General features: G+C 36.9%; 1 protein-coding gene across 1 annotated transcript; it reads left to right on the top strand.

Moving 5' to 3' along the window:
* Window positions 1-17,722: 17,722 nt before the first annotated feature.
* Window positions 17,723-40,951, top strand: LOC145670053 (uncharacterized). The gene is made up of 2 exons (XM_081738403.1): window positions 17,723-17,977; window positions 39,518-40,951. Exon 2 carries the CDS (start codon window positions 39,533-39,535, stop codon window positions 40,949-40,951), a length of 1,419 nt encoding a protein of 472 aa, XP_081594529.1. The 5' UTR covers window positions 17,723-17,977; window positions 39,518-39,532.
* The last annotated feature ends 30,120 nt before the right edge of the window (window positions 40,952-71,071 follow it).

Raw genomic sequence — 71,071 nt, 5'->3', positions numbered from 1 at the left:
GGGAGGGGATACAAACCCTTATCTTTTAGATAGTTGAAATACGAAAAGAAACTTGAAATTTGGGTGTAAGATGTGCGTGGTCATAGGCTGAATAAACATGGGGGTCTGGGGGCGAAGCCCCCAGCTTGCCAAACTCAGAAAATATTAAGAGCAAATGCATGAAATTCACTCTTGATGGAAACGCTGATACACAGAAGAGCCGTAGGCCGAGCCAACACGTGGGGCTAGGGGCGGAGCCCCCAGCTAGCCACAGGCTAGTTGGAGTAGAAAACCTTAACGCTTCAGTTGTCAACGGGCGTTTAAAGCTTAAAAAAAAAAAAAAAAAAATAACAAAGGTAAGGATGTCATATACCCACAGGAAATAAAATACCTATTACCAACAGAAGTAATAAAAATGGTTATTTTTCTATCATGGCAAATGTAATATAAAAAGTATATAGATCTTTGTCTAAATCTAAAATATAATAAATTCACTCCAAAGGGACATTTTTCGATTTATGAAGTCTGAGTTTATTTCAGTTTAATATTAAGAAAACATAAATTCAAACAACTGTTTGGTGTTATTTTTGTTCTCGATTCAGATAGAGAGGATTTCTTTCCCTTGAGACTTTGATTTATGACTTTCGGGAAATAACTACGAGTAGAAAAATAAAACATTATGGGTGGAAACCACGTCAGACAAAAGCCACACAATAAATTTCATTATTATAAAATGTTATGATGGAAAGTAATAGAGGAGAGGGGGGGGGGGACAAAACATACAAATGCTAAGAAACTGTAGAAAGCTTAGCTGAGAACCACAATACATGCAAACATCTCAGGTTACAGCAGCTGACCTGCGAACCGAAGGTAGAACACTCACGATACTGTTAAATAATACGTCATTATGTTGCTAATATGAGTCTTTTTTTTTTAAACACGCCAACAATGCCAAGGTTAAAAAGCGCTTCTGTAGGGATTATGAAACTTTCACGGTCGTTCTCTTATTCATTTAATTTTCTCATTTACCCCGTGACCTTCCTTCCCTTGAATAAATAAACGTATTGTAAATTTCAATCATTGCACGAAAACACTCTTGAAGGAGTCATTATGTATGCCGAGTAGCTACCTTATGTAAGAGAAAATTGGTCGAATGTTGCAAAAAGTTGACCTTTATAAAAAACGAAAAAAAAAATCATGTTATATGTGAACTGATTAAGAACTTAAGCTTCGATAAAATTTACGGGTGAATTATGAACGAAAGACACGTGCTGATTAAAAATAGGTTAGCATAGTTCTAAAAGAAATTATGGGATAAAAAACGTGTGGCTTGGATTTACAATGAAAGGAAAATATAGAACACATTTTTAAATTAAAGTAATACATAGTATTAACGTAGGGTGACCAAATCTTCAACTAGAAAAAACGGGACTTTTTTTACGTTTGGATAGGTTACTCCCCTAAATATATATTTTTGCCTCTCCGTTCTCTCTCTCTCTCTCTCTCTCTCTGTATCTCTCACAAAAAAGGGCAAATTTACACTTTTTCATTTTAAAACCTATTGAAAAGGTTGTGGAATTAATTAAATAACAAGTAACTATAAGCAACTAACAAAAAATGAAATTTTGAAAACATTACTAAAATATATGTAAAACATTCATCAATATCTGTCAATCAACAAAATCTGTCAGTGGCAGAATTTATAACAAACTACTCTGAGCATCGGATTCCAACTCCCTTTATTTGCTTTTTCTTACTTTTAAACATTATTTCACTTACTGCTAGTTTTCTTTTTTACTTTCACTTTTATGGTTCTATACTTTTGTTCCCCTTTCGTAAATGACAGTATGTTACATCTTAGTCAAATCATGGAAACAATGTACTGTACTGGTGACAGCGCCTCAGTCTTCCACCCCCCGAAACAGAAAGTAAAAACAGTTTGTTTTTCATAAGACTTTATGCCCCTTGCACTGTCGTCTGTGGAGTGGGAGTCTTGGAGGGAAAACTGCAGCCACCACATCCAATATCGCAAACGTCGTAATGACGTTGTTCAGTAATTAGACATATTCCAATATAATCACATAGCTTAGAAAATAATAATATTAGTATTTTCTAAGCTATGTGATAAGAAAATAATAATATAAATTAAGAAATTTTTAGATTGGAAAGCTTTCTTGTATTTAATATACGTAAATACGGGACATTTTGGCGTCCCGGGAAAATTTTTCGGGACAACGGGAATGGTAGTGAAAAAACGGGACAATCCCGTTTTTACGGGACGGTTGGTCACCCTATATTAACGTATCCGGTGGAGGTTTTCTGAGAAATGTTACAATGCAGCTGAGCTTTATCTTTATGTTCAACGTAATAAGATAGCTATATTGTTTGGTATATATCCCATCTTTCGACATTTTTTTTTTTCATTGAATGCTAATAATGTTTTGTGGGATTTTCTAAAAGTTTCTTGAGTAATTTCAAAACCACACGGTTTTGAAACAAAGATATATAGGAAAGAAAACCTTATACAGGGTGTTTCAAAACAACACCGACAACGTTTGGGAGGTTATTCCTGACACCAAGATAAGATAAAAAGTATAGACCTACCTGAGTGCACAAATGCTTCCTTTCGGAGTTATAGGCTACCGAAAACATGAAAAAAAAAAATGAACTTTAAAGCTCTATAACTCCAAAACTATGAGACCTCCCTTAGTCGGGTCAAGACTTCACTTAGGAACTAGTATATGCCGTGTCCAAATACCCGTTTCAGAATCCTGTGGTATTTCCGCAACAATTCTTATAGAGGTAGTTGGAGAGTACTTCAAATTATATGCCCGTAGCCAAACTCTCTATATAAAAATTGTTGCGTGAGTACTTTAAGATTCTGAAACATGGATATTTGGATAGGGCACATATTACTTCCTAACCCTAGGAACACCAAGGTATTTTGGGTTACATGGAACACCAACGGGGGATGGGGGGCTCTGAGGCCCACTAAATAAAGGTTATTATTTCCTACGGAAAATAATTTATCTTGTCTAATATGAACTTGGGATATCTAAGACATCATATATGTTTATTCTCTATTATTACTAGGTTTCTAAGTACAGTGTTGCCAACTATAGGTGTGTAATTAAGTTACCATTTTTTTAATTATGTCAGTAACTACAGCCTATTTATCTTATTTGCTTATGTAGAAAAACTATCAAACAGATCAATAGCGACTTAGTACAGTGTAGTATGTGTACAAAGGTGACTTCTAAAAGCAGTTTGGTGGTGGTGCAGTAAAGTGGGGTAGAATGGGGAAGAGTGGGGTATACTTAAGTATTCCAATGAATTCTGGATTTATCTTTTATAACTCCATCTCGGTTATCCTTGGTATGGCGAAATTCTTTCAAATTTTGTTTCCGCGAAAAGATAGACAATGTGAGGGGCGTTCATTGGACACTATAGGAGATGTCACTAGAGAAGCAGTGTTGCTAACTCAACATAAGTTACAATTTTTCTAGTAGCACAACGTCAGGTTTTTGCATCTGCGGAATGAACATGTAAAACGTAAGCAAACAAGTTGCAACTTGTCTGTCAGTTTTGTAAACTAACACCACTGCATCATGAATATTACAATTGAATCATTGCAAGAAACGTACCACTGCTTCCATTTGTTCCATTTCCTTTATCAAATAAAATGTTCAAATCAGTGTCTTTTGCATCCTAATCTGACAGGGTTATTTCCACTTTGCTATATTCGAGCTCACTACCTTCCATGTCAGATTCATTTAAAAGTTCTTTAAGATCTTTCCCAATTGAACTTTGTTGAAAGGCAAGAGTTGCCATTGTTCCAATGCTGCTGCAGATTTCCACATAAGTCACAGTCATAGAATAACGAACTGACAATTTCCTATGTAATATGCGTCTTCATTCAGTGTTGCAGGCTGCTGCTTATAGATTCTATGATTAAAAATACTTGATAACACTAGAGGTGCAGCAGCATATTTCTTTCCTATCACTATTGAAACTTGATTCTCTGTCTTTCTTTCTTTACATGCAGTATGATATATATATATATATATATATATATATATATATATATATATATATATATATATATATATATATATATATATATATATATATATATATATGCGTGTGTGTGTGTGTGTGTATGATGATAATATAAAGTGTCATATTTAGGTGTTAGCAGATTTCAAGGAATAAACTAATAGAAAACAAAATAGTTAGGTGCCAAAAAAGTAATCAGAAAAAACGTCTATACTATTTTTTTTAATAAAGTGCAGTTGGCAACCTGCACCAGAATAATAGCTCAGAGTGCCTCTGCATGTTGTTAAACAAAAATTATTTCAAAGGAAAATAAAATAAATAGCCAAAACACTGGAATATAGCAGTTAGAGTATGCGGTGAACAGCCCCTTAGTAGTACCAGAGGGGGCTCTGAGCACTTTCTTTATTTATAAATAGAAGAAATGGAACACTAAAAACTAAGCAAGTAAGTTTTATGATGAATGGGGTCAAGCTTGACAATATCATTTTTTAAACATTTTTTTAATACAATTAGAAATGTAACAAAATGTAACAAAATTAATTTGTGGGCCTCTCAGGCCCGCCTCCCTTCTTGTTCCTAGGGCTAAGTGAAGTCTTGACCCGACTACGGTAGGTCCCATAGTCTTGGAGCTATGTATCTTTATGGTTCATTTTTTCATGTTTTCAGCATTCCGAAAGGAAGCATTCGTGCACCCAGGTTGGTCTATACTTTTTGTTTTATCTTAGTGTCAGGAATCACGTCCCAAACGTTGTCGGTGTTGTTTTGAAACACCTTATATTTGTTTGTTTATAATACCTCGAACCGCTTTAGCTATAACGTATAGCTTAGAAGGCAAGGCACATTAGATATTTGTTTTATGCTTTCCGTTGGGCAATTTATAACTCTGAAATAAGCGTTCTTCCACATCTGTTTATTAGTTTTTTTTTCTTTTTCTTCATTTAGTATAAGGAATCACTTTTATATTTGATGGTGTTATTTCCACACGTAAATAGATGCAGAGGCGCATTTAAGGGAGGGCTTGCGGGCTTAAACCTCCCCGAAATTGTATTTACTATTTCAAAGTGAATGAAATATCGTGCAGAATTTTCACATTTCCAGGAATAAAGTTAACAACCCCCCGAAACAAAATCATAAATACGCCATTGGATATACATGTAACGTCTGTAAAGTTGTCCCCCCAACTTTCAAATTTCGATTCGAAGCCGAAGCCACTCGTTTGTTTTTCGTTTGTTATTGATTGTTTTGAAGAACACATCGTCTGTTTCGAGAAACTTCAAGAGATATTTACAAAATTAGTTGGGGTGTAGCTAACTTCACTGTGGTCTCTCGAATTTCAAATTCGATTCAAAATCCAAGCCAATCGTTTGTTATTGATTCTTTTGAAGAAAAGTATTATTTGTTTCGGAAATTATAAAGAGAAATATACACTTTCACTGCCCTCACACCTCCCCCACACATTCGAATTTCTACCCCAAATCGTATCCAATCATTTGTTTTTCGTTTGTTATTGACCGTTTTTAAAAAAAAAGTGTTTGTTTTGAAATCATAAAGGAATATTTACAAATTAAAGTTGGAATGCGGCCAAATTTACCCTGGTGCCTCCTCTTAAAATTTCGATTGAAAACTAAAAGCAATTGTTTGGTATACGTTTGTTGTTGATTATTTTGAAGAAAGAATATTTTGTTTTGAAAAACATAAAGAGTGTTTACAAAAGAAATGTGTGATGGAATTTTCCAAATATAGAAACAAATCCTAATTTTGATTCGACGATATTTTTTTTTTAATGAAATATTTCAGTATAATGTCCCGCGATTGTGCCCTTTTAGGCTAAGGGAGTCGATTATTAAGGTAAGTGAATGCTGATTGAATAATTGGTGGATGGAATGAGAAAGTGGGAGGAAATGGAACTACTCCGAGAAAACTCACGGACACGATGTTTTCCACCACTTACTCGTCCACGGATCGAACCAGAGACTCAACGTACCAGAGGTATGCACTCTATCACTGAGGCACCCATTCGACGATATTTGAAGTATGCAGCTAGAATATATTTTAACACAAGGGAATTAGAACTTTTTCTTTGTCAAGATGACAAGACTACCAGATGCCGTAAGCGTCAGTGGACCACTGATGGGCAACTAGCGACATCTCGCCAAAAATTGGCAGCCCCGCAGCGACAACCCACGGTGGCTCCCACTTCCGTTTTGAAAATTATATTACCAGCGGGCCACCAGTGGCTGAGACGCGACGAAACCCCAATGAACCACAAAATTACTCCCCCAAAATATGTTAGTTAAATCGCATGCGTGATATGTTTACATCAAGGTGAGTCTAAAAGACTAAAAAGAAAAGTTTAAAAAAAAGTACCGCGGGCTGAGCGCGAACCACCAATCTAGGCGCTTGTTCTTCCGACTTCGCCACAGAGGCAGTGAAGAAAACATCGCTTGTAGGGGGATTATTCGTTGAGGTATCTTTAATTTGGCTAATCAGAGTGCTCCTTTAACCGTGTATACTCGACGATAACCGTTTGGGATAAGATAAAATGCATTCGCCATGTAATTTTATAACAAAATGACGCATGTCTATTTACTTTATTTCATAGTTCTCCCATATTCACTTTCTAATGATCAGCGACAGTTGCTATCTAAATTCTTACAATTATACACACTCATCCAAATATTTTTCACTTCATGATTTAGAGGCAGTGTTACTCTTAACTCCTATAACGCTATCGTTATATATTTCTTAATCAATCCCCGTATACGGAAGAGGATTTCTTGGAATTAGTGCGCACCAGGACAAAATTCTTAGAATTAGAAATGCTGCGAACTCTCTTGCTCACAAGTTGCTATGTGTGTGTGCGTCTGCCCACCTATTCTTCTCTTTGTACGACCAAATACGGACAAAAAAATCAACTCAGCTTAACTCTCTTCTCCCTCTTACCCAAAGCTGAATTCCTAAGCTAAAAGGCAGGGTTGGACTATACGTCATAATGTGAATTATTTATAATAATCATTTATTATTTACATTATTATGTGTTTAAATGTAGTTAATGTGTTCCCAATAAGACAATGATCAGTTAATCAATTCTTATTAGTCAAGCAACCTCATAAAAACTAAGTGTTTTGGGTGCAGAGCCGTAGCTACGGATTTTGGCACCCGGGGCGAAGTAGTAAAATTCGGAGCCCCCTACACTCACCACACCAAGCTTTTCCTTGTTTCCTTTTCTTTTTGCCTATACGAGAAGCAGCTTTTGTTATTAATTGCAAAAAAAAAAAAAAAAAATCCCTCCATAATACAAATGCAACACTTCCCCGAAGAAAGGGCGCAATCCTTCAAACGGAAGACCATTAAAATGTTATGCTACGTTGATTTTTTAATCATACTGTTTGGACAGACCATTGCAAGAGCCAAAAGCGATCATTATGTATTCTTTTACAAATAAGAGCTGTTTTCAAGAGGCGTATTTTGAACTTTTGACAAAACTAAATTTGGCTGGTATACATATCCACTTGGAGATCAGTTATGGAAATTTACAGTAAAACTATTTGTAACGTTTCATACTATCGAAAAGAAATGAAATTTCAATACATTAGAAACCATTCAACATGGATGACAGCATTACTTTCCAGTAAAAATTGTAAACTTTTGTAATTTTCTTTTGCATGTGACCACACAAATAGCATTTTAATTTCGATTCTTTTAATATCAACAATTAAACGGGTTGAATTTGTTAATGATAGATTTCTTTTATTATTCTTAAGATGGAAGAACACACAATCAAATTGATTATGTTTTAGTAGATAGGTCTGCAAGAAGACAGTCTAGTATAATTGATGTTCACTCCTTCAGAAGACCCGACTACGACACTGATCACTATCTGGTAGCAGTGATAACAACAATGAAAGATTATCGTTGAATAAAGAGAATATCAACATCTGAAAACAGAGAGGTTTAATTTAAAGAAATTAGAGGAGAACCAGGAAAGAGTGGAATACTAGATTGAACTGTAATAGATTTTCGTTTTTACAAGGTTTTGAGGGCACTAATGTTTCGGATACTTGGGTTCAAATGAAGGATAGCATTAAAATTTCAGCAAGAGAAAAATTGGGACAGCGGAAATATGTAGGAATAAACTATGGTTCAGCCAGGAATACACCAAACTAACGGAGAAGGAAAAATAGGCGAAACTGCGTTGACTACAAAATCCGAACGCTAAAATCCGAACAAAACCACATCTCCTGATTTCCTCAATACCAAATATGATCAATCCACAACTCACCTTCTCATAACACAGTGTTCGTGACGTCACATAAGTCAAAACGTTTGAGAGTCGAAGACCTCACAAGCTGATGAATTCACTTCCTAGTCCTGAGTTGTACTTTCTGAGGAATTCCAAGTGCGAAGCTAAACCCCAGCAAAAAGGTGAAAACACAAAATACACACTTAACAATAATCGTCGACGTAGTTACCAGACAATAACTTTTAGCTGAGGCAATCCATTGAATCAGCTAGATAAGAGCTAACTGGGAGCTCGAAATATTTACAAATTAGTAGAATGTGAGCAATGTCCTCAAACGCAGACTAGTAACACTGTCAAGAAATGAAAACGTAGCGATACAAGTAGAAAGTTGATAAATTGAACAAAGGTAAGGAAAGAAACAAGGATATTGACTTTATATGAGATTAAAAGAATCTGCTATTGCACTTATCTTTAATAAAACACAAAGGTATACAAAAATGCTTCTAGGAAGCTTGAGACAACATAATTGAACTTTCCGAAGAAAGAAAGAAAAAAAATATTCCAGAGAAGTAGATGTCGTGAATCTAAAAGTCCGTCGATGGAATCGAAGCAAAGACCTCCGACGAATAGTATCATAACAATATATTATTTTCTTCTCAAGACCATGTTACATAACCGACAAGCCAGACAGAAATTAAGCAACCGGCTGTTTAAATAATTCCATCCCGACCTTCACAGAATTCACATTCCTGGAAAAATCTTATTATATATATCACACTTAGAGAGCAGTTTACTAATGTTTTATTATGACAATTCTTAAATTTGAGTTCTAGAGAATGTGTTACAAAATTTTGTTTTCTTTTTCGCTATTTCCAAATTTAACAGGTAGGCTCATGTACCTCTCCCAAAATTTATGAGAAATTTATCAGCGCACCTATGTCCTCTGAAAAGATAATTGGGCCTGTACTCAACCGTATGTTTCAATAAAGCCTCATCTACACGTAAGAAGTTAAATTAGGTCCACATGGTAATATGAGTACTTTGGAACTTTTTTTTTTGTGCTCGGGAAAATATGATGGTAAACGCCACTTTCGGTAAAACTGATTTATTAGCCGAAATGATTTGAGATAAGACCACAGAAGAGTGATGTCAACCCGTGCGAAAAATTCCTTGTTGTGGGATTTTTAAAATTAATTTCTGCAATAGCGATAAAGGGAATTTTCGTAGAATTTGTAGCATATACGGGATTTTTCATACATATCCTTCATCGACGGCAACAAAATTCTCTCTGGACGAGAAACAGACAAATGACTCTTCAAATAAAAGTAAAATCAGTACTAATTGTTAAATTTTTGTTGCTGGGAAATGCACGTAAGTAAGTGATTTACACAGTTCCTTGAGAATCTTTAAAAAAATATATATATAAAAAAACACTCTGAAACTTATTAACAACTAACTTATGGTATTTAAAATAAAATACTAAACGTGAAATAATTTTCCAAAACGTTCCACACGAAATTACTGCAGAATAAAGTTTGTTTTGCGTAGTCTCGTTACGTTCCATTGAAGATTACAACACAAATATGTGATGTAAATGCTAATTTTTAACAACAAAATACAGGGTTTCTCAATAGTCCCCTCACACAGGGTAACTCTGTTATTATCAGAGTTACGACAAAATGTAAGAGGGGAAACCGTCTCCAAATATGATGTTTTCAATCTAAAGTGAAGGGATTTTTTAAAATCGGACGAGCCGTTTGGACTGTACACTCTTTATGCGCCCAATGTTAAATGAAAATGCAACGTTGCCATTTACTTGGACCCACAACATAAGTGAATGGAGTTACTGTCTTTTACAATAACGTGTCGATGGCCAGCCCTCATATTAAACAAGCCTCCACTCATTTTATGTTGAGGATCCAGATAAATGACAACGCTACATTTTTATTTAATATTGGGCGCATAAAAATTGTACAGCCCAAACGGCTCGTCCGATTTTTTTTTAAATCCTTCACTTTAGGTTGAAAACATCATATTTGGAGGCGGTTTCCCCTTTTATATTTTTTTGTAACTCTAATAATAACAGAGTAACCCTATGTCAGGAGACTTTTGAGACACCCTGTATACTTGTTTTCGTCAACATTTTCAATTTTCTCTCTCTTAATTATTTATTCATAAACCGTTTGATGAACATGGAAACCCTGAATTCACTCATGTGTTGAAAGAAGTGAGTGACATACAGAAGCTTTACTTTTGATATTTTGAAAATTTTAAAAATTTTGTAGAGCATGGTAAGTTCAAGAGGAAAATGGGAATTTCTGCTTCTCGAGATGGGATTTTAAAATGATTTAGGTTTGTACCACTGTCACAAAACGGTATATATGTCGTTAAAGTTCGGATGGCAGGGGAAGCTTGTTTGCTATGTGAGGTCACGTAAGCTCGGTGGTGGAGTGTTCACCTCTGCTGCATGAGGTCCTTGTTTCGATTCCAACTCGCGCCAAGTGACTTTGTAGTGAACAAACACCGTGTGTGGTGGTTTTCTCCGCTTCCGTTTCCTCTCACTTTCTTCATTCCACCATTTCATTCAATTTTCATCATCACCGTCTCCTTTAGCCTAATCGGCATAACCGTGGGACGTAAAACTTAAGGATTTTTTGTTTGCTATGTGTCAATCCATTAAATTTCATGGGAATGTTGGATTTCCTTTTCCAACTTACTTAATAGTTTGAAAATGTGATATACAATTGTCTTCCTCTTTTCCAGTTATATACAGGGTGTCTCGAAACAACACAGACAACGTTTGGGAGGTGATTCCTGACACTCAGGTAAGACAAAAGGTATAGACCAACCTGGATGGAGAAATCTGTCATTTCGGAATTATAAGCTGCCGAAACCATGAAAAAATGAACTTTAAAGGTCCATCGTTCTAATACTGGTATGTGTCCTATTCAAATATCCATATTTCAGAATCCTACGGTACTCACACAACAATTTTCTATGGAGAGGGTTTGGCTACGGGCGTATTTGGATTTTTGGATAGGGCACATGCCAGTTCATAAGTGAAGTCTTGACATTACCACGGTAGGTCCCATACTATCGGAGCGATGGATCTTTAAAGTTTATTTTTTCATGTTTTCGGCCGTCTATAACTTCGAAATGAACGGATTTCTGCACCCAGGTTGGTCTATACATTTTGTATAATTTTGTGTCAGGAAGTATGTACCAAATATTCTCGGTGAGATTTTGTGGGATTTTTTCATTAATTTGTGTCATAGCGATAAAGAGAATTTTCGTAGAAATCTGTAGCATATGTGGGATTTTTCATACATTTACTTCATCGACGGCAACATTTATTTCAACGACGCCAGTCGAGACATCCTGTATATGTTACTGTTTCTTTTGGTGCTGATTCCCGTTCGTGAATTTCGTTATTTTCCTCTTTAAGAAGAATCTAGTTGTAGTTTCTCCTCTAAAAGAACTATCTTTGGGCAAGGGTCATTAGATCAGAGACGGGTAAATCAAATAGATACACATTCTAATACAAAATACGGCATTTGTTCCGAAGTTGGACGTCCGCTTTCGCCACGTTTTTTCGCTGTTATCTCCTTTGCACACTTTCTGCAATTTGTTACTAATCACTGCTCTTCACAAACTTTTAAAAGATTTTGCTCGTTATCAACGTATTGCTTCACAAATGTTAAAACTGTTAGTTCATTGTCCTTGTACATTCGCCATGTTGATAACATAAATGCTCGTTTCTTTCCCACAATGCAACTGTTCGGTTACCTTGCGCCAAGTAGTTCCCTCCGCTCGCCGTATAGTCCCATGTTTATAACCGCTTATATATAACAAATAAACAGATCTTTCGAGACTCTTATATATTATCAAGCACACAAACGATCAAATTATCCATATCTTTCCTGTTAATTTTAAAACTTTTGCTGGAAACGGACGCCCAACTTTGGAACTTAACCCCAAAATACTAATCATTATTGCTAGTGTTGTAAAAAAACGGTTTTTTTTCTGTGAAGTTTTTTTTTCAATAAAAAACATCGTTCTTTTTCATGTTTTTTTTCAAATGTCTGTTTTTTTTCTGGCAGCTATTATTTATTGATGTATGTTGAAGATTATTGAAATAATCAATAGAACTTGAGTCGAAGCCCTCGTAACTTACAAATCGTTTGTTTCCTTGTACATATACGAGCAAAATCGTGTGATTATTCCTTTCGGACCCAGATCATTTTTGGCGTTTTCATACTTTGTCAGTTAGTGACGTATTCCTCAAAAACCATTTACCCTATTGATATGGTTAAGACCTTGTTTTTTAGAAAAGGAATGTGGCTATTTTTTGGTGTACGTTACATTGCAGTGTTGCGAGCGGGTGGGAAATCACTGAGGGAAATGTAGTGGTGAAAATTTACAAAAAATCCCTAACCGAAATTCAAGATTTTTTGTATCTAGCACCACTGTTGCCATATGGGTCTAACTCACCTAAAAAGATCCTTTGGTGCCTTGACAAGGTACAGTGAAAACCTGAAGTCGCTGGCTTCCATTCAAAGAGAGAAAGAAAAAAATCTATTTCCATACACATGAAATTTTGACACTTTTTACGCCTCAAAAGCAAAAATCAACAGATATGCCGACGCTACAGCTTCTCTAATTATCCTATTTGAAACTTTTTATGGTGTGTTCTGTAGGCTAAAGAGAAGGCTTTCAGGTAGTGGTACATTTGTTCCAACGTAGCGAGCAAGAGGGAAATAATAGAGGGGAAAGGGAAATTTGCCGAATTTTTCACTTAAAATCGGGAATTAATTGTTTTGGCTGGAAACATTGCCATAAAACATACGTAAACTATCTGATTGTAAACCTTGGTACCCTAAGAATGTATTCTACAAGTATCATTGCGATATCTAACAAAGTAAACATGAAATTTAAAAAAAAATCTCATTCTAACTCAGAAATGCACAATTTTCTTACCATTTACAGAACATAGTTTATTATAAGCTACAACTGTACTTCCCCTAATTATTCTACCGAAACTTTTTATGGTGCGCTGTGTCGGCTAAGGACGAGGCTTTCAGATAGTGGTACGTTTGTTCGAATGTAGCCAACAAGAGGGAAATAATAGAGACAAAAAGGGAATTTTTCCGAAATTTCCTCCTAAAATCGGAAATTAAAATTTTCTGTAGCTGGCAACAGTGCTAGCAGACACACACAAACTATCTTGAAAGAAGCTTTGGTATCCCTATTATATACCCTACAAGTATTGTGACGATATCCAATAAAGTAAGCAGATCATTAAAAAAATATTTCAGTCTACGTAAAAAAAATCAATTATCTTTCCACTTAGAGAACAAGGTCTACTTTAAACCTCAACTGTACTTCCCCTAACTATCGTATTGAAACTTTCTATAGTGTGTTGTGAAGGGCAAAGACAAGAGTTTCAGATACTGGTACTTTTGTTCCTATGTAGTCAACAAGAGGGATATAGTAGACAAAACAGTAATTTTCCCCTAACATCTTGAATTAAAATTTTCCGTAGCTGGCAACACTGCTACCAGACAGATGAAAACTATCTTAAAATAATCACTGGTACATTACTAATATATCCTACAAGTATCATGGCGATATTTAAGAAACAATGCTTTTCATTACCAAAAATATATTTCGATAAACAGAAAAGTAGGGAAAATCAAAAGTTAGAACCTAATTCCGAATTTTTCGTGCGTCGTCTAATTACTCCACTGTAACGATATGTACCCGAGTTTGTTCAGTAAGAACAAATGTTCGACTGGCGTAAGTTGACTTGCATTGGGACGTATAGGTAGGTTTATAACAAAAATTTCGAATTTTTTGCCCAAATTTAAGGAGATTTTAATTTCCGTAGTTGGCAACACTGCGCGCAAGCCCATCCAATTGATGTCAACAATTAGGTATCCATCCGACGTATCTACCTGACAAGTCTTAAGGAGGTCTCTCTACAACGAATGAAGCTACAGGGGAAAAGTAATAAAGAAAATTCGAAAATTCTTGAATTTTTGACGGGTGAAATTTGAGAAGGAAATTCGACACACAGAAGAAGAAGAAACTAAAATGATAAACTATGGACCAACGATATTTGGCAAAACAATATATGCCGATATCTTAATTAGTGACCATACAGGAGCGGATTAAAAAAGTGACACACGCGTATGTGCCACTTTGGCCATGTGGGTCCGAAAGGGTTACGAGTGTACATTTAATTACATTTTTTGGCTACTAACTTGTGTTGTTGTAGTAATTATAGTCTTGACTAATAATAATAATATCGTTGTTGTAAACAATCATAATCTCTCCTTTTTACATCTTAGTTCCAATACTGATGCTGAGAAATTCAGGGTGTTTCAAAATGAATATCGGGGAATTAAGTCTTCGTAGTACTTATTACATTTTACGCACAATTATAAATACATCAAATAAAAGAACACCTCAAACAGTTTTTGCTTCAAGTGTTCGATGTGAGCTTCATTCGTCACATGGCACACATTGAGTCAATAGGTGAGAAAGGCCCATAAACTTTCCGCCATATGGCACAAAACATTCAATTCATACAGACGGTTGCACTGTAACTACAGATTCAGTCTTTGCAAGGTTAAAACACACAAAGCTTTCTGGTCTCTAGTCTCCATCTTTGCTACTTACTCTTTCTAACGGGAGGCAGAGGAAACAATGCATGGCATGCGTGTGTACAAAACTGTTTGAGTTGCTCTTTTATTTGATAATACTTATAATTGTAAGTTAATTGTAATAGATACTATAAAGTTTCAAAACCCTAATATTCATTTTGAAACACCCTGCATTACTTCAAATTATGTTATCCTATATTCATGTCTTGTATGTACACTCATGTCCAAAATTATTGTTCCATGTCTATAAATATGTTGTTCTAGGAATATAATTTGATAACGAATCCGCCTGGTATTTCTTATAATGTTAGTATGTGTATAATCGGCAAAGACATGTATGTGGAAAATTTCATGTCAAAACAGCAGTAAATAAGAACAATAAAACGAAAATGAAACTTTCTTGTCCATTTAGCAACATTTTCTTTTACTCTTTCTCATTTTCGTATTTATAATTCTTTTCCTTTGAAATTTATCATAAATATACATTTTCAGATTATACACACAGCATCAGTATTAAAAGTACCCTGCAAAATCATTATCAAATTATATTCTTACAAGAAGACAGTTATAGATATGCGACAATCATTTTGGACATGAGTGTACATATCATCGGGCCTGCCCTAGGCAATTTGTCGCCCGCGCAATGATGTAATTTGCCGCCTCCCTCTTTCTCCAGAAAGAACAAATCTTAAAAGTCACGATTTTAAGTATGCTACTCCAGCATGAACAACGAAAGGGAGGGAAACTACACCCGCACTCAGAAAGGCTTATATACTTACTACAAATACAATATTGTTGTGTCTGTTTTTTTTTTCTTTAAATATTAATCTACTATGTTAGAGAAAGATAAAGCAAATACATCTGAAAGATGGTAATCCATTTTATAGAATTCAATATCGAGTTTCAATCTCAACATATCAGTTTGCAATTATAGTAAAACTAGCTCTTTTACCTTTATTTCTTGATTTTCCTTCTACATCTGTTATTTTTTTTTTAAAAAAAGTGTTTCCACCTTCAATGATAACGATCCTATTTGCGACAAAGACAAGAGAAGCTCTGCTAACTAACCAAAGGGGGCAGCCATTCGAGAATTGAGTTCCTGTATTTGACAACAATCAAGCAGTTTATTCTGGGATTTATTTTACCATTTGCTTTAGCACTGATCATGAGACTTAAACTAATGAAACCTAAACGTAATTTATGAATGTAGTATTCAAATAGAAGGTCAGCTTAGTAAATTTAGCTACCATGATCATGAAGTCTGTCTCCAACAAGAAATATTTATTTTAAATAAAATACTTATGACAGATATTGCAGCCCCGTGCAAATGCACGTGTTGCACAATGCATATCATATATCAAGTCGACAAATTATTTATATATGATATTCAGAAAAATATTAGTAGGCAAATTAATTTTAGTTTTTACCTTTAGACAAGTTATTTGCGTTTTATACTGTTCGTTATATTATTTTCGTACTTATTAAAGGCCTACTTTCACGAAAAAAAAATGTTCATTTCTACTTTTATTTCTTCGTTGATATTGGTGAAACAGTACAAAAACCCGGATTCTTAGTAGGTACACTACTCATATAAATTGTAAAATATTTGTACCGCATCAGTTTCTAGTGTTTAATTTATGTTGCATTTTATGGTAATTACACCTACATAAAAATACTTCAGACTTAAATGACGTAAGATACATTACAAATGACTATTTGAAAAAAAACGAAATTTAGAAAAAAAACGAGAGGCAATGTTTTTTTTCTAAAAAAAACGTACATTTCTGAAAAAAAACGAACGGTTTTTTTTTCTATTTACAACACTAATTATTGCATTTATTACCTTAACCACTATTCTTCGTAGGAAGGCCAATTGGATTGGACTCATCTTAAGAAGAAAGTTTCTTGTTCATACCACCATAGAAGGAAAGATGGAAGGAAAGCGAGGAATAGGAAGAAGAAGAACACGATTGATGATTTGAAAAATAGAAGAAAATATTGTGAGTTAAAAGAGGAGGCTGAAAATCGAGAAACGTGGAAGAAACATTTCTAAATCTAAATAAATAAAATACCTCATTAGTGCCAGGACCTTCCAAAAGGCAGAATACTTACTACTACTACTACTACTACTACTACTACTACTACTACTACTACTAATAATAATAATAATAATAATAATAATAATAATAATAACTATTAATACGGACCTAGAGTTATAGTTTGAAGTTAAACTACTACAGAACAAAAATAAGTGTTCAGATATTTGTTACGAAACGTAAATTAAGTGTTACTTTAAACAAATGCTCACCTTTTGAAAAGAATGAATGAAATGAGTAAGGCTACCATACAATCCAAACAATACAGAACAAACACCGTATAACCAGCAACAGGAATAATTATATTCTCATATTAAATGATACCTAAAATATACAGCTGTTTATCGAAAATACAACTTATGCACAATTTTTGTCGGTTATGAAGTGACGGCTTCTTTCAATTCAATATTAAGAACAAGCGGCAGTGTTACTTGTACATGATGTGAAGGAGTTTGGTTCGTATAGCGTGAAATTTCCTCAGTTAATATTGACAGGAAGTGGTAGTAAATTTCTATGGAGATATTAAAGTGGAGATTCAATATGTTCATCTGTGAGGCATCAGGACAGTAAATATCGTTTCGTTTCAACGCCAGCGTAGCGCTAGTGTCAGCGTTCCGTGCATGCATGCGTGCTAGTTTCATTGGCTCATTGCCTCCCTCCTATTGACGCTAGTACGGTTGAGTTGTGCCGAGTGTACTGTGTCCTGTGATCGTGTTTAAAACAATTGCTGAACCTACCGACGCGACTGTGAGATTCGTTCTGTTCGGTTTTTGAATGCAAGGAACGTTACGCAAGCCAAAATTCATCTTGAAATCGCAGAGACTTACGATGGAAATGGAAAGAGTTATGGAATGGTGCGAAAGTAGGTAAAGCAGTTCAATGAAGGGCGGACAAATGTCCACGACGAAGAGGAAGTAGGTGGCTTTCTGTTGTGACTGGTGAGTAAAGTGGATGAGAAACTTCGTTAGAATAGACAGTGCCAATATGGCGCCGTCTGAGTAGGACTCGTTCCTGCATCTGAAGTGCGAGCTCGACGGTAAGGGCTTTAAAAGTGACGACAACGCGCAAAAAAAAAAAAAAAAAAAAAAAACCCGCTGTGGAGTTATGGTTGTTTTCACTGGCGGAATGTTTGTTTGAGGAAGATTTGGGCAAGTTAGCCACCCGTTATGACAATTGTTTGAATATTGGTGGAAATTATCTCGAAAAATAGTTGAAGGTGTTCTCTTTCATGTAAAAATAAATTTGGCTTGAACAAACCTATTTTAGTATTTTTTTTTTTTCAAAACGGTACTTGCTTTTCTAACACGCCTCGTATTAAGGTTTTAATTCAATGGGGCTCAACGTTGATTGATTTCCGCCATATTCAGTTTGAGTAGACAATTAAAAGTGAAGACGATACAATACCTATTGTTGGAATAGTAAATCGATTAAAAAAAAAAAAACTTTCCGTTACCTGTAATCGTGTTTGCTCTATGTAGATCAATGTTGAAACCGGATGTTGTAGTGGATTTCTATTACTTCCGGTTTCAGTAGAGAGTTAAGGACAGAGATTACATGTATACTTAATTTTGAACGCTTAATCGACTGTAGAAAACGGCTTGTTGATATCTTTTACCATTTTTGGTCTATGGTAATGTATGTAAAAACCGGAAATGGATGAAATGCTTACCACTTCAGGTTTCAATATTGCCTCTAACAACGAACTCAGAAGAACTGTTGTTGAGACGAGGGGAGACAGCATTTTCATCATGAATTATAAAGACAAGAAAAAGCTCTCCTCACAGAAATAGATCGGTTTTCTGAGACGAGATATTACTTTCATTATACCTTTTCGAGACGAGACAACCCTGTTTATTGAAAATGGCGGATATACAGGGTGTTACAAAAAAATGTATCACAATATTTAGGAGAACAGATTTCTCATATCAAAATAAGGAAAAAAGTTCTTATGGACTTGTGCTCAAAAGTGAATAGTTTCAGAGTTACCTAGGTATAAGGTGCCAAGAAGTGAAATAAATGAACTTTAAAAGTTCAGAGCTCCACTACTTTGGAACCTATCGTAGTCGGGTCAAGGCATCACTGAGGAACTGATATGTGAACTATCCAAATATCCATGTTTGCGAATACTAAAAATACTTTCACACCAATTTTTAGAGACGTAGGTGGAGAGTGATCAAGTACTCCCAAACAGCCTTTCTAAAAATGATTGTGGAGGTTCTGAAAGATGGATATTTGGATAGTTTACATACTAGTTCCTCAGTGATGCCTTGACCCGATTACGATCGGTCTTTTAGTAGTGAAACTATGGACCTTTAAAGTTCATTTTATCGTGTTTTCGGCACCTTATTACTAGGAAACTATGCACTTCCGACCACAGGTCCATATGAACTTGTTTTCTTACTTTGATGTGAGTAATTTATTTCCAAAATATTGTGACAAAAGCTTATTTCCGCATGTATTACTGTTTGACTATTTGTTAGTAGTGATGATTTTTATTATTTTTATTTTACAATCCACGAAAAATAATTAGACGTGTCTAAAATATATGGCGTGATGCCAGTGGCGGATCCAGGGGGGCGATCGTCCCATCCCAGAGTTTGGAGCTCTTAAAAGTAGCTGTAAGTAGCAGTATTACAACCCACCGCCCCCTCTCCCAAAAAGTCCGTCCTGGATCCGCCCCTGCGTGATGCAAACAAGAAATGTAAAATCTTGTGTAATCTGGACGATTACGCATTCTATACAGTGCTATTATACCCCAGCTCCACCTCCAAATTAGTACTCTTCCTATATCCCTGCTCTTTTTGCCAATGAGACCACAGTGACATTGAAGTCGTACCTTAAAAAAAAAAAAATGCCCAACCACTTTAATCCGTTCTTGACATTTGGTTGGGCAATACCGTAATGACGTACATTCAAGTAAGATCATAATTGTTGCATAAGAACCTAGTTTATCAAGGACAGTAACTAGCTCATTGTTTCATGTGTACGTGAACAACCTGTAATTAAATAATCATTAACAAACTATTTCCTCGTCTTATTTCAAGGGGAAAAAATGTAATTCAAATTAGCTGTGTGAACCTAGCTAACATTATTTCTTCCACGGCAATGTACTCGGTGAACATAAAAAAAGTCACGTTGAGTTATAATATTTCATTCTACTCATATATTCGCTGTGAAAAGGACTTGCAATATCTCTTTCTGTCTAGTTGTTTCACTTTTAACATTTAACACATCGACGAAATTTGATCGCTAATTCTGTCATTACTGGTAAGTTCCCATATTTTATTTCATTACCTAACTGTAAGCATCTGACGTTGCCAAATCTTAATTTAGAACGTGAACAAAGGACTAAGCACCAGTCGTTGTTAGGTCTTAATTTAAAACCTGGATACTAAGAGAGAAAGTTCGTTGCCCAGGTATTTATCCTCTGCTGTTATATAAGCCCGCACACAGAATCAGAGATGGCGTCGGTCAATGGAAACTTAACCCACGACCTACTGACCCATGATCCACCATGACCCACTCTGAACCACAACACACCATGACACACTGAGACCCATATCTCACCATGACCCACTGTGTTTCACCAAAACTCATCGTCATCAAATCTGACCTATGATCCACGCCCTCTTAGCCACTGACCAAAGAGTGATAAACACTTGTAATAAAACAGGGTTGTGAAATTATCACTAGGCTAATCGGAGTTTGAACTTCTACGGTCAATTGTTCAAGCACCGCTCTGTCACCATATCGGTGGATCTGACCGTTACGATATAAAATGGTAAAGTTATTTCATGGACCATATTACGATGAATTTCAATTTAATTATCATATAATTATTTTCTTGTTGGATTACAGATTCTTTTAAGTGGAAAATAGATTGAAATTTGAAAGTTTCAAGTCAAGTCTAGGATGGTTCGGATTCCATGTTAATCAGTAGGTACCATCTCATATAGTAAAATCTTCCATATAATTAAGCATGCCGTAAAAATTTAAAATTTCCATGTAATTAAGCTTAGCTTTCAGTACAAATTTTATGTCTATTTTTCTCACAACTTTATGGCTTGATAGCCTTGCGCTCTGAACGTTCCATTTTATAATAAACATACACTATGAAAAATGAGGTGTTGAAACAACACAAAATGACTACCACTTTAGGGTGTTACTTGTGTGCTAATTCAGCACAAAGCATTATTTATTTTTTTTTTACGTTTACCCGTTCAAAGGGTTGCGCCCTTTCTTCGGTAAGAGAGAGAAAAGCATAAGAGGTCAAAGTTATCATTAGAGGGTCTAGTTGCTATTTAATAATCAATTTATTTAGAACTTTATTCATATTTCATGGGGAGGGTCATCAATTGTGTGAGGACAAGCCTCAGTTGCGGTGGGTGCTGGTTCAGACTGGCTTGCTGGCATACAAGTTATGGTCGTGCTGGAACTGTGGTGCCTGAAATGAATAGATACATCAAACATATGGTGGTTAGTTGAATACATGAAGAGCTATGAGAGCATGATTTTTAACAGCTAAGTATATGACAATCATTAGATCTGTAATGATGGATGGTATGAGGGTGAAGTGCTACGACGACATAACACATGGGTGATGTTAGTAAGACAAATGCTGTTATCTTCTGTTCCTGGGGATACGCAGGAACTGATGGAGAGAAAGGCAGCCCTGTTAGTGGATAGTTTTACTGTGCATGAGATGGATAGATGAGTGGTGAAACTGTGCCAGGATGATAAATGTCAAAAACTTCTGGATCAATGTTGTCTTGGCCGATTTTGAGATGATAAAGGGTCATCAGATGCTGAAGAGGTGTGGGATAATATACAGCGGGAGTGTCATGGTCTCGGTCATTGCGGAGAATGCGAAGGAATATGGGATGAGCAGTTTCAATGCGTTTCTGAATGTACTTTGAGCGGAGGGCCTCAAGATGTGATAATAGTGGAGGAAAATGGATGCGTTCATAAAGAAGGCATGTCGGATGCGGGAGACGGATGCGAAAGGCTAAACGAAACGCATGGCGTTCAAGAATGGCTAACTTAAGATAATATTTAGAGGGAGCTGATATCCAGGCTGTGTGGCAATAGGTTAGAATTGGGCGCATGAAAACCTTGTATGAATTGAGAAGGAGAGAAGAATTTAGACCCCACGTGGTACCTGTTAGGCGCTTTAGTAAATTGAGTCGGTTTTTGGCTTTCTCGATAACAGTAAGAAGATGAAGTATCCAAGTGAGCTTGGAGTCAAATACAACGCCAAGATATTTAAGAGAACTATGGATTGTAACCGGACTCTTGTCAACATGGAGACGTAGCAGGTGAGGATTTCGATGGACCCGTGATCGTCGTCCAGATGGTAAGAAAACGATCGCTTGCGTTTTCGTAGTATTAATTGCCAAGCGCCAGATGTCGCACCAATCGACAAAAGCATCAATGGCCAGTTGAAGGCTATATTGAATAGAAGTAATTGTCCGACCGACAACCAGAAATTCAGCACAAAGCACATCGCCTTGCGAGCATATCAGAAATAACCGGTTACTACCTGAGAGAATTTGCATTGGTATTTATCGTTTAATATGAGCAAAGCTTTGCGAAATTTATTTGGCACTTATGCCAAAGAACGAATAATGTTCTATGTTTTCTGTAATCTGTTACAATAATATTGCTGTAAACCTGTGAATCGTCTGACAACAGTTACACTGGAACAGTCCTGCCATCTTCTGTTCATAAGTGCTAAGACACAAGAATGACAGATAAGGAAAATAGATGGAAGTATAGCTGTCTGTGTAATTGTTATGAGATCACTCACAGGTTTACAACAATATTATTGTGACCGATTACAGAAAACATAAACTGTTATTAGTTATTTGCCACAAAAGCGAAATATATTTCGCAAATCTTTGCTCATACCAAACAATAAAAAACAATGCAAATACTCACAGCCAGTAACGAGGTATTTCTGATATGCTCTGAAGACGATGTGCTTGGTGTTGAACCCCAAACCAAACAAACCACCCCATGCTGTCTCTTCGTATCGGCCTATTCAGCTCACTCTTGTGTTTAGTAAAATTCTGGAACGAATCCTTGTCACATGTCTACACCATCATCTTTCTGCTCATAATCTTCTTCCTCTTCCTCAAGTCGGATTTCAGCCTTCATACAATATCAACGATCAACTTATGCGCCTAACGACCAATATTACAATACAGTTTAACACATCTAAACCTTTCTGCCTTGTCTTATTCGATCTGGAAAAGGCTTTTGATAAGGTGTGGCATCCTGGTCTTATATACAAACTCGTTTCTTTCCGCCTTCCTCTGTGTTATATCCGTTTCATCTTCCACTTTCTCTCTTGCCGCCTTAGTTATATATCTATCAACAACCACCTTTCACATCCTGTTTTTCTTCATTCCGGTGTTCCTCAAGGTTCTTCGCTATCCCCGTTATTACATATGTTATATGTGGCCGATTTTCCACCATTACCAGGCAATATCAGTTTATATCAATTTGCCGATGACACCGCTTTTCTCGCAACAGCCAACAGTATCCAAGAGATAAATCGCACTTTGCAGCTTGCTATTGGTACATTTCTCTCGCGGTGCAGACGCTGGCGACTGAACCTCAATGCTGCCAAAACACAATCCATCATATTTCCTTCTCCGAACAAATTCTCATGAGTCTATAGCAACCCTGCCAATTTTCATGTCCATGTCGACCACGTCCCTCTTCAATTTCAAAACACCGTTACCTAATTAGGGATAATATTAGATGTCCACAGACATCTAAAGTGGACCGCCCATCTCAAATCCATTTGCACCAAAGCTCACAATCGCCTCAACCTTTTACGCCGTATCACTGGTACTACCTCGGGATTGAACACACCCACACTTTTAACCTCGTGCAAAGTTTTTCTCCGCCCGGTTCTCACCTTCGGTTTTACCGCCTGGATTGCCGCTGGTCCCTCATTTTATACCAGACTTCAAATTCTTGAATTGACACACAAGTAACACGCTAAAGTGGTAGTCATTTTGTGTTGTTTCAACACCCCAGTTTTTGCTGTGTAGGCTTCAGTAATTATTATAATAGAACTCTGAATATATATTGCGAAGCACTGTATTTTTTGCTTCTCAATTAATAATTGTTTCTCAACTAATCGACCGTTCTCGATTACTTTTACTAATCAACCCACAACCAATTTCCCATATAAAGAAAGCCCCCCCCCCCCGATGAAAGAGAATTTAAAAAAATGTTAGGACAAGTTTTGTTTATTTTTAATAAAGAGTTAATCTACTGAATTTCAACTCCCTAAGTTGAACGACTCGTAAGATACTCAATTTTTCGCAAATATTCGGACCCCACTTTTCCCTTAGGAGACGTATTATAATGAAAGAGATTTGATAAGATTCCAGTTTGGATTAAGGCCTAACTACAGATACCAAATTTCATTTCATTTGTCTTTGCACTCTGGCCGTGATCGGGCACATATAGTTACATTTAATTTTTAATACGGGGGCCGTGGTGGCTCAGTGGTAGAGGTTCACTTCTGGTGCACTGGGTCCCGGGTTCAAACCCTGCTCCCGCCAAGTGAACTTTGTGGTGGACAAACACCGTGTGCGTGCGTTTTCTCGGGGTTCTCCCGTTTCATCCCACTTTCTTCATTCCACCATTTCATTCATTCCTCACCATCACCGTCTCCTTTAGCCTAGCCGGCATAACGTGGGACGTAAAACTCAAGAATTTTATTTTATTTCATTTTTTTAATTTTTAATATAATCTATATATATAAAAGAGAACGTACAAATCCTTTGTTCCCTCATCACGCTAATACGGCTGAACCAATTTCTTTTATTTTTGGGGGGTTATTAGGATTTGGACCCTAGATGGTTTTTATCATATCACTTTAATTTTTAATTACCAGTGTCTTGAGATAATTGACCATTCAAGTGTCCATAACGTACAAATCCTTTGTTAGATCATCATAGGTAAAAATAAACGTATTTATATGCAACCCGCATGACCGTGTCACTCGGCGGGTTAACATAAATGACAGGCGCTATAATGTTAACATTTACTGCAATCACTTGAAAGCGAAAAAGTAAAAATTATCTAAGTAACAAAGTTTATTGCGTTCCGGGGTGACCGCAGCGAAGCGGGGCGGGTTAACATAAATGACAGGCGATATAATGTTAACATTTAATGCAATCTTCTATGGTTTTTATCATATCACTTGAAAGCGAAAAAGTAAAAATTATCTAAGTAACAACGTTTATTGCGTTCCGGGGTGACCGCAGCGAAGCGGGGTGAACGCTGCTAGTAATTCATATATTACAGGTGATTCAAAAATGATTTTTTCTAGTAGTTAGCTCCTCTAAAAAATTCACAGGCTGTGTATCTCGAAAATATAGTAATAAGTCTATTGCAATTATTACAATTACAAATATCAATATTCAAAAGTGCATGAATTTTTTTTACTTATGAAAACTTTTTCTGATGTCACACGAAATGTGGAACAAGACTATGGTCAATCGATTTGTGTTAGTGAACAAGAAAATCCGTAGGCGGGAAAAACCCTCGATCGCAACCGTTCCGTACTTACGGGGGGAAGAGTAGGGGCACTGTCAACACAACACATTGTGGATAATGAGACGAAATATGGCGCGAGTCCGATGAAAATATGCATAGAAGCACAGTTAAACATATACTACAATGTGACATAACATTCGACAATACTTTGACAACTGAGGGCAGAGGCGTAGCACGAGGAAGGCGGGTAGCGTGGATATAGCGTGGGGGAAAAGTTCTATAGAAGGTATGAACACATACGAGCTGGACTTGAGGGAAATAGCGCAGTAATATATCATGGACATGGTCAAGTACATGGGTGGAGAGTAGAAGGGCAAGGGGGCAAGGCCCCCACCCTCCTGAACTGATCTTTCAATGTATAGTGATGTATTAGACTTTGCGATGCATATACAGGACAGGGGCATATATTGTTGTCTTACTTTTATGTCATCATCATCATCATAAATATATGAAAATGAATGCCTATATATATACAACAGTCTATACATCTTGGACGTGGTCCGGACTCTACGGTCAATCCTCTCTATAGCTCTCTTTCTTCCATTTCTGCTTTATGTTGACGTCTACAAGCTGTCTATAGTTTGTGATTGATTACTTGAGATTGTATTATTACTGTACAATTCCCCTGACGTCTTACTTCTCCATTTTCCTCAATAATATGACCATTTTTACTTGCGCTTATCCGCTCCCTCTTCTGTCGTTATGTGCTACGCCTCTACCCTCACTTGTGGGAGTATTGTGCAATGTAATGTCACATTGTAGTATATGTCCAACTGCGCTTCTATGCATGTTTTCATCGAACTCGCGACATATTTCGTCTCGTTTTCGTATAATACACAACGTGTTGTGTTGGCAGTGCCCTTATTCTTCCCCCCATAAGTACGGAACGGTTGCGATCGTTGGTTTTTCCCGCCTACGGATTTTCGTGTTCACTAACACAAATCGATTGGCCATAGTCTTATTCCACACTTCGTGTGACACCAGAAAAAGTTTCCGCGTTAGATATACTCATCTCAGGTAAGTAAACATAAAGGAAGAGAAATGGAGGCCTTGAAAGTAAAACGTAGACAATTCACCGGTGTTCAGAAGATGCTGTTGGGTCGGTGGATCAGAGTGGATCACGGTGGGTGATGGGTCGCAGTGGGTCACGTCCTGTTGATCCAAGATCCACTGACCCACTCAGAAATCTTGACCCACTCCACCTCTGCACCGAATGTGTGATGAGGGTTGCAAACACGCAAGACGTTCTTAGAAATCGTTCATACATTTTATCCCCTTAAAATCCCCCGAGCCGAAAATCGATAAAACGTCTTCGTACATGCTTAGATCCGATGAATATCTATTTATGCGCAAAATTTGGATGCTCGAGGTTTCCCCTTTTTATGGGGAAAGCTGACGACAGACACACGAACAAGACAACCTATTATTATTATTATTATTATTATTATTATTATTATTATTATTATTATTATTATTATTATTATTATTATTATTATTATTATTAACTGAAGTGAGTGTAGCGAAGCGTCTACCTTTGGACACATAACCAATTTGTGCGTGTATCCGTCTATTCGATGACCACTCTCGCAAAAGTTAACCGATTTTAATGAAACTTGGTATGTGTCCTTGTTGATCCTGGAGAAGTATTCCTATTGTTTGCTATTGTTTGGAGTTGGAATATTTCAAAAGTAAGGAGTAGAAAAAAGAGAGTAAAATGCTCCCATGTTGTAAGTTTACACATATACACGAAAATATAGTTTTCTAGTATAACCTATGTAAAAATTATTCGATTTTGATAAAACATATAGGCTATTATATTATGGCATTTCAACCATTTCCACTGATTTGTTTATCCTCGGGCATGGATTAGTGTGGGGAAAATTGGTAAGTTATCTCAAACGTTGGAGTTTCTTTTTTCAAATAATGTGATAAGAAAATAACTTTCTTCGAAATACTGTATATGTTGTAATATCATCACTATTGCTTCAGTTCAAATTAATCAAGAATACCGCCTATTTCGTATTTTTTTGAGAACTTTCGAGATATCTTTCTTAAAAAAAAGAAAGAAAGAAAAGATTTTTATATAATAGTAGCTGAACTTGCACTCTCTAAACAGCGCGTCATTCACATATGAGCATGAATTTCCTCGTCATTCCTCACAACATTGTACATGTCCCTTTACAGACACAAGTGAGGGACGTCTTTCAAAAAATCGGCAAGGAATACCATAAAGGGGAGATTTTTTCGATTACTTTTTCTCAATATCTCGCACCGTTTGCAAGATTTGAGCGTACTTGCGGTTGGAGTTTCTAATTCATGTATGATCAGTGTTTTCTTTCTTCTTGCATCCAGTATGTAATAAGTAAATACATTTTACACACACAATTAATTATGTCAGTGATATATGGTGTTCATTGGGTAAAACATTGCAAACAATAAAGATTCATCTTAGACTGGAGAAATGATTATTATTCATTTTTCATTATCATTTAGGCATGAAACAAATGCCGGAGATATACTAAAACCGTATAGGAATGTGTGGTTTTAGAGTGTACAACTCGTAGGATATGATACTTTACTTTTTAAAATTTCAACACTTCCAGTGCATAACTAAAAAATGTAATAAAGAAATAACGACAATTTTTATGTATTCAATTAGAACTAAACATATCTACACAAAATTTGCAATCGATCAGTGAAAACGCATCTTTGTAGAACCTATGTTTCCCGAGAACTCACTGTCGAAAGGATTGGCCACAAGCATAAAACTTTTCTTGACCACAAACATATTAACCTAGCATTTTAGTATATAAATGGTATTATTATTATTATTATTATTATTATTATTATTATTATTATTATTATTATTATTATTATTATTATTATTATGCTTGAAATTGTCAAGAATGAAGAGAATTTACCCCAATCAGGAGCGATTTATCAGGAAAGGTATTGGCGCTAACAGTACAACACAAATTTTGAGATACACCTAGGTTTATTCCATCATGCAGACGAAGACGAATTGTCAAAAGCTGTAGAGCGCCACATCGCAGGCAAAAGATAGACGTTAGTTGTGACTCTGGACGAGAAATGGGGGTATCTGTCGGAATATAAATGTGCTAAAAGTTTTGTTCGCAACTTTATGGTTGCTGGTTACCGCATTAGTGGCTGATTTAATCTAAGCAGAATACACATTCAATGAAGCTTGTTACAAGACAAACAGTTATTTACCAGGACAAGGCGTCCAATTGTACGGCGCAGTCGAAGATCACATACATGAAACGGATGGAACCAGAGGCGGAAAATGATGACCCCATCCGAAAAACGATGGGCCACCCGGCCTTGATGAATACCGAGTTGGTCTGGAGTCAGGACTGCCTTTTTTAGGAATAAACCCTTAGTTGGAAACTTGGATGACTAAACCCCGTCCCCGTGTATGTGTATCTATAGCCAAGTATTATTTCGCTTTCTTTAATTTTTACACTCTGTAAACCTTTGCAATGAATCGTACATGCCCCTTCAAAGCAGCAACTATTTATAGTGAAAGACATCTGAATATGATACAATTCCATCTTCAAAATTATGAGGAATTTAATTTTCATGAATGGTACGTACAAATGAATGAATAAATTATAATAAACTTCATTTTATCGCGTAAAATAATAGTTTATCTTTGTAGATTTGTTTACATGATATATAATGAAGAACATTGAGTAACCATCCAATTATGGAGGTGAGAAACAAGAAATTAACATTTTGAAAACACAGAAAGTTTAGAGAAACGGTTTTAAAACATTTTTGATAAATCACGCTGTTTGATAAATAATTTCTTGTTGACTTTTTAAACACTAATTAAATTGGAACTTTACTACTATATATTAGCATTACAGCTAAATATACTTTTTCTACTAACGGCAGTTAGGAATCACCCTCTCAAAATCAAGAAAGAAAAACGGAACGAACAGCACGAACTTATGATGTAAAAATTCACATACGTATTTACTACATAGAGGTGATAACGCATTTGTCAGTCATGTCTTTGATACGTTTTGCAATTCTTATAAAATACGTGAGTAATGATTTTCATTTATCAAACCAACTTTTACAGCAGCATTTTTCTAAATACAGAAAAAGATTTCCCAATTTCATCGATAATTTCATCATTAGAGATTTTTTGCAGAACTTCCCTTTCAATGGCCGTAAGCATAAATGATTCCAGAATATGATTTGACAAAGACGTACGCGTACGAGTTTTAATTAATTTACGATAACTGAATGCTCACTCACACGATACTTGAGTAACTAGGAGAGTTATCAAATATTTGTGTACAGTAAACAGTGTTTGGAAAGTGAAAACATGCATGTTATACCTTAGTAGCAAACCTGTAGCAACACAAGTAACACTGCTTACATGGATGATTTTCGTTGCACAAATTATAAGACTGGCTTCTGTAAAAGAGACAATGCATTCCTCAGGTTCACTTTCGCCCTCCGAGGCACTACACTTAGTAGAACTGTCCCATTCTGTAACATCTACGTCGGGTTATATGTCAGTACAGTCTTCATTATTTGCTTTATCATAGTAATCTGGCAGTTTCTTTCATTTTTTTTCTTTTTAAAGGAAAATTCAACAATTCAGATTTCAAATTTTCATGCTCAACTAAACATTTTAAGCTATCTCCTGCAAAGCACCTTCTGGAACACCCGCATTCAGTAAATCCGTAAATCGGCGAGGAACAAGACAAGAAGCATCAAAAATTAAATTTTTGTTGTTTGTAAATCTATCATTTTAATGTACCCTGGATTTGTATCCCAATGCCAACACCCCGCAATATTCGCAAATGGGTCCCTGTCAATATTCGTGCACTATTGTTAGGTATACCGAATCAGAAACCCTATCTTGCTATTCCCCTTCCTCTTTATTGTCGAACTTAAAAAAAAAAAAAAAAAAAAAAAAACTATGCATCAGCAATGGAGATCTCCTTCTACCCGAGTTTTGGAAACAAGTAAAAAAATGAACCAAAAAATCATAAGTTAAGAACTAAAAATTTGCAACAAAGGAGTGGTGCGTTTCCATTGGGGTCCACTATTTCCCGTGTACTTTATATATATATATCGGGTGTTGCAAAATAAGTGTTACAACTCTTGAGAGGTGACTCCTACCAGTGAGACAAGAAAAAAAGTTCTCTTGAACTTTCGGCTATCGGACATAGTTTCAGATCTACAAGGTACCGAAAGCGTGGGAAAATGACTTTCGGACGCCAATAGTTCGGAAACTATCCAACGTAAAGAGGGCGGGTAAAAAATTCACTGAAGGAGTCATACCTGCTATATTGATTTTGCATGTTTCACAATCCTACCATGCACGCGCAAGGGATTCCCCAAAGGAACATAGGGAGTCCCGGATAATCTGCCAAATGAAAATTGGTCTAAATGGATATGAATTGATAGGGTTTCTACCAGGTAACAATAATTCGTTTGTATTAAGTCGATATCTGGAACAAATGCAAAATGGCGGACATCTTCATGCCCGTTGTGTGTGGTTGCATAATCGCCAGGTACGGATGCTGGCCAACAGTGAAGTTCTGAGTATTAAGTGTAGCGAATTTGTACTCAAATGCTTTAGAAAGACATCTAGAGTGTCGGCAGAGCACAACAGATGAAGTAGGGTGATTCACATATGTGGAAATACGTAATGAAAAATGTCCAGAAATGCACTCATACTAAGTAAACGTGAGTTCAAAGCATCGGAAATGTAAGGATTAGCGTCAAGAACATGAAAGCCTTTGCAATTCACCAATAATATTCCCTCAAACCGATGCAATATGATGTACACGGTTGCATACCAATAAGGATGTAACAACTGAGGGCAAGTTGCAGTTGTGCAAGGGGACTCACTAAGAAACTGTGTAAACTAAATGAATGTCTCTAGTGGGATCGCATGATCGATATTGAAATATGGCCAATGGGTGTGTGTTGATGTCGACATGTAGCTATTGGGAAAATGTCAACATGTGCAACTACTGCTTGGACACTGTCCCACGTGGGAAAAATAGGAAAATAACTACTGGGGACTTGAATCTGAGGCTGTGGGCTCGCAGTAGGATTGGAAGCCGCGACCACGCGAGCGAAAGCGAGCGCTCTAGCCCTGAGACTCGAGGGAGCTTCACTTTCTCTGTATTCATTTCTTTGAGGACTACCCACTTTGTTTAGCAAGCACTCTTGTACAGCCTCCAGACACGCTTGTGTGTTTCATTTTGTCACTCCTACTGCACAGTTGTAAACAATGCAATTCTTCCTATTTCTTAAAAAAGGCTTTAAAACGTTTCTTCCTATTTCTCTAGTTCATACGACTTTCTGGAGGTATTTTCTTATATTTCGAGTACGTGAAATGTCCTAGAAGACGTGGGATATGATACAAGTTTGTTATTTTCACGCTCTATCAGAATTGGAACCATGGATTAAGAGATTTATTTTCATATGTGTCGACTGTGGGACAATGTCCCAAACAAACAGGGACATTGATACAATCGTGTTCTAGTTACGTTCTACAAAAAGTGCACCAGATGTAATAGCACAATGTACAACGTTATTTTACTATTTTCGCACGTGAGACGGTATCCCAGCAGTAGTGGGACATGTTGACATTTGTCCATTAGCTACATGTCAAAATCAACACCCACATTGGCCACATTTCAATATCGATCATGCGATCCCACTAGAGACATTCATTTAGTTTACACAGTTTCTTAGTGAGTCCCCTTGCACAATTTCAACTTGGCCTCAGTTGTTACATCCTTATTGGTATGCAACCGTGCACATCATATTGCATCGGTTTGAGGGAATATTATTGGTGAATTGCAAAGGCTTTCATGTCCTTGACTCTATTCCTTACATTTCCGACGCTTTGAACTCACATTTACTTAGTATGAGTGCATTTCTGGGCATTTTTCATTACGTGTTTCCACACATGTGAATCACCCTACTTCATCTGTTGTGCTCTACCGACACTCCATATATCTTTCTAGAGCATTTGAGTACAAATTCGCTACACTTAATACTCAGAACTTCACTGTTGGCCAGCATCCGTACCTGGCGATTATGCAACCACACACAACGGGCATGAAGATGTCCGCCAGTTTGCATTTGTTCCAGATATCGACTTAATACAAACGAATTATTGTTACCTGGTAGAAACCCTATCAATTCATATCCATTTAGACCAATTTTCATTTGGCAGATTATCCGGGACTCCCTATGTTCCTTTGGGGAACCCCTTGCGCGTGCATGATAGGATTGTGAAACATGCAAAATTCAATATAGCAGGCATGACTCCTTCAATGAATTTTTCACCCGCCCTCTTTACGTTGGATAGTTTCCGAACTATTGGCGTCAGAAAGTCACTTTCCCACGCTTTCGGTACCTTGTAAATCTGAAACTCTATGTCCGATAGCCGAAAGTTCAAGGGAACTTTTTTCTTGTCTCAATGGCAGGAGTCACCTCCTAAGAGTTGTAACACTTATTTTGAACACCCGATATATATATACACGATAAAAAGAATAAGATGCTCTGTTAATTCCCATAGGTTTGTAATGTCTCTTTTACTCTTGGATAAAAACATGGGGAATATTCCATAAAAATCCTCCTACAGTAAGGAAACCGTTTTAGACATGGAGTTGGAAACGCAAGTTCTGGCGTTAGAAAGAACTTGGTTCCCTGAGCACAGCGGTGATGTTAGAAATCGGTCCCGTGGCCTGAAATCCAAGAATTCAGGTCCATGTTTGTGCTCAGATCCATCCTCTTCGATATCAAATATATTGCGCTGTACCTTACTGACATGTAGCATCAATATTATCTTGTAACGTTCGGTTTATAAATTCAGGCAGTATAAAAAGGAAACTTACTTTTTTGAGTAAAAAGCATGGAAAATATGGCATCAGCATTCTTTGGGCTCGATTTCTTGGGCTTCGGGCCCAGGGTCAGATTTACATCACCGATGTGCTAAAGGGAAACCGACCCTTTCCAATGAAACCACCCACTTCCAAAACCTCCATGCTTCGTTGGTGAATAAAAGGGCTCGACCCTATACTTTTGGGGTCCGATATCTAGGAACATCAGGCCCAGTTCTCGATTTGTGATGTCTCCGCTGTGCTCAGGGGACCACGACCTTTTCACTACCACCTCCCACGTCCAAGAACTACATATTTCATTAGTGAATAGAAGAGACCTAACCTGGAGACTTCGGGGCCAGATTTCTGGGACTTCGGGCTCGTTTTCTGACATTACACTGTGCTCAGAGGACCATTATTTATCGCCACCATTCGCGTCCAACAACTCCATGTCTAACACGGTTTCCTTACCGTACTCCATGCTCTTTACATGTTATTGATTGCACATCGCATTATTGGATCGATAAATTATGGACGAGATTACATTTTCGAATTATTTTGTACAAGGCAACTTACATGTTTTTTTTGAGACTTTTTATTGTCTTATTGATTTTTCAACAAACAAGGCTACAGGTTGGGCAGCGGCCCCCTTTCACTAATGCTCTCCCTTCGCTAGCACTATGGGCCCGTTAGTTACACCACTGGTTATTGTGAAGGAGAACGGAGTTTTGAAGTAGTTATAACTAATCGAGCAATATCTAGTGATTTTGCAGACGGCAGGGCCCATCCGAAAATTTCCGCGTATCCGCCTCTGGATGAAATGTAAAATAGAAATTCATGCAATCTCTTTAACAGATACTTTCATGCATTCCCCATAGATTTTTGTGGGTTTCCGTTGTTGAAACGAGCATTGGACAGTCGACTACAGCTCGTACTCTCGACAATATTTGAGAAAGTTTGTCGAGAGAAATAGAACAAATTTGATTAAGCTGTGCTTCAACACATTCCCCTTCAGCAGAAACTGACCGTGAGATGTAGGGCAACAGGTAACAGGCAGGGTTGTGCACGCTGATCACAACCGTTGGTGGCCACGGTATTTCTTAAGCTGATGAGAGTGCTAAATTCGTTATCATAAACTTGAACGTCCTTCCGTATTTTCAGTGAAAAAGCATTGTAAGCGAGACTGTATCTACATGAAGGTTGTGATATAATAGCATTTAAATTGTACAAAATTTTGCATAACAATTCATTTTATCAATTATGTGCAAATTCTCATCGCTTATTATTAATTGACCTAAAACACACCTGTTGGAGTAATTTCACGATAACAGTGTTGCCAGGGGCCGCGTTTATATCCCAAAACATCCATTGTATGGACTCGCATTAAATAGCCTTTTTATATGGCAACACTGCATCAACCTTGTCACATTTTTGCACCAATGGATAAATGTTGATGTACACTGCACATATACACAGGAATTCACCCTCAGGAAATCAGTTTTCTGCAATTGAATATTGATTTCCTTCATTTTGCACATTTTTTATTTTACACTTAGGGTAATTTCTTTCGTTACTACACAAAAACATTACAAGTTCCAGCATTGATGATGATCTCGAAAATATCTACATAGAACATGCTTACATTTGTTTTAAGTCTCAAGTCTTTATCATTCTTAGATCAAAAGCAATATGCAATCAAACTTTGGGTTACGCAACTTCACGGACACATTGCATTTGTTATTGGAATATATTGTGTAATTTCTTCCGTATCTTTAAACATTGATAAACGCTCTTCACTGTGTTCGTATAATCACTGTATCAATTTATATTTATATATGAGTTTGAGATATAAGATTTGGGTGATTTAGCATTTGTCCACGAGAGTTGTGAAATTTCTAGTCTCGAAAATGAGACGAGAATTATCATCACGAGTCTCGTTCCGAATTTAAAATGTACCTATCGTATCGTTTTCGAGACGAGAATAGACTAGAAATTGTGAGCTAGTGGTCTACTATGCAACGCTTAATTGCATGCATGGAGAGCATGCCCGCGACCATTCGGTCTATTTAATGAACGGGTTCCGCAAGAATGTAATGCACCCCGCCCGTAGTTCCACAATATCGCTATTGTTCCTCGTGCACAAAGTGCACCGTCAGAATTTGTCCCCTAATTCTGACTCGCCGAAGCGATGTAACCCTCATTCTCTGAGGGAGTGGGATACGCCCACTACGCGGCCAGACCGAAGTCCTGAGTGCCTACCAGTTAACCTACTTGTTGAGGCAGACTGCTAGCGAGTCAGTCCCACCATGCTCTGCAGGCATGGTGCCCGAGCGTTATAAGGCAAGCTCACCTCCCGCCCGAGTTCACCGTTACCCAGATTCCTGGGATTGGCTCCCTCAAGCTACCGAATCCCACGGTGTGACCACAGCCCGGCAGAGCCCAACCCAATCCGGGGCCCCAGGCAATGCCCGAGGGGGCTTGTTCAATCCCGACCCTGCCTACCTCTATCAAAAAATGTCTCGTGTCGCGGGTAACAATAACTATTATCACTTTTAGGAAGAGGGGGGCGGGGGGCATTTTAATACGAAAAGTTAAGGAAGGTGCGCCATGAATCATGGGGAAAAAGATATTCAAATTGGATTAATACCTAAGATGAGTAGACTAGAGCCTAGGAGCAGCATATTTAATTCTCTCCCTATACATTAAAGAATAAAATAATTTATTTATTAGAAAATTCCCATGTGGACGCTTCTGCATTACGTACCGTAATATGCTTTTCCATTTTCAAGTAGTCTTGAGCTCCCTCGTGTCTAAGCGGTTAGCATACGCGATTTTGGCGTGGGAGACTCGGGTTTGTTTACCGGCGGTAGCTCATATGATTTGGATTAACCTGTAGGTCCACGTCTCAAATAGCCTCGCTTTTTGAAAGGGACGCTAAACTGAAATCAAATCAAATCAAATTCAAGTAGTCCTTGGTATAAAAGTATTGACCCACGAGATTGTCTAGCAGCCACTGAACGCTGTAAAGTCTCGATCAAAATATACAATTTTCTTCATGTATTAATACACAATGGGCAATAGCAACTTCAAATTCGGTAAGGGATATACATATTTTAAATTTAATAAATTTATTTTGATGCGTGTTCGATTCCCGGTGGGAGTTCAGTTGAACGACCAAAGTGGTTCGGATTCCACTATAATCAGTAGGTCCACGTCCCATTTAGCCTAGCAGGCATAACCGTGAGACGTTAAACTAAATCAAACCAAACCAAAACCAAAATTTTGGTGGGAGAGGGAGCGGTTCAACAAGTATAGTCTAAGTCGCAAAAAAAAAATTGAAATGAAATATTTCGGTTTAACTTCCCACGATTATGCCATTTAAGATGAGGGAGACGAATAATTATGATAAGTGAATGACGATGAAGGAATCGGTGGAAGGACAATGTGCGAGGAAACGAGAATACCCCCGAGAAAACTCACGGACACGATGTTGTCCACCACAAACTTATTTGGCCAAGGGTCGAACCACGAACCCCGCGCACCAGAGGTAAGTACTCTGCCATTTTTTCTTTAAAAAAGTCAACTGATTTACCGAACGTTCTTCAGTAACTTAATTTCCATAATTATCACTATTATTTCCTCATTTTACTTTTTCCATTAACCTTTAAGAACAGAACACATCAAGGATAGTATAAAATTCCAAAGACTCTTCCACTGGGAACCACTGAGCCACTGGTTCCCAGAATCATTTTAGTTAATCCCGGTATGTTAAAATCAGATATATATATATTTTATGGAGATACATATTTTACGTGTGCTGTGTAAAATTTCCGGAAGTTTTGAACACATTAAAAAAAACTTTCGGAAATATTGGCAAAAACCGGAAAATATAATTTAAAAACTATTTCTTCGCCCGATGTTAATCTTATTTGCTATAACGTGGTCTGCAGTGGTACAATGTATTTCGCTAACAGAAATAATACTTAAAGCAACAGGTTTTAATTTTCTGATTTCTGGCAAAAGTTCCACTTTATTATTTGTATATTTTTCGAACAACTCAGAAAGAGAGATTATGTTATTTACACATACCTGTACCTAGGTGCATGTAAATTTGAGCAGCGAGAAATATATTAAAGAATTTAACATGTGGAGCTTCCGTTCTTTATTATTAAATACTAGCAAAATACCCGTTCTTCTCACGGGGAATTACGTTTCATTTTGAACATAAAGGGCACCAAAACTGTCAACAATGAACTGGGGTTCCAAAAACTACGAATTCGACACTAGTATCAGTCATGTTCAATTAATTTTACATTTCACCCTCCCCCTTTAGAAGTACTGATGGGGCTGAATTTGGATTTAAACTGCATCGGAAATCTCACTGCACATCTCAGCGACCCCGATAACTATGGATTCGATACTAATATGTCAGCAATCATGCTAAAGTGTGAACGTCTAGTGGTATTTGTAAACATAACACTTTGTACCAGGTTGGTAATACTGACAACTCTATAACCTCAAATGTTGAGTAGTTTCATTTTCTATGTTAGTGTAAATGTATTTACACAGGCATAATTCCACCTGATTGTGTTATTCTTGTGATATTGAACATTTCCATTCACTTTTCTATAGTAAATCAGTGGAGGGACTCGTCATTTGAACACCCTGTATCTCGGAAACGAAGCGGCATCGGACCCGTATTTATAGGGACATTTTTACTTATTTGGATGTCCGCAATTACCTCGTCACTTTTGGTCATGCATTTATGTTACACTCTGTATATGATTGACGTGCAAAAGTCTCGGGTTAGATTCACGCTCGAGTAAGTTTTTTTGCTTTTACCAATAAAGTAGCATTTGTAACTACAAGTAAATTATTAATTCACCATATGTTTATAATGCATAATATAATAGAAATGTTCATATCAGTTATAAAACCTTTGGCTATAGCATACATCCAGTATTCCCTAAGGGGATTTCCCCCTCATCCCCCTTACAACTCGCACACTGTCCACAGATATAGACACGAAGCATTAAGGACATTTTATTTCATAACGACTGTGGTAACCATAATATAAATCGCGATATCAATACATTTATGAAATAGGTTACGTTTTGTTGAAATGAACATGGAATATTGAAAAGTTTTACAACCGATTTGAATATTTCTACTATTTTATGCATTATAAACATATGGTGAATTAATATTTTACTTGTAGTTACAAATGGCTACTTTATTGGTAAAAGCAAAACAAACTGACTCGAACGGAAATCGAACCCGAGACCCTTTGAACGTCAGTAACAGATGCTCCTCACTCTGCCACACTGTCACATGATAGCTTGACGCGTTTTATCATATACGCGACTAGTTGGAAACTTTAAGAAGCTTTTTCTAGGCTATTTCTGACTATTGCGCTCTCCGACCTTGTAATATTAACACTTTAAATGTGTACTACTATCTCGCGAAAGGTGGCCCCGAAGTTCATTTACCAAAGTCTACTTTCTCCTTGTAACTTTGGTAAAATTCTGTCCCATTTACAGTTCATCGGTACTGGAGAACAACTGTACATACACAAGGATACAATGTAGGCTTTACCATTCTGATGAACTGAGGTATCAGTAGCACTTAGCCTTCGCCTTAACGAGGTTACCTTGATAAATACACAAACTTAACTAACAGGTTACTTTGATAGATACACAAACTAAACTAACTGTCTACTACACACTTCATATCACAGTAACTAATCCCTCTGCACAATCACTGCAAATATAATGTGCAGTGGTTTTATTTGTGACTGTACTGGTATAGTTGAAGTGTTCTATTTACAACAATTTGTTACTGTAGTTTGTGCTATGTATTTTAAAAGATAGAAGAAAAGAAATCTATAATATTTCAGTCTTCAAACATGTTAAATTTAAGTGATCTCGTAATTAGGCATCGTTTGTCCTTTGTAGAAATTAATGATTTCATGTTCTCTCAATATTAATGATTCACATTCTTTATTTTCAGATCACTTAGAACAAGATGGCTCAAACGCAATCATCTGATGTGGCCGTGACTGAAAGAATCTCAAAAATATCCGAAGTCAACAAGAAATCAAACAATGATCTTGCAACAAAAACACAAGAAAGTAAAAAATCTTCTCTCCAAAGCAGTGTAGATAATAAATTTGATGCTGATATTTCGTCCGATATTAATGTGACTAGAGTTGAGACCTGTGAAATTACGACTGGAAGTTCGATCACAAAAGAGAAGAACACAATTAGAACAACTAAACCAAATATTGGAGACTGTCCAGAATGTTTGAAGAAATTTCTCGAAGGTCTCAATGTACCTGGAGACTCAAAATATCCTCTGACTTCAAAACCTGATTGGTTGGATATGAACAAATACAGGAAAGGGCAAGAATTTGCGATGAAAAACTGGTCTGGCTTATGTTATTCCAATATGCTATCTTTGTTCGCTGGTTTGACTTTTCGTCGTTTTCTAGAACCATTAATATTCACGGGAAAATCAGACACGCCTTTCAAAGCCTTCAAGAGATACCTATCGACAATTAACAAATTGTATTCATGGTATCAAGGAAACATTTGGGATACTAATGATCCTGCTCATAATGATATCAAGACGGTTAGGTTAATGCACAATAGTGCTATGAGAAAAATGAACTCGATGTCTGCAGATGAAATAAAGGATAAAGTTACAATGGAAGGTGATGACGGGTGTTGCCGATCGTTATGGACTGAAGTGGACGATGCAATTTTTCAAGAGTTAGAGAATGCTTGCCCTGAACCCATATCCAAAGAATATCTTTACAAAGTTTTCACGACAAGAGCTATTGGAGGTTTGTTTATCACCCAGTTCGATATGGCAATGACGCAATTTGGTTTTATTGGGCCTATTTTGCTCTTTCCCAAGCAGTTAGGTGTCCATGATGCTACAAGAGAAGAACTTGAAAGCTTTATACACTTTTGGCGTTGTGTTGGCTGTCGATTGGGTATAGAAGATAAGTTTAAGATCTGCAGTGGTACTTTGGAGGAAACCCTTGAAATAATCAAAAGTCTGTCCGAATATTGGCCGAGACCAGGCCTTTATAGAATGGGGAGGGATGAAGAACACATGAGTCGTTGTATGATTGAAGGATTAAGACACTTTATGCCTACTTTATTCTATAATACAACTGTGGTGTATAGTTGTTGGTTATTTGATACCAAAGCTTCCAACTTGAACAAATTGGTTAAAGCTCTTAATTGGAAAGAGTGGCTTACGTTTTACCTTACACGTTTTGTGTTTTGTTATTATATTCGTCTTCCTGGCGTTAGGCCAATGTGTAATTGGTTGGTGAAAATGGCTATTAATCGAGCAAATAATATGCCTCCTTCTTGGATCAGAAGGAAAGAAAATAAAGTGTACCACTACCAAATACAATCACAAATAATGTGAATTATGTCAAACAAGAGTTATTGATCAATTTATCCAGTATAATCAATGGTGTTATTCTAATTTTTTAACAACCGGTTCGGGTTATATATATATATATATATATATATATATATATATATATATATATATATATATATATATATATATATATATATATATATATATATATATATATATATATATGTGTGTGTGTGTGTGTGTGTGTGCGTGTGTAGACAAAAGCAATTTTTTTACTGGATACCACAAGTGACAAGTAGAGACCAACACAGTATATGCAAGGTGATGTCACGAAATTAGGTAGCACTGCGAATATCTTAGAAGCGAATTATTCAAGACAGTTGCTGGTCAAAAAGTATCACCAATGGATCAACAATTGTTGATAATCGTATAATTTTATATGCGTTTCAAATATAAATAACCGTCACGATTACACTGATGTGATCCCAGTTCACATTCTTGATATCAGAGTATTTGAGATTTAAGAAATAAACGCTTACACGTTGTTCTGAGGGATTATATGTTTATCCCTGTAGCTGTAAGAATTTGTAAAGACAAAGATAGTTAAACTAAAATTTACTGTTACTGAGTATAATTGGGTAAAATTTAGTGTCATGTCTGGTTATAACAAACGGTTCTGCTAGCTCGAAATATTTTAACAACCGGTTCAAGCGAACCGGTGCGAACTGGCTGAATAGCACCACTGAGTATAATGTATTTGAATGGACTTCAACTTAACGTGTGGATCATATAATAATCCGTCAATTTTATGGCTGTGGTTGATTGTATAGTACCTAGGCAAGAACCCAATATTTCTTTTCATAATTACCAAAGGAGGAATTCTTATTTCTGAAACCTGGCTGGTAAACGTAATAATTCTTGAAGATAATTCGTTCAATACTTGAAATGAAATGATATGTTCTAATTTAACGTCCCACGTTTATGTCCTTCAGGCTAATGGGGCGTTTACACTTAGTCGATTTGCGTTCGATTCAGTTGAATTGACGTCACTTTCAACTTAATCGACCGTGTAAACGGGACTTCAATTTAATCGCTTGTTGATTGAAGGCGACTAATCGACTGGCAACTGAATTGAAAGACGTTCTATTTTCTTCTGCTATAACACCGCAAATTGTACCAATTACTGCTTGCTTGGACATCTTTAAAATTGCCAGTCGATTTCGAATCGACCAGAGGAGAGCGAGTCGACAAGCAGCATTCAATTTCGGTTGAAACAATTGAACATCCATCGATCTGATTCGGCCTAGTTGCTTCGATTTAGTCGCAAATGCAACGAGTCGATTTAGCCGTGCGACTAAATCGAACAAGTGTAAACGCCCCATAAGGGAGATGGATGATTAAGGGAAGTGAATGATTTTGAAATAATTTGTGGAATGAGAACGTGGGAGGAAGAGAAGTACTCCGAAAAAACCTACGGACTCGATGTCATCCACCACAAACGTACTTGGTCGGGGATCGAACCAGGGACCCCATGCACTAGAGGTAAGTGCTCTACCACTGAGTCACTGTGCCCTCCTCGTTCCATGTTTGAGTAGTAACGACTATGTGATATCGAAAAACTTACATGAACTTATTTCATAGTAATAATTAGTAAATAATAGTGGGAAAATGCTCAGAGAGAAGAGAAAAGAGAGTATCCAAAAGTTTTAATCACCGTGAAAGAAAAAAAAACATACAATACTCACTGTAATTCGTCAAAATTAGTTCTTCACGACGTAGTCTTCCTGCAGAGTCACACATTTTCCCCAGTGTTTCTTCACCTTTTCCAAGTCTTCCTTGTAGCAGTCTTCCTATTTGCTCGAAAACCACTGTTCCACTTCGAAAATGACATCCTCTCCGTCGTCAAATCGGCGACCACGAAGTGGTTTCTTCATCTAGGGAAAGAGGAAGAAGTCACTTGGCGCAAGATCAGGCGAATAAGATGGATGCGGGAAAATTTCATAGCCTAGCCGGTGAGTCGTGGCGAATTTGCTTCTGAAGAGATGTCAACAAGCGGGAAACCCATGGTGCAGGTACTTTATTCATGTGCAGTTCCTCATGAATAATCCTCCAGGCACTTAAGTAGCTTAGTTCAGTCACCGCCATCATCATTTGTATGGTCGATCTTCTGTCTTGGAGGATAACAGCCTCCACTTTCTCCACCATACCAAGATTATCCTTGATTGAGACTCTCCCCGCTCGTGTCTCGTCTGTGAGGAACATGTGATTACTTTGACAGTTCCACTTCCACCTCACAACCGTGTCATATGATCAGCTTACATCCTCACAGACAGCTTCCATTTCGACGTGGATTTGGCATGCATTCTTGCCCTTCAAATGGTGGAACTTTATCACAATTCGGGCTTTAATTTTATTCATCATGCAGGTTGATGTCTTCTACAGGCCGTGGAATGAAAAATACTTTAGACACGTATTTGATATTTGCACAAGCATGCATAGAAATGACACTGATTATGTACAAAATGTTTCATCTGTAAATATCTGTATAACTTCTTTATGATAATTTAAACTTTGGATACACCCTCGTATAACATATAACATACCATCCTCTCCCATCCCTCCCCCTCTGTCTCTGTCATGCTCTCTCTTCCTCTCCTTCTCTTCCATTCTCTCTTCTCGCAGTTTCACGCATCTCTAATTTTCTGATTGAAGATTTCTATGAAATTCTAGCATTTGTCGTTATGAATTCCTTCTCTCGCTTATCTTCTGCACTATGTTCATCTCTCGTCAAACACTCTTCCACTCGTACGCGTAGAGAACACATGAGACAGGACGGCGAGGGGAAGACGTGTTATGGCGTTATACATCACAACTCTTAACATTTACTTTTCTTTTTTCTCTTCTCCCTGAGTCTTTTCCCTTTATTACTTCCTAATTATTACTATGAAATAAGTTCGTGTAACTTTCTGGACATCATTTGATACTACCCAAGCATTGAACGAATTACGAGGTGCATTCAAGTTATAACCCATCCAACACAAGTACATGCTAGGCATGTGTAAAGGATGTTCCTCAAGGTACGTTGGAATATACATGATAGATACTTGAATAGAGAAATCATGTGAAATTCACATGAAAGGAATAAGGCTACTTCCGCCCAAAGTATGTGCCTGACACATATCGAGGAATGTACCTGCTATGTGCATATCACGTACCGGGTATGTACTTGATACATTTACTGGCGTATACCAGGACTGTACTAGGCATGTGTCATTATATTAGCGACTCTACCAACTGTTACAAAGCCTAGAGCGAAGCAAAGCTGCAGGCTAATTATGTTATAATCCATAATAATTATACATAATTTGATATTTTCTTCTATAACATTATATACTGTAATATGCAAAAGTTTGAACGTATAAGTGGTATGGAGGACATATGAAATGAAAACACGTCACGTACATACATTACGAAATATATAAAACAATAGCCGTTGGACTTTTAAACGTAACTTACCTAGAAGAAACAGAAGTTTTGTAGACGATGTTCCTAATTTATTTTATATTAATTAAACATAATCTCATGATAAACTACCGCCTTCTTTCAAACCCGCCTTTTTCCTTGACTAACTGCTTCTGCACGGGCGTAGACAAATGAGTATCGCAATGCCAAGCAACGTACGGTGTTACATGAGGTATGTGCTATTCACGTTCCTTACATTCCAATAAAGTATGTAAAATACTTTTCAAGTGTCAGAAATTCCTCCAAGAGTACTCACCTAGCGGCACATGATGTCACATGAACATTCCTCAAGTACCAGGTACGTAAATGATTGGTATAGAAGTTAAATGGAACGTGCCTAGCATGTACCTGGTTGGGTGGGAATATCTCCAATTTTTCTTTCAAGTCTGGTAACAGATAGAAACGTGCTGTTTATTTAAAATATGCGAGCACTCGTTGTCAATGTGACAAAGATGGCAACACTATACGGCACACAGAACTCTAGCGGTAGCGGTAAGAGTGATGACTGTTTTTGGAACAATACTCGTAAAATGGCAAAATTTTCATTACAAGAATAGGTGTAATAATTCGATTGTTTTCATTTGCATCGTGTGGCACCGTTTGAAATTCATCATCAGTTGACTGAGACATGTGATGATGATGTAATGGATGTTTCTAATGCGTATTCGTGGATGCGACAGTTCAAAGCGGACGCTCTCTCGTTACACGACTCGTATCCGCTTTGCGCGGGCCCTGCAACGGCGTCATCTGCAGGGTCACAGGCGAACGATACCCACTTGTGTCTCGGTGTGTTGCGCGGTCAACCGCTGTCTTGTTTCCGCGGCCAACCGCTGTCAGAGGAGAAACTTATTTTCGGACTACCCCTAAGGTACATTTTTGAGATTGTTCATATTGAATTTTGTTGCATTTACATGGTGGCTGAAACTGTGGTCATTAATTAAGAATTTCTGTATGGAGGTTTCGTTAAGGCACACACCGATTATGAAATGTTAAAGGATATATATATATATATATATATATATATATATATATATATATATATATATATATATATATATATATATATATATATATATATATATATATATATATATATATATATGTGTGTGTGTGTGTGTGTGTGCGTAGGAGGTTTGGAACATAGTTAATTTGTTAATTTATTGTGCAGAATTTAAGATGAGAATATGCTATGAGGTTTTGCTCATGTTTCTGCTGGAGTAGAAGTAAAAATTTAATTCCAAAAAAAAAATCTACTTTTTTTTTAAAGTACACTTGTGTCCAAAATTGCTGTCGCATGTCTTTAGAAATTACATAAATAGAAATAACTCTCTTTCTTGTGATAGAAAATGTCACATTTCTTCTTTGAAATAAGCAGAAAAACAAAACACATATTTCCAAACAATATTTCAATAAAAAATTAAGAAATAAGCAAGTTATAATTAAAAAAAGAAATCTCCGAAACTTTCATCGAAAAATTCTAAGTTCCATTTTCGTAAACGTGGCAAACGCGCAGCGAAATTTACAAAGAGGGAGGGAATTTTATGCTTTGTTAGAAATACAACGTAAATCTGTCATAAGGTTAGTTACTATACATGTGGCACAGCTCTAACAATCATTGCTATTAAGCATTTTATATTTAAACAAACGATTAAATAGAAATAAGCTACAAAATGTGCGAAGCGATCAGACATTTTGTGTTAGTGGTTTCGTCACATGCGTCTGCCAAGGTGCAGTCTTTACCATGCCGTTGTAGAGTAATCGGTTAAAGCTTCTTCTTTATATACTTTATTTTTTCACGATCATCACTTCGAATCCCATACCCTATAGTAACTTTTTTTTTTTTTTTTTTTAAGAAAAGCTTGATTCTGTGAATTCCTTAAGGAACAATGTTTTGTTCTAATAATGCTCCTTAGTATTATTCTCTTCATTCTAGTTTATTTTAATATTTCCAAATAATTTAGAATTATGTCTTTAAAAACATTAAAACTGTCAAGGGTTTTATAAAAAGTGGAAGCTTCATTTATAATCATTTTCATAACCGAAATGAGAAACTTACAAATAGTGGAATTTTAATTAACATATGACTAAACTTTCGTAAAACAGTAATTAAATAAAACATAGTTTCTGCAAGTAATATGCAGGTAATAGGCAGAAAAATGAACGTAAAATATTAGATGTTGATTAAAAATTAGTAGGGATAGTTCTAAAGCCAAGTAGAAAATTATCTCTGCTTCATGAAAATAATGAACATTTTATAAAAATAATGGTATTTTTGCTATATCGAAAATGTGTTTAGTAAATTAATAAATAAAATACAATTATATAATTCAATCACTCTTACTCGATAGCTTGAAGAGAAACTGTTCGGCCGCGACCCTTCGGTTATCTTCATAGCACACGAAGGGACACGAAGTTGATCCGAACCAAGGAAAAGGTGTAGAAAAAAGTAATGGCACTCAGGGCGGGATAGGTATTGCCTGTCACATAAGAAAATGCATGTTCTCCGCAGGATAGTATCTGTTGCTTCTTGACGCGATGGAAAATACGGGAAAATCGGTTCAGTTAATGTAATTGACCATTAAAACTTTTAAAAGCTGTGGATGCTGGTAAATTAACAAAATATATTACGTTTGCAGATGCAATTTACACAACAAATAACACGAATAGTGTGAGAAGCAGGGAAAGCAGAGAAACTGTTATATGGTAAGACAACAGAAACAAAAATCACAAACTGGATATTTAAAGTGTATAGCAAAAAAAAAAAAAAAAAAAAAAAAAAAAAAAAAAAGCACCTGAGTATGTGGCGTAGTAGATAACGTTCTAATCTACCAATCAGTTGATCCATGTTCGGGTCTTCGTCAAGTGCATGGGAGTCTTTGGCGGGGGGTTGAGGGGGACGCGTCCACCTCAATATTTTGAAGTACAAAATATTCAATATTTTATTCTAATTTATTTACTAACGACAGAATAACATATAAATAATAATTACACTATTTGGAATATAATATTCTGGCTATGAAAGGATTATAACAGACTTGATATACCTCAGGGGTCCGTGAAGGGAATCAGAAAGCTAACAAATGGAATCGAAGATAATAAACAGGTTGGGCTTGGTAGTACCATTTAAATCACTTTCCTTGATGCCCCCCCCCCCCCACAAATTTCACATGCCAGAGACGCCAGTGGTCAAGTGTGTTTTTTTTTTCTCGCCGAAGAAACAGCCATTACTTGTAATATTTACATTTTTTCTTTTCGTCAAAGGAACAGCCATTACTTGTAGTACTAGAGTTTTATACAGGGTGTTAATGAACTATACCGACAAACTCTAAGAGGTGATTCCTTACATCAAAATAAGAGAAAAAGTTCATATGGACCTGTGGGGAAGAGTGCATAGTTTCAGAGCTAGGGCTGTCCAAAATCGCGAAAAAGCAAAACTTCAATATGTCCTCTTTCGAATTCCAGAAATTGTAGATGGTGTTCCTTATCAGGTAAAAGAAGTCACACATACGCAATCCAGAAATGCATATTTCATTAATTTTCAGTGGGTGTACAAAGTATTCCATACAGGGCAAAATTCCCAGACATTCAATCAACCGAATTTTGAGATTTGACTGACTTTATGATTGGTCCAACGTAGGCAAAGATAAGCCCTGATAGCAGTGAACACAGAAACCTTTAGCGCGATGTCGAAAGTGTTAAGGATCGTCAGCAACACGGTTTGTCGTATCGGTAAAACGCATGTTGTAATGTTTTCTTTCACGCTTATAAGTGAAGAGAACGTGAAATATACAGTGAGGAAATCCATCGAATCACACATTAAACACAAAAAACATGGAGCTGCCGGTTCTTAACACTTCCGACTTCCCTCCGAAGCAGTGGATGTCCATTATTGTTAAGGCTTATATTCTGCCTACTTTGGACCCTTCTTGACATCAGCGTATATCTGAAAACTCTATTGAGAGCATATCTGAGAATTGCACCCTGTAGTTTTTTTTATCATTTTGCTTTGACGGTAGATTTTAGGGAAGGGGGAGAGCAGGAGGGGAAATATATGGAAATGAATAAAACTTAGTAACTTTTGAACTACTCGAGAGATCTCGATCAAACTTTCAACATAGATTAGGTTCGGGCCTGGGATGTTATTGCCATTTCACGTTTACGATGCAACGTAAGGGATGGGTAGGGGTAGATATATGTTAAAAAATGAAAATAAAAGTGAATGTCTTTGTGACTTCATCACGCTTAAACACCCTACCGATTTTAATCAAATTTTCAACATAGACGAGGTTCAGACCTGGGGTAGTTTTATCATATCAATTTGACGGTAGAACAAAGAGTTAGGGGGAGGGGAGGGGAGAGATGTATGAAAATGAATAAAACAACTCTTGAACCACCCAACTGATCTCTATCAAATTTTCAAGATAGATGACGTTCGGTCCTTCGGTAATTTTTATAATCTAATTTTGACGGTGCAAGGTGGGGAGGGGGAGATATGTAAAAAAATAAAAATAAAACTGGCTGTCTTTGTGACTTTATTAATCTTGAACCACCCAACCAATATCGATCAAATTTTCAACATAGATGCGATTTGCGCCTGGGATGGTACTTACCGGTATCTATTTAGTTTGACGATAAAAATTAGGGGAGGGGAAGGAAGGAGTTAAAAAGTAAGTGAAACTTAACTCTTGAACCAAACGATCAATCTAGGTCGAATTTTTAAACATAGATGAAGTTAGGGTCAGAGATTTTTTTTTATCATTTCACTTTGACAGTAGAACTTAAGGGAGGGGAGGGGATACCTAAAGTAAATAGAACTTAATAACACTTGAACCACCGGACCGATCTCGATGAAGTTTCCAACCTAAATGAAGTTCTAACCTAAGATGGTTTTTGTCATATCACTTTGACGGTGTAACTTTAGGGAGGAGGAGGGGAGACGTTTAAAATGATCGAAAATGACCGATATTAGTCATCTATAGCTTTTGAGCTAGCTGAGATTAACAGTGACACTACCGATGCTGTTTAAATCCAAATTCAGCCCCACAGTTTGAGAGAGGAGGAGGGGGGAGATATATAAATACGATATAAAATGACCGATATTAGTGGCGAATCTATAGATTTCCAGGTTGGTGAGATGAACGGTGTTACTTCCGATCCCGTGCCCGCAACATGGGGAGAGAAGGGGGATATATAAAAACCATCGAAAATGACCAATATAAAGGAGCGCTTTAGTAATAGTAAAAAGTGACTGACTAGCGGAACTATGTTTCTTAATTTACCCCAGCAAAGCAGATAATTGATGCTAGTGTATTCTAAAACTCAAAATAGAATTAACAATTCGTTTAAAAATATAGGCTGGAGCGGGATACGGACAAAATCTCGCGGCCGAAACATCGCCGCCCAAAATCGCCGGCCAAAACCTCGCGGGACAAAATCTCGCCGGGCCAAAACCTCGCGTGGCCAAAACCTCGCCACCCAAAACCTCGCGGGACAAAATCTCGCCGGGCCAAAACCTCGCGTGGCCAAACCTCGCGGGACAAAATCTCGCCGGGCCAAAACCTCGCCGCCCAAAATCTCGCCGGACCAAAATCTCGCCGGGCTAAAACCTCGCCGCGAATGAAACTTTTCTTTAAAATTTACCCAATGTGTTTCTTAATATGCAATTCCACATTACAAATAATAAATAATAAATAATAAATAATAATAATAATAATAATAATAATAATAATAATAATAATAATAATAATAATATAATAATAAGATACAAAACATCGTATGCGTGGGCTTTCTCGGGTTATTCCCGTTTCCTCCCACTTTCTTTATTCGATCATTTCCTCATCCTGGTCATCTACGTCTCCTTTAACCTATAGGGCATAATCAAGGGACGTCGTAAAAACTCATATATTATTTCATACTTTTATACATATTATTAGATTTTTGTTAAAATTTTAAGTTTTTGGATGTTCCAAAGTCACGAAACTAACCTCGTTAGTTGTCATTGCTTTCCTTATGCAGACTTTCTTTCCCTATAACCAGTTTAAAAACATCCTGTCGCCCTACCTTCACATTGAAATCCTCTAATACAGAATAGAATTTTCATATGGTATCGCAGGACTTGGTCAAATACCCGTGATACTACTTCTGAAACAGCGTCTTTTATCATCTTTATCATCTGTTGGAACATTTACATTTTGTTCAGGCGAGATTTTGGGTATGGCGATATTTTGGGGCGCGAGGTTTTGGCCCGGCGAGAGTTTGGCCCGCGAGGTTTTGGGTGGCGAGATTTTGGCCAGGCGAGGTTTTGGCCCCGCGGGATTTTGTCCCGCGACATTTTGGACGGCGAGGTTTTGGCCAGGCGGGGTTTTGGCCCGGCGAGATTTTGTCCCGCGAGGTTTTGGGCGGCGAGGTTTTGGCCTGGCGAGGTTTCGGCCTGGCGAGATTTTGGGCCGCGAGGTTTTGGGAGGCGAGGTTTTGGTCCGCGAGGTTGTCGCCGCGAGGTTCTGGCCGCGAGGTTTTGTACCCAAACCGGCTGGAGCAGTCTTTAAAGGTTAGGTACCAACTAGTAAAATAGCCATTTATCGAACGAAAAAGAATATGTTTATGGAAATATTATTTGCGAAATATTCAAACCTGTTCCCCAATAGAATAGCATATCAAGCGAAGTGAAATGAAAAAAATCCAACTGAATCCAACTGCTATCTTCTAGATTTAATTTAAACAGCTAAAATGCTTACTCACTTTGGCCAGTTTATGAACACAAAATGGGAAATTAAAAAATTGTAGCAGTTGCCTTACTTTCTTTCCTAGAGTTGGAATTTCCAAAAACGATGGATCACGTGGTCACAGATTTGTAAGGAGGAGTTTAAATGCCGAGTTTCATCTCCTTATGATGAGACATTCATCAGAAAGTCTTTTTTGCAGTATATTTTTAATATTTCCTTTCCTCGCTTAGAACATGTATTGTATGAAAGTAACATGAGAAAAGCCCGGCCAGAGTTAACTAACATGGGAAAACCAGAGTTTGGTAAATGAATTTCGGGGCCATCCTTCGCGAGACAGTAGTGCACATTTAAAATGTTAATATAACAAACTGGAGGAGCGCAATAGTCAGAAATAGTGGAGGAAAGGCGTCCTAAAGATTCTAACTCAGCGCATGTATGACACGACGTATAAAGTTCTCAAGTGACGGCGTAGCAGAGTTAGGATGATCCACGGCTCCCGTGCAAAGAGTCCTGGGTTCGATTCCTGCTCGAGTGAATTTTATTTGTTTTTTGCTTTAACCAATAAAGTAACCATTTTTAACTACAAGTAAAATATTAATTCATCATATGTTTATAATACATAAAACAATAGAATTGTTCAAATCAGTTGTAAAATCTTTGAATATTCTATATTAACTAGCAATAGAATGTAACCTATTCCGCGTAGTATATTGATGCCACGGGTTGTATTATGAAAAAACATGAAATTTTTGAGTTTTACGTCCCACGATTATGCCGGCTAGGCTAAAGGAGACGGTGAAGATGAGAAATTAATGAAAAGGTGGAATGAAGAAAGTGGTAGGAAACGGGAGAACTCCGACGAAACCCACGCACATGGTGTTTGTCCAGCACAAAGTTCACTTGGCGGGAGCAGGGTTTGAACCCGAAACCCCATGCACCAGAGGTGAACGCTCAACCATGGAGTCACCGCGGCCCGGAGTTATATTATGGTTAGCAGAGTCGTTGTGTAAAAAATGTTCTTGACGCTTCGTGTCGTATCTGTAAACAGTGTGCGAATTGACCGGACATTTGCAAGGGAGGATGGATTGTACTTCAGACGACAATAGCATGGCAAAGTATGACAGTTGTAGCCAGGGGCGTCATTTAGGGAGAGCAGGAGGGGCAATTACCCCTCAAGAGTTTGAGGAATAAATATCCTTTAATCGATTCCGGGAAGTAAAAATTCTGGAATTGGCCATCGCTATTTCCTATTTCAGTTGTACTTATTTTACCGGTAAATTGTATACATACATTAAATAGGATTTATTGTTACGAAGAAAATTAAAAATGAATGAAATCGGGTCTATATGTGATTTAAAGTGGTTCAGGTATATATAATTTAAAGGAATATTGCGTTCACTTGCGGCTAAGGGGTATCCTTGTGAAAGGAATGGGGGCACTTTGGATTCGATTCAGGCCGGTAGCCTGCCCAAAAATGTAAAGGGGGTCCGGCTGAAGTTAGGTGAGGCCCGATCCAACCATATTATAGTTCATCACCATATTATAGTTCATGTGAAACTTTTAGGGGGCAGCTAAAATTTAGGGGTGCCGGCCCCCCTAGACCCCCTGGATACGGGCCTGATTCGATTATCGGTGAATGTGCATTTGTTCAAATTAAACGCTAGTCTGTAAGTCTACGTCTTATATAACCTCGGTGCTGGAAGAAGTATTCTAGATGTCATTGAATGAAACTGAGGTATATACATATACACTGTTACTAGTCCTGAAGCTAAGTGTGTTGGGTTATTGAAACGCCTGGAGAATACAAGTTACATTATGCACATTCAAAGGTAAAGCTGAAAGAAAACGCCTCTGGCTGTGTTTCGTGTGATACTGTAGGGCTATTAAGTAAGGACTCAATTCACACTACCAAATATCTGATATGACAACCAATCAAAATTCGATAAAAGGAGTTCGTGTCTAGTAAATGCCACGTAATACATGGGATTTCTTTTAGATAGACATTCCCTTACATTTGAGTGGTAGACGTCATGGAGGAAGCAAGAATTCGTTTCATAACGCTTCTTGACGAAGGTTACAGCGCTAAGCAAGCCGCGGAGCATGTAGGCATTCACCCTAGAACTGGTCAGCGGTGGGCACATAGATATCGTGTTACCGGGGAAACAATTCGTCGTCGTGGTAATGGGAGACGCCGAGTTACCACAAATGAGCAAGACCGTCGTCTGGTTGAACAAGCCAAGGAAACTCCCCATTCAAATTCGCGTCAACTGCGACAAGCCGCTGACTTTCCTGGATGACGTCAAACAGCTATTAGGCGACTCAGGGAGGCTAATCTATTCGCTCGGCGTGCAGCCATTAAGGAATTTCTTTCTGCGGAACACATCAGACGACGACGTCAATTTGCAGAGGAAAATATGCATCGGAACTGGACAAATGTCATTTTCAGCGATGAATGTATATTTTCTTCTGCAAATTATGGACCAGTCTGTGTCTTTCGTGAGAGAGGTTCCAGGTTCGATCCTCGATACATATGGCACAAGCGTTCCAGCGGACGCATATCAGTGGCTGTCTGGGGCTGGATACCTGCAGATGGATTTGGGAATCTTCACAGGATTGATAAGCGTCTTACGGGTGCGCAGTATAAGTTCATCTTGGAGAATATTATGCTGCCATCTGTTCGCGAACGTTATCCTGAGGGAGCAATCCACTTTCAACACGACCGGTCACCTGTCCATATGTCACGAGTTGTCCAAGAGTGGCTGGCAGAGCAAAATGATGTAGAGGTAATCAATTGGCCTCCACGCGGAGCAGATCTTAACCCAATAGAAAATGTCTGGGCAGAGGTAAAGAGATGTTTGAGGGAGAAATGGGCTAATGAAGTTCCTAGAACTTCCAATGAGCTCTGGGATTCGATCGTTAATGCTTGGGAAGATCTTGCTACGAATGGCACGGGCTATGTCCGTCGAATGATAGAACGAATGCCTCGTCGAATGTTAGCGGTTGTTGAAGCAGGTGGTCACTTGACATCATATTAAAAACGTGTTTAGTTTCAAACAGCCCTTTTAAGGGCTACATTTCATCCATAAAATGTTATGTGAATATGTGATTAAGCATGCAGAAAAAATTGTGATGCAATCATCGAAATATATTTTAAAAAAATAAAATGTGCTTTGAGTGGGATTCGATCTCGCAACCCTCACTACCTAAAGCCGAAACGCTACCTCTACTCTAGCCTCTCACTAGCTGTTACGCTTACCAATTCCTTGCACAATTGCTGCCAAGCCGCCAAAATTTCATACATAACATTCCTTCGTAATTAAAAATCATATACAAGAGATATACCTAATTACTGCCATTGTTTGGCATTATTAAGAAGACGACTCTTGCATTGAAAACGTAGGGCTTCATTATTGACTGATGAAAAGGAAAATGCAATAGTCGAAAATCGTATTTTCTTTGCAAGTAATTTAAACAAATTCCTATTCATAACCAAACTTGAAATGAAGTTGGGTTGAGTTGACTTTAAGTTTAACGTCCCGTTCAGCAGCGAGGCTATATTAGACGTGGACCTACTAACTCACGTGGAATCCGAACCACATGAGCTCCCACCGGGAATCGAATCCGAGTCTCTACGCCATTAAAATAAAGTGGATTCATATCTCTAAATTAGGATAAATTTCTTAAAGTACTTTTGAAGTTCTTAACTAGATTTTTGCGTGTTTCCAAAGCAAATTTGATAAACCTTACTGAATTTTGATTATTATCTTTTTTATACTTCTGAACCATACCTATTATTTGGTATCAAATATACAGAATGTTTCAAAACAACACCGATAACGTTTGGGAGGTGATTCCTGAACCAAAACAAGACAAAAAATATGGACCAACCTGGATTTACAAATGTTTCCTTTCGGAGTTATAGGCTGCCTTTGAATTTTAAAGGTCCATAGGTCCAAAACTATGGGACCTACCGTAGTCGGGTCAAGACTTCACTTAGAAACTAATACGTGAGTTATCCAAAAATGCATGTTTCAGAATCTTAAGGTACTCACGCAACAATTTCTATAGAGGGAGTTTGGCTAAAGGCATATGATTTGAAGTACTCACCAACTACCTCTCTAAAAAATGTTGCGGAAGTACTGCAGGATTGTGAAAGCTGGATATTTGGAGAGATCACATATAGTTCCTAAGTGAAGCCTTGACCCGACCACGGTGAGTGCCATAGGTTTGGACCTATGGACCTTTGAAGTTCATTTTTCATATTTTTGGCATGCTATAACTCCGAAAGGAAGCATTTGTGCACCCAGACTGGTCTATATTTTTTGTCCTATCTTGGTGTCATTAATCACATCCCAAATATTTTGTCGGTGTTGCTTTGAAACACCCTGTATAAAACCACTAACTAGAAGGATTGCACATGCTAATATTCAACCTTACCTGAATAACTGAATCTCTGAAATTAGGGAAATTATTTGATTATCAGTATACATACAATATCGTATTCACATTTATTTTAAACGTTCATTTAGAATCAATAATTTATATTTACTGTCTTCTTTCAGCTGTATAATGTTTTGTAAGAGTATGTTTTGACTTCACTCTTGTATTCAATGTGGGATCAAATTATGGTGATTGCGTTATGTGTTTTATTTATTTAAAAGATTTTAGATAAAGTTGATAACCCAAAAGATCCAGGTGCACTGAAACATTAACAAAAAATGAACAGAATATTTATCAATTCAGCCATGGCTATATATTAAAAATATGTATCCCTGCCTCCGCGTAATGGGATGGAGAATCTCTAGCCAAGAAGGCATATATGTAATTGAAACACGGAGACTCCTGATTTTGAAGCGCCAGTGCTAACTGCACACCTACATTCATTAGTTACCATTCATGTGATAAAGTTTTTGAAACAATTGTTTTTGTAAAATATTTATTATTTTCTGCGAGAGTTAATTTAATTATGTTCCCTCTTCAAAATAGTGTTAAATAATAAATAATAATTTAACAATAGAACAATGCTTAATCCTACACCCCTTAGCAGTTAATACACTCTAGAGCAGCCTAATCATTAGATAGCTAAGGACTCTCTTCCTATAACTTTTACAGTATAAACTTTCAAGCTGATATAACATCTATAACAAGAGTTATACATCATATTAAATTAGAAATAAGTGTGATTATAATAATTGCTTGTTACGTCAGAAAAAAGTTTCTTTGATTAATATCATAGGTATTTTCGTGTACAGAAAAGAAATAAAGAATTACGCTAGGAAGCCAATTAACTCGTTAGACAAGAAACTTTGGTATTTTCGTCACTTAGAATATAGACGTCCTCAGATTTCTGAATTAAGAATTGCAATTAGGAATCCATCAAAGTATTTTGAATTTGTTTAAAATTGTCTCAATGCTCAACGAATTATATTTCAATTGAAAGTTTTGAATAAAAGTCTAAAGATGACACTGCTTTTTTACTTTCTTGTGCACTCCCCTTACGAACAATTTGTTCGGCATACCTTACATAACACGGCAAAGTACTAGGTATACCCTGTAATCCATAATGTGTAGGAAGTATAGATTTGAAGTCATCCTTTGTCTGAACGAAATTCTATTCAGAAATATTTCGCTAAAACGTAAATTATGACTACCACCTCAGCAGATATGTCTACAAGATTAGAAACAAAAATCAGTAATCGGTGAAAGCACTGTTTCTTTCAGAATTAATGTTCCGGGGAGGGGGGGGGGGGGCACACTCACAAGGAGAAGGCAGACTTTGGTAAGTAAACCTTGGGCTACTTTTTGCGAGTTGTTAGTGCACATTTAAAGAATTAATATTGCAAACTGGGAGAGCGCAATGGCCAAAAATAACGGAGAAAAACCGTCTTCAAGTTTTTTACTCCCTGCATGAATTGTACGACACACACATTTACCAAGTGTCGGCGTGGCAAAGTGAAAAAAAAAAATCTTTGACTCATGCGTAAAGGGTTCCGGATTCAATTCCTGTTCGAGTCATATACTTTTTTTTTTTTGCTTCAACTAATAAAGTAGCCATTTGTAACTATAAGTAAAATATTAATTCATTATATGTTTATAATGAATAAAACAATAGAAATTTTCAAATCACTTGTAAAATCTTTCAATGTTCCATTTTAACTACGGTAGAAACAAAATTGAATCTATTCCGTAAATATTATTGTTACCGCAGTCGTTGTGTAAAAAATGTTCTTGACGCTTCATGTTTACATCTGTAGACAGTGTGCAAATTACAAGGGAAATGAGGAGGAAATCTCCTTTGGTTATAGCAACATCCAGTATTAGCAAAGGGGATTTCCCTCTCAACTCCTTTGTAATTCGTACATTGTCAACAGATGTAGACACGAAGCGTCAACAACATTTAATACACAATGACTGTCGTAACCAGTGGCGTATTTATTGGGGGCACTTCCGGGCTTAAGCCCCCCCCCCGAAATATTATTTACTATATTAAAGTAAATGAAATATCTTCGAGAATTTTCACATTTCCAGGACCAAAGTTGGCAAAGCAACCCCCCCCCCCGAAATAAAATCGCAAATACACCACTGGTCGTAACCATAATATAACTCATGATATCAGCATGTTTACGGAATAGATTAAATTTTGTTTGCCAGTTAACATGGAACATTGAAAGATTTTACAAGTGATTTGAAAATTTCTATTATTTTATTCATTATAAACATAAGATGAATTAATATTTTACTTCCTACATATAGTTACAAATGCCTACTTTATTGGTTGAAAGAAAAAAAGAGATGTGTGACTCGAACCCGGGACACTTTACACATGAGTTACAGATTTTACTCACTCTGCCACACTGTCAACTCGCGAGTAGAAAACTTTAAGACAGTTTTTCTTCGTTATTTTTGGCCATGGCGCTCTTCAGTTTGTAATATTAACTCTTTAAATGTGCACTACAACCTCCCCCCCCCCCAAAAAAATGGCTTCGAAGTTCACTTACCAAACTCTGCCTTCTCCTTGTCAGTATTACGGGGGTCACTGTCAGAGCTTGTCCGGAAGAAGCACTGGGTGAAAGATAACGTGTTAAGTATGAAGCGTTTAAGATCAATCCTTCAAACACTACTGAAGGGGGATTTCTAACTTAATTTCATACATATACCTTAAAATAAAAGATTTCGACTGAAATTGCCACTTTAAAAACTTCATTTCAGAGAATGACTATGAGAAACAATAAGGTCACTGTAAAATACATTATAAAACACACACACTCAAGACTCTATCTACCTTCAAAATTACATTTCCAAAAGTTCAGACGCAACTAAATAGGTTTTTTAGACCTGAAAAAGTTAACCATTCTGAAGTTCATGAAAATATTTAATCTTTCTTCCGAAATAAACTCTTTCAAGTCACCTCCGACTGGGATTTCTCCTTGAAGTGAAAACTATTCCTTCGTGATTATAAGGTTCACGTACGCCTTTTCGACGCAAACGATCCAGTTCGGATTCCCGGTGAGAGCGCATGTGTATCGGAACCCACATTAAGCTGTAGATCTACGTCTCATATAGTCTCAGTGATCAAAGAGACGACAAACTCAAGATCAGCCATCAAACCGAAAACTTATTTACGTCGCCTTTTCACCCTCATCAAGGAGTATTAAGCGCTTTTAATATATATATATATTACATTTACAATCAAACAAATTAACTTGGAGTGCTGTCTTTAAAAAAATATTTAATTTTAATTTCACATATATATTAGACAACTTCGCATAAAATCATACTTGTAGATCTTCATATTGACCAACACTTTTTTAAATCGCCAATTGATATATATTTTTTATATTATATTAATTATTTCAACTACATTTACGTATAACTTGCAGTGCATATGTAGAGTAAACAAAAAAAGCAATCCTATTATGGTCATTTTTATGCAACAAAACATTGAATGATGATTTTAAAATATTCTGCATTGAATTAGAAGAAATTTTTGATAAAATAATTTTGATACTCTCATACTTGTTTATGTAGTAATGTAACAATTTATCACAGCATTGTGTACAAAAGGAATTAACAAATGTAGTTACTTTTTCTAGAATATTTAAATTAATTTGTTTTGTAAAATTATACAACAAATATAGTTAGCACTAAATGATGCATAATAAATAGGAAAGTAATGTTTTATTAAAGTTGCGGGCATGTTGACTAAACTTTTATTAAAGTTTCATTTTCAGGTTGTGACAATTAAGTTCCTTCTTTTTATTGAAATCTTGCTAATTGTAATATTTGATAAATATAAAAGTTTGAATTATACTTTATGCACACATTCAAATTGAATAGCATTAAATTAGTAATATTGAGAAATATTTTTTAGATTAAAAGAGATTGTTGAGTTGAGTTTAACGTCCCGTTCAGCAGCGAGACTATATAAGACGTGGACCTACTGAAATCCGAACCACATGAGCTCCCAAAGGGAATCGAACCCGGGCCTCCCACGCTGGATTAAAAGAGAGTTGTTTAAAAAATATCACTAACAAAATGTGAACATAATAATAAATAAAAAAACTAGTATGCAGGATTTGAACTGCTGATCATCACCAAACGTGAATATTTAGTGAGTGCACACTAATTGATTGCTCCACGATTGCTAGTTTATTAAATACATCTCGATAACACATATAAGCAAATTATACGGAAAGGGGTGGTTGCTTCATTTTTTAGTTTAGTTAAATGGTTTTCTGAACATAATTAGCACTGTCGTCTTGTCAATGTTTTGTTAAAATTTGCATCCTAAGGGGGAAATTGAATTTTAAAATTTAACCTATAAATAAAGGATCTCAAAAGTCCCTAATGTTATATAGATGAAGTTTGATATATAAACTCCTCACTAAAATAAATGGTTCGGTGTAATCGAGTTTTCGAATATTCAGCATCTACAGGAAAAGGTATAAAGGTAATTTATATAATACTTTCTCAACATATGAATCGAAGTTTTCTGTCTCCTCATCACAGGTAAACGCTGAACTATGTAAAACGAATTTTTGAAAATCAGAATTACTTGGCTAGCGTTGAGTTGATTTTGAGTTTAAAATCAGAATCACTTGGCTAGAGTTGAGTTGATTTTGAGTTTAAAGTCCCTTTCAACAGCGAGGCTACATGAGACGCGACCTACTGATTAATGTGAAATCCGAACCACATGAGCTCCCTCCGGGAATCGAACCCAGGTCTACCACGCCAAATCATTTGGCTAGAGTCGTGATTTCACCACCTCACTGTCGCCAAAATATATATCCTAAAGCAGAAGGAGATTCAAAATACATGATAAAATAGTGTATCCTGCAAGTCCGTCATTAGGGACTTGAATCTACTTATATAAATTCGTCAATGAAGTAAGTGAAGACTTATTCCAGCGTTTAGGATAGCTTGGCTTCTAAAAAGAGAAAGGGCAATTTGTAAAAATTAAGTTGATGTTGATTACCTCATCACCACGTACGGTACTGATGATTTCAGGGGGTAGCAGAGGGGCACATTTTCTCCTGGGACCAATGAAATTCTTACTACTCCCGTCCAAACTTCCGAAGAAACCAGTACTTTTGTAATGCTACTTTAACCCTGTATATTGAAATTCTCCCCCGGGAGAAATAGTTTGTACTCATCACTTTCATCACGGATAATGACTGAATCGTTTGGAATTAAACTTCGAAGATAGTCGAATCAGTTTTTTTTTTTTTTATCATATTGCTTTCATTAGAATCGGTATCCTAAGGAAGAAATCGGCTTCAAATTTGTGATAAAAATATAGTATCTTCCGAAACTTAAAATAGGCAGATTACATTTTGTTTATAAACTCCTTTTGAAAAGTAAGATGACACTTGTCCCAATAAAGGGTATGACTCACATGCGAAATTCTTGGCGATCCTTTGTATAGCCATGGTTTAGCCCCTTCGTGATAAAAACGGAAGTATTGTTTTATTAAAATTAATGATATGTTGATTAAGTTTTATTAAAGTTTCATTTTCGCAATGAAACTTTATGACAATGAAGCTGCTACTTTTGATAAAACTCTTGATAATTTTAACACGTCTAAGGCAAAAATTTGAATTGTTTGCCCATATTTAAATTACTAACATAAAAAGAATAATATCAAATACCTTTTATTAATAGAAGAGAGGTGTATAACAAAATCTCACGAACAAACTTTTAAAAATACTGTAGGCACGGAGCTGGAACTAATGATCATCGAAAAAAAAAGAGGGCACTAAATCATGCTTTAACAAATCACCCTACTACTTGTTGAAAAACATTATAACGAATAGAGAGAACAAGCGTTTCTTAAAAAAAAAAAAAAAAAAACTATCGGGTACTGATGGTTATGGAAAAATAAAGAATAAAGAGCACGTGCTAAGTAACTACTCTACAAAGGTAAGTTAAGAGCGAACTACTTGCAGACGCATATAAGGAAACCACTAACACAAAATGCATGATCGTTTAACATATTTTCTAGCTTATTTCTATTTATTTCTTTGTTTACGTGTAAAATGCTTAATATCATTATTAGAGCTTTTCCATATGTATAGTAACTAACATTATGGCAGATATACTTTGCATTTTTAACAATTTCTGAACATGAATCTTTGAACCTTATGCGCTCTGAAAGGAGATTCAAGTAGAGACCTTAAAGATAAAACATGTCCAAAATTTCAAAAGTGAATTTGACTCCCTCGTGTACTGAATGTGCCAGTTTTCAGTTAAATATCAATTCACACATAGTGTATCATGCCCATGTCATTCCCTTGCCATGATCCGTCCGTGTCACTGCTGTGGCCATTGTCACATATCATGCCGTTCTGTGGCGTGACACTATTTCTTTCTACACCCTTTCTCTTGGTTCGGATCAACTTCGTGTCCCTTCGTGTGCTACGAAGAAAACCGAAGGATCCCGGCCGAACAGTTTCTCTTCAAGCTATCGAATAAGAGTGATTGAATTATGTAATTGTATTTTATTTATTTATTTACTAAACAAATTTCCGATAAAGCAAAAATACCATTATTTTTGTAAAATGTTCATTATTTTCATGAAGCAGAGATAATTTTCTACTTGGCTTTAGAACTATCCCTACTAATTTTTAATCGACATCTAATAGTTTACGTTCATTTTTCTGCCTATTACCTGCATATTACTTGCAGAAACTATGCGGAGTAAATGTTTTTTTTTTTTTTTTTTTTTTTAGTTACTGTTTTATGAAAGCTTAGACATGTGTTAATTAAAATTCCACTATTTGTAAGTTTCTCATTTCGGTTATGAAAATGATTATAAATGAAGCTTCCGCTTTTTATAAAATTCTTGAGTTTTAATGTTTTTAAAGACATAATTCTAAATTATTTGGAAATATTAAAATAAACTAGAATGAAGAGGATAATACTAAGGAGCATTATTAGAACAAAACATTGTTCCTTCAGGAATTCACAGAATCAAGCTTTTCTTAAAAAAAAAAAAAAAGTTACTATAGGGTATGGGATTCGAAGTGATGATCGTGGAAAAATAAAGTATGTAAAGAAGAAGCTTTAACCGACTACTCTACAGATGGCACGGTACAGATGGCACCTTGGTAGACGTATGTAGCGAAACCACTAACACAAAATGCCTGATCGCTTCGCACATTTTGTAGCTTATTTCTATTTAGTCGTTTGTTTAAATGTAAAATGCTTAATAGCAATGATTGTTAGAGCTGTGCCACATGTATAGTAACTAACCTTATGACAGATTTACGTTGTATTTCTAACAAAGCATAAAATTCCCTCCCTCTTTGTAAATTTCGCTGCGCGTTTGCCACGTTTACGAAAATGGAACTTAGAATTTTTCGATGAAAGTTTCGGAGATTTCTTTTTTTAATTATAACTTGCTTATTTCTTAATTTTTTATTGAAATATTGTTTGGAAATATGTGTTTTGTTTTTCTGCTTATTTCAAAGAAGAAATGTGACATTTTCTATCACAAGAAAGAGAGTTATTTCTATTTATGTAATTTCTAAAGACATGCGACAACAATTTTGGACACAAGTGTACAATGACGGAGTTTATCTGTAGATATTACATATACATCTCCTATATGTAGAGTTTTGATGTGTGACAGAAAATTAGAAGAATTTACAAGACGTATGTCTGGCACTTGAACGAGTAAAGGTGTCATCGTTAGGAGAATACGAAAAGAAATTTACACCGTCTGCTATTGATTAATATATTTTTATAAGCCCTATACCATGCGAGAATAAACAAACTATGTGTTATAGCAAAATAATTACTTTTATTATTGACATACCTTTCTGCAGTGCCAAAAAAAATGTTGTTTGTTGATTTTCTCGAGAAGTACTCATCAGAATTTTCCTCAAGTATGCAATTTTGTTCAGCTTCATATCATAAATTTGATCAGTGTTCCACTAATCGTACTGTCGTCTTCGTAGTGTCACAATCAAAAGACTGATGAGGGCAGTGGTGCCAACCTGAAAAGTTACAAAATCCTTTCTCGAGAAGCAGAAATTCCTCTCTTTGCTCTTGAATTTCCCACGCTATACTAATTGCACAATTTTCTAAACTTAGAAAACATGAACAATGAAATTAGTGTGTATCAGTAATTTTCTTCAAAATATAAGTGAATGATCCAAAAATTTCGATAAGCTACGTTAATCTCCCAGCTTATGAACACATATTTTCCTTAACTTAAAGAGACAATTGAAAATGCTGACGAAGATAAGTATATTTTGTTGTGAATTTAATATTTCCATCACCTTTTGGTGCCATGATTTTCCACTGAACGTAATAAAAGTAGATAAACTTTTTATTCTTCAGTCATTTCGTATGGAACGTTTTGGAAGTTGACGTTTTTCTTTCTACCTTCTGCTATTAATTGTTTTTCTTTCATTTTTCTTTAATATCAGAGTACAATTAACGTTCCTTGGCGTTCGTTTCTTGAGATCCACAAGTTACTGCATAAATTACTTTAACACTAACATACATTTTATAGTAACAAAATTTGGCAATTTGTAATTATTTCACGTTTATTGAAGATTCAGTTGTCTACTCGCCCATAGACAATTTTGTTGGCTTCAATGGAATAGTTATACGGAAAATCCCATAAATCCTGCAAATTTTACAAAAATTCCCGTTATCCCATTTCGAGAAATCATCGTCAAAAAATCCCATAAAATGGAATTTTCCCCACGGGATAGCACCACTGGATGAAGATGTATTTCAGTATTGGTTCCATCCACGGGTAAAAGTGAATCTGATACGGTTGAGGGACGCATGACGTCACACCGTTCCCCTTGCCTATCTTTGCCCATTGTAATTTTAGGAAGTGGAGGGACGCCATAGATATTTTTTGGATGTGGGAGAACGGCGCACCCCACGTTCCCATAACTTTTACTATAGGGTCCATCTTAATAGATGGCATAGTTGTCGTATAGCATCAATATTTAAGTTTATAAGACAAATTAATCTTCCAGATTTTCTCGAAAACTAAGCATGGGAATTTACACTCACTCATTATTTTCAGGTCGACAGCATCTACAGATTTGTATATCTGTCTCATCTTTGGACAATATTCTCCGTTAAACGTTATTAGCATTATAGAAATAGCTCTAGTTATGAAAAAATGGAAAAAGAAAGATGTCATCTGAGCAACAGCAATCAACTATCAATGTTTACATTGATCTGTTCATGTATAATCATAGTTTGTACTGTTAATTATTATGAATAAACAAATGAAATAATCAAATACATAGAATTGAGTGTGTTTAAATCATCGTGCGACATCTAACAAGCGTTTAATCTCGTAGAGCAGAGGTGAGTAAAGTACAACAGAGTAATTTCTGCTGCTACGACGTAGGAACTGCGTTTTACTCTCTTTCACGACTCATACCACGTTTTACCGAGCAATATCCCGAACACGTCATACTGACACTCTGTTTTCTAGCTAATACTAATAACATCACCATCATCTATGTTCGATCTGTACAACTGCTTGCGCATTACTTTCTGCCTACTGACATATCAAGTTTCAAGCCTATATCTTCTTAGCAGACATCAACTACCATTCTCGCATTGCAGCTCAGAAACAACGCTTTCAAGATTTTCTCCAAACCATTCATAGCTCCTTACTGCTGTTACCACATCCTGCCCGTCCGGAAAGCAGCACTAGCTTTGACGTGGCAATTATTTCCGACGATCTGTTACCATTTACTACTATGAATTCCCTTGACTCCATTGGTAGTGGTCATCACCCAATATTGCTCTGTATAACTCCACGTCTGAAATCCAAAACATTGTCATCACCCAGCACCATGATATAATTTTACTAAAGCTCGGTGGAATCAGTACAACACTTATATCACCGAAAATCTGCCGGCTACTGCTCCCATTTTCACGTCAGTTGCATCTATTGAAAACCTCTTACATATTCTGACTGACATAGTGTCTCAAGCTACGGATTACGCAATTCCCAAATGTATCAACCAATTGTCTAGACCTCGTTTAACAGCAGAAGCCCTTGCTCTTCTCACACGTGCAGCTATACTTGAACGAATTTCTTCACACAAATGACCACCGATTTCTTCTTTTGCATTGCCAATTCCAGCTTATGGTTCAGAAATACATCGTGGCCCGCAAACGCCTTTACTGGCGTTCCTCTTGGAATGCCTTAGCTAAATGTCGGAATACTTTAAAGCGACTAATTTTTCGGATCCACAATATCCCATCGTAAGTGCTGCCCAAGTACCAATGACGAATCAAAAAGGCAACTGCTTTAGCCAACTATCTCGAAGGAGCCTACACTCCACACACTACACCGATGTTCGCTTGCCTACAGACAGCCGTGTCTTAATCGAGAGCTCTCTTGCGCAGCCATCATCTCATCCTGATTTTGTCTACCGGCTTGATTTCACCAATCATCTTACCGTTCCAATCTCATCAAACGATATTACAACTGTTCTAGTGGGCCAAATAACAATAGAATCGTGTAAATGGTGATATAAGCATCAAAATTGGCATGATAATTCTCCAAAAGTCCCTCATCGATCTGCCAGATTTGCCTTTTGAAATTTCAAGATGGTGGCCATTTTTCAAGATGGCTGCGAAACTGGTCTATTTAAGTTGATTTTCCATAAAAAATGTAAAGTTATTGGCTAATTCTATCAGCAAATCGTGGCACACTGACTGGGATAAGTGTTATCTTTGTCAAAAGGCTGTTGAGGAACATCTGAAGTCACCATATGCAAACCCTAATAAAAAATGCAATGATGATTACAAGAACTCTCCAGTAATAGCGAACTTCTATATAAAGTATTTTGAACACAAAGCGCTAGAAACAGCAACATACAAACCTACAGTATTCTACAGATATGTAGACGACACATTCGTCATATGGCCCCATGGCAGACAGAAACTCGACGAATTCCTGCAGCATCTGAATTCTATACACCGCAACATCCAGTTCACAATGGAAACAGAAACAGAAGGAAGACTCCCGTTCCTGGACGTACTCGTATACAAGAAACCAGATGGAAGTCTAGGCCATTCAATCTACAGGAAACCCACGCACACTGATCTCTACCTCGATGCGACAAGTTTTCATCATCCTGCACAGAAGATGGGGGTGTTAAATACTCTAATACACAGAGCTTATCAAATATCAGATCCAGATAATATAAACACAGAACTGTCTCACCTGGAAACGGTATTCAAATTCAATGGTTATTCGTCGAAACAGATCAAGACAGCCATGAGAAAATACAGTAGCAGAAGTTGCACCACAAAAGAGGACAACACGGCAGACAAGGAAAATATTGCAGTTATTCCATATATGGGAAAAACCTCCAACCAACTAGCAAGACTATTGAAGAAATTCAACATCAAGACTGTACACTGCCCTCCACCGAAGATCAGGAGTTTACTACCAACTGCAAAAGACTCATTGGGATTAAAGACACCAGGCATCTATAGGATCACCTATGAATGTAACGCCACTTACATAGGTGAAACGGGTAGGAACATTGAAGACAGAATGAAAGAACACCAGCGACACACCAGACTTAAACAACCTGAAAAATCTGCAATAGCCGAACACTGCATACAATACAATCATACGGCCATGTGGGACCAAATTGAAGTACTAAAGAAAAGCAAACAGTTCTGGGACAGGAAAATACATGAATCTCTATTCATCCGTACATACAAGCCATCCATCAACAGAGACGAAGGTTATCATGTACCTGACATCTGGATTCAGCTCCTCAGTACGAAAAGAACCATCAGCCAATCAGAGAGCAGTTTCCACCAGCAAAATCAGAGCACGCCATTGGCCAACAAGAACAACCAATAGAAACACAGCGATTCTTAAAGACAACAATATAAATTGTACGACCAGCACACTCCAACACATAGCTCTGAAGATGTTGCCGCTGTATGGTAACGAAAGCTCAGCACAGCAACACTCACTCTGGCAGCAATCCCGAGAACATTGGATTAATGATTACAAGAACTTTGCAAGAAATATTCCGCAGTTGTATTCAATTAATTGCATGCCAATCAAGTTTGATCCTGCAAGACTCGATGAAGGTGATGGAATAAAGGCAACTCTGAGGAGAAATAACGCTCAGTATCATGAAAGTTGCAGGCTACTGTTTAATAACACAAAACTAAACAGAGCTATGAAGAGATCAACCTATTCTATTTCTACAGAGATAAGCCCAGCTAGCAAGATTCCTTGAAAGGTTAGAATTCTCAAAGCATTTGAATGTTTCCTGAGTAAAAATCAAAGCTCAGAAGTTGATTTAAGGTTCGCGATGACAATGAAACTAAATCAGAGACTCAATGAGTATGCTAAGACACTTAATAACGGGAAACTGCTCGCGAAGTTAAGCACAGGAGACGTTGTGGCACAAGAATTGAAATACCGTTCTCATTGCTTGGCACAGCTTTACAACCGAGAATGAGCAAATCGTAAGGTTCAGCAGCAATATGGAGAGCAAGATAATTATCAGGATAAAGAATTATTTCCTAGAGATTTTTTTCTTAAACTTGCAGATGTGACATCTCTTTACAGGCAGAGTTTGGAGCTCCTGGGAGTTAAATCACCTGAAGTTCATGCAACTCGTCTGAAAGACAAGTTACTTTTCCATATTCCTCAGCTGCAAGCCCATCATCAAGGGAGAGATGTGTAGCTGGTTTTTGAAAAGGATGTTGGCGAAATCCCAGCAGAGGCAAGTAAGTACAGCGATGGGATCCATCTGGCAAAGGCTTGAACATAAGTCACATTTCAATGGATCGTTTCAAGACGAATGCATTGAGCAGAACATTCTACCCTCATTACTTCAATTTGTATGCATGATCAAGCATGGGGCAGACATTAAACCACAGCTTCAATATGGAGCTTCGAAATCAGACTTTGCTTTGTCTCAGCACTTACAGTAAACCTGTATTGCTAATCCAAAAGTGGAAATACATACCTACAGACATTCTAAGGACCGTGAGAGACCTTTTTTCTATGTATGTCGGTTTCTCAGTATTTGCCAAGACGAGAAAGAGGCATCTTATCGATATGCTGCATGAAAATGGAGTGAGCATATCATACAACAGAGTCTGGGAAATATCCGCCCAACTAAGTGAAGCAGTAGTAACACAGTACGTCGAAGGCTGAATAGTATATCCACCAGTCTTAAGAAAACAATTATTTACTACTGCAGAAATCAATAATATTGACCATAATCCGACATCAACAACGACCAAAACGTCCTTTCGTGGTGCCAGTGTGTCGATCTTTCAACGTTCAAACGAAAAGCGAGAGAAATTAGCATAGAACACAGTTGGAGTCATTAAAAAAGTCAAACAACTTCCCAAAGCATATACAAATATTCGCTCAGCATACATTGTAAAGAATCCTGATTCTCCAAAAACAACAGTGCCATCATTGCCAGCGTCTGAATCAATTAATCACACATGTAAGAAGAATAGCACGGCTAGAAGAGATATCGCTTACGCTTATCAAGAATGCGGATAATGAAGCTCCCATTACTTGGACTGTACACCATTCAGCGCAGAAAAGAAGTCAGTCATTTGAAGTAAACATTACTTCATTGATTCCGTTAATTCGAGATCACGCGCACTCTATAGCAATCATAAAACATGTCATGGAGGAGGTTCGAGATACGGTAAGTTTTCTAAATCCAGATCAGATTCCAGTCGTAGCTGCTGACCAACCGCTTTATGCTCTGGTAAAACAGATTCAGTGGAAATTGCCGGAACTTGGAGAGAATAAGGTTGTGATTATGTTGGGGAAACTTTACATAGAAATGGTTGCGCTGAGGTCTGTAATGTAAAAGAAGATTGCAATGGAAGATGCAAGCACTTCAGCGCAAGACTTCCTTGTAGCAATACTCTGTAGTTTTGTGTGTGACCACCATTAATTTCCTTGATATACAAAAGTTCACAGAGAGCATACTGTTATTTTAATATACTCCTTACCACTGGCGCAAATGCCGAGGGATGAGGGAGACATGCCCTCGCCAATCTTGGAACTGGGGTTACTGTCTTCCCTAATAATTCGATTTGAAATATGTTTTTGGGGAAAATGTGACTATTTGTGTCCGATTGCCACAAAGGAAAGTGAGACGAAATTGATGTTCCCCAGAATAAGCCTCAATACTACTCGCCTCGCAATGTTGAAGACAACTCTGTTGCCCTGATCCTTCACAGCATTGTTTTTCAACTTCATAAATATTTTGAACATCGCTTAAAAATATATGGAAACGATCTTACCTGTCCCTTCCCCCAATGTTGAAGACAGATTTGCGCCACACTGCTCGTTACATGAATGTTATTTCGTCCAATTACATACGGACTAGTTGTAGATTATTCGTTTTATGTAAGATTACTTGTTTAATGTAACATTTGCAAGACTTCTACTTATTATTGTAAGAATGGAAGATTGTATACTTTTTAATACGTTTGTGTATATTTGGCTATTGTACCAACATGGAACTGAAGAACGGAATAAACACAATATAAATTGGCTGAATATTTTCATTAGTATAGAAATCGGCATTAAGATGGCAGAAATCGAGCATATAGTTCAAATTTTATGACACAAATTGACTTTTTCAGGTCTATTTGGCGGCTATCATGGAAAATGGACGCCATCTTTAATTTTCAGGTGGCCAATCTGACAGATGTGACCAGTAACCTTCAGAGAATTAGCACATCAAATTTGGTGCTTGTATCAACATTTGCACGATTCTCCTAAAAATTGCTTTTTTATCTGCTCCACTATTCTTCAACACTGCCGCAGCTCACATGCAGGAGAAGATTCTATTATTTATCACCAACTTCTTCATGCGCTTCTGAGTTTCTAGTTTTATTTACCTTTTTATATACTATTATTTTATCTCAGGTTATTTTTCTACTTAATGGCAAAATGCAAAAATTGTGGTCTTTCTAAATTCTCGCAAAGATCCAACTGCTGTGTCATCTTACCGACCTATTAGTCTTACTAACGTGTTTAGCAAGACAGTAGAACTACTTTTGGTATAGGGGCTTCATTACTATCTACAAGTGAAGAACAAACTGCCTACTATTCAAACTGGATTTTGTCCATCCTATAGCACACTTAATCGGTTACCCAAACTTTCTACTCCTCTTTTCAATCATTTTAATAAGCGTTTACCTTCCATTTTGATCTCCTTTGATATTGAGAGAGCGTTTGATACAGTTTGGCATAAGAGCCTAGTTTATCAATTGAATCGGTGAGTAGAAAAAGGAGAACATTCCAAAAATAAAGGATAACATTCCACGATAACAATTTCTCTATAACTAAATATCCAATTCCATTACGTTTTTGCAATTTTGGGAAATGAAAGGTCTTAACATACGC

This window comes from Thermobia domestica, chromosome 14 (genome assembly GCF_964235325.1).
Source record: "Thermobia domestica chromosome 14, izTheDome1.hap1.1, whole genome shotgun sequence".
In the NCBI taxonomy this organism is placed as follows: Eukaryota; Metazoa; Arthropoda; class Insecta; order Zygentoma; family Lepismatidae; genus Thermobia; species Thermobia domestica.
This window is presented reverse-complemented; position numbering and strand designations above follow the sequence as displayed.

Coding starts and splice junctions, on each gene's coding strand:
- LOC145670053 (XM_081738403.1), top strand. CDS start 39,533: ATGGCTCAAACGCAATCATCTGATGTGGCCGTGACTGAAAGAATCTCA.